General features: G+C 39.6%; 1 protein-coding gene across 1 annotated transcript; it reads right to left on the reverse strand.

Moving 5' to 3' along the window:
- Positions 1–1,419: 1,419 nt before the first annotated feature.
- Positions 1,420–28,556, reverse strand: LOC125269586 (butyrophilin-like protein 2). Its single transcript, XM_048192517.1, has 8 exons — positions 28,217–28,556; positions 27,741–28,094; positions 24,605–24,629; positions 23,600–23,808; positions 19,514–19,858; positions 19,074–19,427; positions 2,180–2,281; positions 1,420–1,427 (listed from the first exon to the last, which is right to left on the reverse strand). Exons 1-8 carry the CDS (start codon positions 28,467–28,469, stop codon positions 1,420–1,422), a joined length of 1,650 nt encoding a protein of 549 aa, XP_048048474.1. The 5' UTR covers positions 28,470–28,556.
- Positions 28,557–72,089: the final 43,533 nt, after the last annotated feature.

A 72,089-nucleotide genomic window follows, 5' to 3' on the forward strand; every position in this document is an offset into this window, starting at 1 on the left:
TTGCACGATAAAACCTTTTTTTGTGTGTGTGTTTACGTTCATTGTACAGGTCTGATATAAAGAATGTTTTTGCTCAGGTGGCCAAAATCTGTGCTCAACAGAGTTTTGCTCAGCGAGAAAAAAAAAATTAGAGGGAACATTGGCTCTCAGTGGTCAAAAGTATAAAAATTCCTTCCACAAATTTGGATTTTTTACATTATCTTCTAATAGCTTTTATATACATTTAATGCATTGACTTCTGCTGTTTTATGTTGTAGAAAAATTACTTTACATACACCAGTGTCTACAAACCCAGCACCACAAACCAATAATACTGATAAAGCACATAAATACATGATCAGATGTAGTTGGTGCTTTTCAACATGAACACCATGTGTATAATTAATAATATATGACCAGTTGAGGCAATTATATTTACAGTATCACTTATCTGGAAATACTATAACTATACTGATTAATTAAATTCATTTTGATCAGGGCTACAACAGCAGCAGAGTTTACTTACCCGACTTTGGTTTGGTTGATTGCACACCATCCTGTTTCCTGTAAACTATAAATATATACAAATGTATTCTGATTTTGTATTATTTCCTGTTTGGAAATAATTGCAAATATTGAAACTTTTAATATAAGGTAATCAGTTGTGAATAATTTGACAACACTGTAATGTATTAATTATCTTGAGTTGTCCTAAATTAATAATACTGGTTGTAATGCAACATTAAAATTTGGATTGATTAACTATTAAGATTGGTTGGATTAAATTGCAGTTAAATGTATAAAAATGAGTCAAGTTTGATTTTAGTTTTGTTTACTCACCCAAATGTGTTGTGTTTGAAAACACACAAGTCCTCTTGCTATAAACTCTACATGTGTATTGTCCCTCATCTTCAGCTCTCAGATTGTCCAGACGGAGGGAGAAGTTTCCATGTTTAATGGGATCAGTGAAGAAATGAGCTCTACCTTTAAAATATTTGTCCTGTTTCTCTGCTCGACTCTTACCATCTTGATACAGATGAACCAGAGTGTTTGAGATTCTTCTTGTTCTTCTCCATTCCACCTTCAGACCTTTAGTTAGTAATTTTTGATGAACATGACAGGGCAAAACCACTGAATCTTCCAAATTATCTTCACAAGAATTTTGCACAATCAAACCTGAAAAGGAAAAGTAATTTAATTCCCAGTGTGAAATATGTAAAATGACCCCACTGTAATCTTGTTTTGGCTGATTCAATCACATGTTCAGCACTAAATACAGGTGCAAATGGTGCCAGTGATCAGATTATTAGGACATTACTGGATTAAACACATGACCATAAACATTTGTAAACACTTATGAGGCGTTTACACTGACAGTGATATATTCTAAATTACTGGAGGTTCCAGAGTTTATGTGCTTTTAGTTTTTTGTAGTTATTCTTACTCTGCTGTGGTACAGAATTGCATCACATGTCAGATCTCTATCTACTGCACTCTTGTGTTCAACACATTTTGCCTCTACTAATTTGAGCTCCAAAGAAATGAATCATAACCCATACATAAAAACTACCCAGTTCAAAAGAGGCCATTAAGCTTACATTACTAATTCAGCAGACACTAGTAATGGTGACTTGGATTGTTTCTATGCAGATATTGGACAAAGGAGTGTGATCAAGTATGTCTGATTCAAGGACATTTATAAATGATCTATTTGTACTTGGAGAAAGCTATCCGTTTCCATTCAAGTAAATTTTGTTTGCCCGGCTGCACAAAGGTCACGATTAGAAATCAGCACTCTTTTCTCATACAGGAGCTCATTTACGCTGTAAATGTGATGTAACTAATAAGTCACATGAAAATTACACTGATTGATGCCACCAAAACCACAAGAACACACAAAAACATTCAAAGTAAATAACTGAGCCATCTAAATATTTTTTTATTTTTTATTTTTTATAATACTTATGAGCAATCAGCCTACAGGTTCAAGATTTTGCTATATTTTTCTGAGTTTAGCTACTAGTAACTCAATGCTTTATGGATACCTTTGTTCCAAATTTAATAATTTAATTCAGCGATACTTTCAGCGCTGCTACTGGCTATTATCTTATTTAATATCACTGTATTCCATATGAATAACTACTTTAAATTATTTTCCACTGAATTACAGCAATTAAAAATATCTTCATTTTATTTGTACCTTTAGTAGTTGATTTGCAGTAGATCAGACAACAAAGCAGAAGTGCAGATCCAGATGCAGAGATACAGAGAATCAGCACCATTGTCTGTGAAACAGATAAACCTGTAAAACACAGAGTTATTGGACAATGCTATTATTGTGCAATTCTTTGTATATATAGCGTTCAAATTTGTCCCCAAAATATTATCAAGTAGGTTCTCTCTCTCTCACACACACACACACTCACACACACACACACACACACACACACACACACACACACACACACACACACACAGGCACACATCCATGTTAATACTACTTTGTGGGTTAGGGGTTAAATGACCCCACTAAGATAGTAAGATGAGAAATGTACAACATTGTGGGGTCCTTTAGTCGGACCCCACAAAGACATAAGAATGTTTGACAAAATCTTAAAAGTCACTAATCACTACTATAATATTATTACACCCCTGTCTGAAGATTTGAGCTGACAGATTTCATGGAAAATTGCGTAGTAGGCTATATAATGGACACAGACTCCGATTTTTTAGTTTCAGACTTTGATTCCATCCAGTCGGAGGATTTAAAATCACGTTTGATATTTTGAGCTGATATTAGAACACATGTATGATATGCATTGATAATAATACATGGTACGGTCATATGCTGCCCAGACAATGGAAATCAAGGGTGCGAAGTCACAAAGATCGAGAAAAAAAATGGAGACAACTGTACAAGATCGGGTAAAAAGGAAAAACCATCATCCAGCTCACGGATCACAAGTTTGCCGCATGATGAGTGATCATGTTAAAAAGCTAGACAGAGCCACGAGCTCGCGCATGGCATGCATGAATTAAGTGTATGAGAAAACGCAGAATCTGCCGTTTGTTTAGTAATTGTTTCATGCCATTTACGGCCCCCTTCCGCCTCCCGGTCGCAACTGATCTCAAAAATAAAACATAATCCGGCCGCTAAATTATTATTATTAATATTATTATTATCTAGTTGTATCATACCATATTCCATATGAAAAGAAAAAGTCGCAGTTCTAAGGGGCCATTCACATATCGCGTCACATAAGTGGCCGCGCCGCTTTCTTCTTCTTTCCAAAGCGCTTTCGCTCCGTGGCGTCTGTCGTTGCTATGGAACCACGTACCATGAACCACGCTTTCCATGATGAAATTGATTTCTAGTCCTTGCATTAGCTCTAATACTAGATATATTTATAGAGATGAGAAATAAAAACCCGCCCTGTACAGCTATGATCAGCTGTTTGGCTGAGCCTTTGATGTTGTTATGAAAGGCCGAAGCTCATCGGTTGGTCCTTGTCGCATGACCTGCGGTGCGCTTGCGGCATTCTGAAAAGTTGAGAAGTTTTCATCTTGCACACCTGGATAAACAAGTGTGCATGTGCACTGCTCGTTGCTTCTATTTTGAGCGCGCTTGCCTAAATTACAGTAAAACATACGCGCAAGTCGCGAGCGTCAATTTTAAACCACCAAAACGAGTCCGATGCTACCAATAAACGTTACCGATGTTCAAACGGCATCTTGGACAATTGGCTCAGCTGTGTGAGCATAAGTGCTGCCAGGTGTCTGGCAAGAAATAGAATAGTGTACAAATGTATTCAGGGATTGCATTTGTTCAGTACAGTGTTATTCAGTACAAAGTTACTCTATAACAATGATAAAGACATTGCTGTTTAGATTTTTTATTTTTATTTCTTTTGTTAGGTATGGCAAAAATATTTTAGTAATGAAATTCGAAGTAAATGAGAAAAAAATGCAAAGGAAAGTACATTTTCAGAACATTTGCGCAGGTGCTTGAAAATCCATGTAGTGTGTAGTGTAGTGTAGCCTATTCCAGCCTTTTAAAAATACAGTCACTGGAACCTAACGTAATTTTAACATATATATATATATATATATAGCTACAGCTGTAAATATCCAAAAACCACTAGGCCAGTGTTATATATTTTGTTCACTTACAGTACTTACAATATCCCAAATGTTTCCAACTATTTGTAAATTGTGAGAAAATTGCAGTTTTAACCAAGGCTCCGGGATGTGTGTAGCCTGACGTGGTCATACTCAATTCTAGTCAGAATATGAGTCTGATACTGCTCCATTGGGCTTTGATTATGGGGGCGTATTTCAACCGATCCAGGAAAGACCTCAATTGGATAGACCTACAACCAATCAGAGCTACAGAGTAAGTGACGTATGTTGAGTGACGCATAGTTGTCAACAGAACTCTTCTTAGCGACCATCGGGGCCAGCTGATAAATCAAACTTTTGCCGAATCCCGTAGGAAGGACGACAAAGACATCTTTCCCATCGACAAATGCCTTGATCGCGGTCCTCTGTTCCTCTTTTAAAATTAATGCGCTGTCGATATCTTCTATAACGGACGCGATGGCGGAATCTACACATCTCAGTTCTTCAACAGCCATCATTGTTGTAAACTAATTGACCTTTCGCAAAGACTCGTCCCCCTTAGTTACTGTTGCTTTGTCCGACAAGCCGTGGCGCTGTCACGCCACACAGAGTGGAAAATACATCGCGGAGCAAAGAGGAAACTGACAACACATCGACAGACGAGACAGAGCAGGTTACTTATGATATTAAACAAAGTCCCAGCTTTCAAACTGTGTAGTTATTAAAAAAATTCAAACAATAAAAACCGTTTTGTGGCTCTTTAATGGGTTGTGACCATGATCGTGACAGATTGCTGTAGCGCCTCAGCTCAAGAGGCTCGTGAACCGATCATCTCTTCCTACTAGTCCATTTATAGCATCAAATAAACATGAATGAACATGATAATGAATGTTGTTTCAAACGCGGAAAGACGTCAATATGCACAATTTTTCAAGTTTAACTCCACCGATGTTATCAACCACCGACAAGATCGCTTGTCAATCAAACTCCCCAAGCGCTCTTTGATGACGTGAGTGGTTACGTAACCGCAGATAGCCTGTCCATCATCGATTAAAGCCCGCCCTGGCAATTTGATTGGCTCGGCCTTCTGGGAGCCGAGCATAATTACCATAGACAGTAAAAGAAATGGACACAGCGACCCCATTGGAACTCAATTGAGAGAAGTGAAGCCCATTTTTAGCGATTTTTAGCACTTCCGTTTCTGACGCGCAGACTCAAACTAAGCTTGATGACGTCCGCAACCTGTCTGACAGATGTAAATCTTCTAGTAGCTGTGCGTGCAAACTGCCATCGTTAATCTTGCAGAGACGGCGAGCTTGAGCGGGGAGTTCTTTGGCGTGAGTAAGCAGGAGTAAGTATTCTGATTAATTATTTTGTATAGTATTTTAAAATGTAACGCCAGTACGCCATCTCTCTTGACATCTCCCCGATTGCCTGCGAGCTTCTCCTCCTGTCTGTACGGTAATTTCTCTACTGTGCGACAGAGAGTCGAGTGGTTATGACGCAATCGTTAGCCTATTTTTACAAAAACTGTATCTACGGGGCCATAATGTAACATAGAAGGTAATGGAGCCCTTTATACATTGTCGTGTATCTTTAGAAATAAATAATGGACAAATGGAGTCTTTAAACGCCTCAGATGTAAAGTTATTCACTGTCAAAGTGACGCCAAAATGAATGGGAGTCAATGGGGATGCTAACACAAGTGAAGTTCTGCTACAAGATGGCGGCACCCGGCCGACTTCAACTTCCGGTCGACTTCCTTGGGCACTGATGTTAGGTGTGTTCGAGCTCATGCAGCGCCGCAAAGGCCGATCGGCGGCTGACTTGAAGCAGTGCATGCCGGTAAGAAATTTTGTCCGACTTGAGACAGCGCCGACACCATGTGACTGTGACGTATGGCTTCAAAGTACCACGAGAGCGATTCGAGATCAGCCGCCTGAGGCAGCCAGCGCAGTTTCTCAAGAGGAGCTGCACGAGCTGTGATGACGACACAGCTGTTTCACGATTGGCCGGATTCACCGCATGACAACGATCACGTGTGTTTCGTGTTTATTTTCACGCCTTCAGTTCCACGAATGCTTACAAATCTGTACTTTTATAACAGTTAAAGCTCTTTTCATGAAGTCACGATGTTATTGTGTCATGTTTATCAAAATAAAACTGATAAGAAACGTAGACCCCACAACATTGGTATTTAAATAATATATGCTTATATTGAACTTTATTCTTGTAAAAACAGATGCTGTAAGTGTAAGCCTCTTCAGTTCCACTCATGCTCATACACGCACTTTCAAAACAGTAGCCTACAATTCATATTTCATGTCGTTTTCATCTTTTTTTTTTTTTTTACATTATTATTATTTGATTCATTTGTTTATAAAGGTTTTGTGTATAGGTTTATTTTGGACTTTCATACAAACTTTTACAGTATTAAGCATAAGTTTACAGCAAACGCCACACGATCAGCCATGACTGACGTAAATGCAGCAAACTACGTGAACCACAGCGTGTCCGACTTCACGTCTCCGTTTTCAGCTCCTCCCCGCCTGCACACGGCTACTCTCGCCGATCGGTTGCATCCAGCCGCAGCCGATGTCGAACACACCTAATTACTCCACAATGGATCGAGTCCAGACCAAACTTCCCGTCCAAAAAATGTTGTGGGCGGGGTTCGGGCTGGCACCCAGGCTAGGATGTGTGAGGAGTCGCCTGTCAATGGCGTCATACCCGCGTTACCCTCGGTTTCTGCTTTTATTTTGTAGAAACCATGGAAACACCAAAGACACTTTAATATATTACATGTTTTAATAGACAAGAGCAACTATTTTGATATATTTATATTTTATTGTAATACAGCATTTTCTCCATCATACAATATGTTTTCAAATTAATTGCATGCCATTTATCAACACAAGCCATCCAGTATTTATTAATATGATATTGTAAAATTGATCTCTCTACTGCAGCATGTAACAGTGTCTCACAGCAGCCGCCGAGCGAACGCACAGAGTAGCTAATTACGTTATAACATCATTTTCAACACACTCAAATGTATCTAATATGATAAACAGAGCTGTGTTACCTCATACTCATGACCGGAGAAGCGGAAGCGGCACCGGCGACTGTGACATAATAAAAGTCCTGCTGTTCGTGAGGCGTGTGTTACTGGTGTGAGGCATGTGTAGCCTACTGTGCTCGTGGCATGAACTTAAGAATTGCTCATGCAAATGCGTCGGCGCACGCTGCAAATTACTTTATTATATATTAAATAAAGCGCAAAAGAAACTACGGGTATGCTGTCATTATTCTGAGGTAAATTAAGTCATAGAATTGCCAAACATGCGATTAAAGCTGCCTCAAAACTGTGCATGCATGTATGTGTGGCAAGTGACATCTAGGGAGTAAAGTTACGAATTGAGGGGTGTGGCTAGCTATGTATAAAGATTGGTGGTAGGAACGAGAACGGTAGGCGCATTTGTTTCTGGCCGGTCGAAATAGATCGACACTTCTACTGTTTATTTGCGGGAGTTTAAAGAATATTCACCAACAAGAAGCAACACTCAATAGAACGTTCCATTGAAACAATGGCGCCCAGCAGCGGCCCTGCGTTTCCGACATTTTGGGGTGAAAGCGAGTCGGCAGTCCACTAGTTTCTATGGCAATATCAGCTGCTTTGTTTGAACGTTAAAATATTAAAGCTAAAAACAAACCTGAATGATGACAACACAGAATAAAATACTATCACTAATGATCATCAAATCCTTTTTAACAGTTTATTTTACACACTTTGTGTTTAAGTCTTCCACTTTTTTCACAAAACCTTTGCTCTCTAGAAACCCAGTCAGTTTGGGTTAAAATTCTTTAAAAGGCTTATAAACAATGAATTATTACCAACATATGAAATTAAATAAAGGACATGCATCAGAAAAATTGGGAATGTTGGACAATTAATATATGAATATAACAGCTTGATTTTGCAGTGTTGTCTAATGTCCGTTAAAGCAAAAGTGTCCAAAAGTGTGAATTATGTGATAACGGACACAGCAATGCATCATGTATTATAAGATCATTATGTTTGTCCATTAAAATGTACAATATATATTTCAATTCAGACCTAGATATTATTACTATTACTCCACTAGGTCTGAAATATATTGTTCGCTGCAAATGTGATGATCTTAAATTTATTAATTATTAATTTACTATTAATAAATGTGTAAAGTTGCATAAAATGGAAATACTCAATAAAGTAGGCTAACTGCGTTACTTCAGATAGATGAATGGTTGGATTCCACCACTGGTAAAATAAAACATATATAAGACAATAACATTTACTGTAGGATCATACAATTTACTGCCCAGATAGCACACGTACGTCTGCAAGATGTCTGTTAAAGATCACTTCATCTGGAAATCATCTGCTGTTTACAATCATCTGATAGATATCTTTAAGATGTCAGTTTTACATACATTCTAAATCACAAATATCTTAAAGACATCTTCTAAACGTCTATTTGACATCTGACAGGAAAGGTCCTATAGACGTATTGCAGATGAGCAAACACTCTAAAAAATATGTCTTCCAGACATAAACACACACATCAAATAGACATCTCCGAGATGTACGTGTGCTATCAGTGACTTAATTTAAAAAACTGTTCTATTGTGCTTCTGATTTGGCAGTGAAATTCGCAGATTTTGGGTGCGTAAGATGTGAAGGATTCTATGGTCCAGTTAGTATTTTCACCCCATAATGGCGGCCGCGCTACCGGAGTGCCATCTAGTGGCCGTTACCCAAAAAATATCAAGTGTCGCCTCTTGGGTTCTAAGTTCTTTGAGGAGGTTCCCAAATGTGGATTTTCTTGGATCTCGGAGATAGGTATGAGTTTATTTGAATTATTTAAAGTGTTTTAATATGTGGTGTTTGTTTTTAGGAAGGAAAATAAAGGTGTTTTAATGCATGTTTTTCAGCTCTATGGAGCCCATTGGTTCATTTTGGATCTTTGACATAGGTATGAGGTTGTTTGAAGCACTAAAACATTTTAATAGGTTATGTTTGTCTTGATGTCTATGTCTTTAATAATAAAGGTATTTTAATGTGTGTGTTTCAGCTCTACGGAGCCCATTTGTTGCTCTTGTTGTATTTGAGTTTCAGTTTATTTTTTTGGATTGAATGTTTTGGTTTGGGTATATTGTCTAGTCTGCCCAGTATTTAAAGTGGTAATTGGGCTGAAAGATGTGGTTATGGCCCTTTGGGCTAGTTTCCATTTTGTTTTCTTTTCTTTGTAATTTGTTTGTTTTTCCCATTTATATATACTTTACAAGGACACTATGTTTAGTGTTTAAGCAGAGTTTAGCTATTTTTGTATGTACTTTTGATGAATTGTGTGAATCACGAGGTTTCTTTTTATGAATTTATTTATTGTTTTTTTATTATTATTATTATTATTATTATTATTATTTTTATTCTTGTGTGGTTTGATGCTCAACTCTGGCTTGGTTACCTCATATATAGGGTGTCCCGTATAATAACTTTGTAAAGCCATCAATAAATCTTGATGATTTATTTAAACGAACCTGAGTTTTGTTGATGTTTATATAAAGGTGGACCTTGTTACATATGTATTTGTTGACATGGTTTTAAAGCTATTGTTATCCAATTTGTGGGCCTTAAAACATCTTAAAATGCACATATGTCCACCAGGGAAATCTAGCAAATCCTAGCAAACTACATTTTGTTACCTCTGTAATTATGAAACCATGCGTATGCCCATATTTCTATTCTATCTAACGAAATCAATAGTAATTGTGTATTTCTCCATATGTGCATACTTTTGGGCTAAAAGTTTGTATTTGATCAAAAATAGATGGGAGCAAACGTGATTAAATGTTGAGGTTTGTGTGTCATTATTCAATTAAAAAAATCAATAACTACCGATTGATTTTACATTCCTATCAGAAATTAAATATTAGTTTAATTAGTTTCATTGTATATTGTGGTGCAAGTACCGAAGCTATCTAATCTAATAATTTAAATCTCAAGTTTAAATCAGAAGATTTATTGTACAAATGTTTCTGTAATAACTGCCACTGTTGTTTGATTTATTTTCAAGGGGGGGAGAAAAAAAAAACTCTCCCCAACCCCCCAAAAAATCAGATAAACCCACAATATGATCTTAACATGTTAATTTTTTGCACATAGTATATTTTATTAGTATGATATTTAGTAAGTTTGGTCAACTAAAATCACATTAGTACATTAAGCCACATTAAGCGTTTTTCACGTTAAGCGTTTTAGAATGTCCCCTTAAGACTGCTATTAACTAAAACGTCTCCACAGACTACACATTGCGGTTTCGGACTTTCTGCATCACCAATCCATGTGAACATGAAACCAATGTAACTGTCACTTGCGTTTCTTACTTGACATTTTCTCACTCTCTAATGTAGGCCTATTTTTCTTGTGCATCTCTGTTATGTTTCTCTGTTTCCGCCTCTTCACCCCGTTCATTATCCTCTGAGTCCATTCAATCAGGGCTGCGTTCAGCCCCGGCAAAATGTTGCAAAACGTTTTTTAAACGGAAACGGTGGTGCGTTGAACACCCTGTTCTGATGACGCAAGAGATGCAATATGGCAACTGAGAAGGCCATTATTTGTTTCTTTTTGAAGAATTTTCGTAGCCTGATTAAATCTGTATAAACACGTGTTTAATACTACAAAATACGCTTGGTGTTACAGTCACTGCCCTTGACGTCCAGAATTAAAGAGAACATCCCAACCGAGTGAAGGGATTTGTGGAAACTTCTAATTATTGTGATACAACACTTGCTTTGCATTTCAGCATGAAAAGACAAACATTTCAGGTGAAGGATATTCCACTTCTTACCTCCGAGACTGTGTTGATCTATATTATTTTTATTGTGAGTATTAGGCTTATCATTATTGCTGATCACTGTTGTGCTATGATATTGTAATATTTACCATTATATAATCAGAGGAGTAGGCTATAGAAAAGTTTATTAAAGTGTTACTTCACAATACAATAGCAAAATAAGTAAAGTATTTTTATGTTTCATTAATATCGGTGAGGGAATATTTTTCTCGTGGCCACGACTTCATTACGTTGAGGGAAAGACATAATTTCTCATGAGTTAAATGTGTAAACAACCTGCGCTACCATAGCAACCTGGAATTATCACAAATGGACAAGACTATAATAATATTTATTATTAATTTAGAAAAAGAATGGAATTAAGAAATTATTATATTAACATAGTGCATATTATATTGCGTGCAATGTTGCTTAGATGGCATTCGAATGAAGTTTATAAATAAATGTTTAAATGTTGTACATTTTAATCCCATCCAACCGTCTTTTAAATCCATTCACTGATTGTTTATTTTTTATTTAATATGTTTATATTATTATTAGTTAGGCTACATTTGTACATTTATTTGCTTTATTTTCCCCTTCATTTCTCATATTTCTTTATCTAATTAATATCCTGTACTTTATGTTACTTAAAGTTTGTATTCTGTAAATACTGTAAATGCCTGATCATGCCAGTAAAGTTTTGAGTTTATGATTGTTTCTGTAGCCTATTTCTGACTACAGTAGCTTAAATGAGCGTCTGTTTTCTTTTGTAGCCTCCAAGCGGCAACCTCTCCCAGTTTCTCGTAAAGCCAGTACGGAAGTCACTTAAACTGCGATTCATCGACTGGCCGCTAGGGACAGGCTGCAGAAAAGAGCATAATCTCATTGACCATCATGTTAAAACGGCCAAGTTTACAGCAGAAAAAAAACATGTTTACAGCCTGGTTCAAATTGTGGTTTTGGTCTATATAGCTAATTTTGCGCTTCATGACAACTCTAAGGGGGGTGAATTTTTTTTATAACTCATCTGTTTAAATTATATTAAGCCTTAAAGTTCTGCATAATTAAGGGCATGGTCACTTGAATGACAGGTATGCCGCAGCTGTCTGTGAGCTGTGTGAACTTTGTCATGTTACCTCAGCAGCTAATTTCAGCCACTGAATTTGGCATCTCAGCCATATTTGTGCTTTTTTTCTGGATTATTTTATACAATTATAAAATATGGCTTGCTGCATTATTAGTCAAGACTGATATGCGTCTGTGTACATGTGCTATTGCAGAAGATAAACAGAACACGTTGATGGATTGTCTTGGCGTTTTGTTCCTGAGATTTACATAAAGCTCCAACAGCACTGCTTGCATAATGTAACTAAAACTGCTGCACTATTTTGAAAAATTATACTTTGGACACGTGCTCATTTGTTTGAGAGAACATTTGAGAGATATACAGATATATATGTACGTAACCAGTTTTGCATCACAAACAATGCTCACATAGCATAATTTCCTGAAGGACGATGATGGAGAGCAGATCATTCAGAAGAAATGTGATGCAAACAATGGATAATATATCAATATTTCATGGATTTAATGTTTTCGTGGACAAAAAGTACTGTTTTTTGTTTTGCAATGGACATTTTACCCAAGTGTCATGGATTGGATTCATCTTGCGATCTCTATTTCATTATAAAGGTATGAAGTCCTGTTTGATTTTTCGTGTTGTTATTTGCACACCCCACACAAATTAATTACTGGTGGAGTACCTATATTTAAAAAAAAAATAAAAAAAAAACACAGTAGATTGACAGTAAACATTTAGAACTTTCTAATGATATAACTAGTTATCTTTATTAATATTTTAGATAGTAAGATGGATAGCTCCTTTGATGGTAACGTCGAGCTAGGCGGCATGGTTTCAGCAACCAGAAGCATGAGCTCCAACTACGTCCCGCCTCTTTGCCCATTTTCAGTTATCCGGGAGTGACGTGGGTGATGCGCTGCTAAGATGGCAGCGGCCTCATTTTCGCTTCAAAACTGCTCTTCGGAACTCTATGGGTGACGTCACGTCCATATTTTTTTTACAGTCTATGGTAGCCCCTCATGCCTGTTACAGTATTTGAGTTAAGTTCAATAAGGTTTTACTATTAATAGGGTATGTTAAAATAATATTTTGTTTATTATTTGTACATAACCTATCAAAGCTTTATTTATGATTTTATTTTATTTCTGTAGGTGCACAGGAATTTTACAGTAAGTTAATTTATGGGAATTTATACTGGTTAATAATCATTCCTTAATTCCACCCTTATTTTTCATTCTTAATTAAAATTATTATTATAGTCTTGTCCATTTGTGATAATTCCAGGTTGCTATGGTAGCGCAGGTTGTTTACACATTTAACTCGTGGCCATGAGAAATTATGTCTTTGCCTCAACGTAATGAAGTCGTGGCCATGAGAAAAATATCTCGTTCCCTCACCATATGATCTCGAGGCCACGACTTTACATCATGTGGCCACAACATAAGGATGTCATTACCACGTTTATTATGTACAAATTATAAACGTGGCCACGAGTTATTATCACATTCCCACAAATTAATATCTCTAATATCCCACATCCAAACTAAATGAACCGAACATAATTTACAGCTTGTAATGTGAAATTTCTATTTATCAATAAAACTTTGACATGTGAAGTTTACCAAGTTAAATATGTAAAAATAACAAAGCAACCATTTTTACACCATTACAAACATTCCTTCACGCACCCCAGTTTGGGAACCGCTGGCTTAGTCATTTATGAATCATACATTAAAGGTGCAATGTGTGAAATTTTGGAGGATCTATTGACAGAAATGCATTATAATATACACAACTAAACATTGTTTTTGTATTGCCTTACAATGAGCCATTTCTATCTACATACACTGCGGGTCCCCTTACATCGAAGTCACCATTTTGCTCTACAGAGCGTGTGTTTAGATGCAGCTTGCATAATCACTACGTTGAATACACACAAAGAAGTAGTTGTAGTAGGGTCATCTGGTTTATTAGAAGCAGAGACCGTTCGAAGAAGAAACCTCATTGCTTGACTGGCTACTCTCTGCTGTCTCAGACAACGACATCTTTGTCTTGTGTCGGCCAGGCGGCCACCGTAGCTTCTCTATGTGTTTCAAAAGGAAGGGGTGAGTGCTATTGGTTGCAAGTTCACAACCTCACCACTAGATGCCAGTAAAAATACATTACACTAAAAAACATTCTTTTTTTGTGATGGACTCAAATAAAAAAAGTTCATAGAACTAATATACTCACATTATTTACACATTATGAATATTAAATTGCAATGTTAATGTATTAATGTATTCTGTAAATCATAGCTTTTCTTGATTTGCTGTTTTTACAGTTATGATGTGTTTTTACAGTATAATTGTAGTTGATTATTTACAGTACTCTTGTTAATTTACAGACTTGGCAACCAAAATTGTTAATAAGTTGCTGTAAATTTTACAGCTTTTTTTTTTTTTTTTTTTTACAGTGTGTGCATTATTTAAGCATCAATTTATATTAGTGCATCCCAGGGACGTTTCCTCTGAGGAGGCAAGGGAAGCAGTGCTTCCTTTAAAAAAAAAGAAAAAGAAAAGAAAAAGGATGAGAAGATAATCCATATTACAATAATAAAACAATGCAAATATTACATAATGTGACATATAAAAGTGGATAAATTACAGTTTTTTTCTAAAGTAACAATGTCTAACAGGTGACACCAGCAGGTGAAATTACAGCGGGAGTCTCGAGTTTTGTGCATATTCGCAAATTGGCCTGAATAAAGAAAATTATGCCGGTAATGGGAAGACTACAGAAAAAGTAAATAAACAGAGAACTGATACCAGTTACAGCGTGAAATAAACATGAATGAACAAAGGTATGTTAAAAGATACAGTTAAACTTATCAAAATCCATATCATGTCTTGTGTAATCATGCTCAATCATTGTTTCAACTGTTAATAAATATGCTGGTAAACAAACAAATGCAACATTTACATCAGAACAAACATATCCATCATGACCATAAACTTGTTAGTCAGCTAGAAAAATGAACTCTAGAGAGGAGCATTTAGCTTAATATATGTACCATATTACATATTATATTTTTTATGGAAGTAAATTAATGCCTAATGTTTTTGAAATAAAAAGCTTGTTGAATTGCACTAATTGAAAAAAAATATGCATTACATTAACTGTGCTTACATTTTTATGCATTGTATTTTTAAGGTTTGCATTTTATGGGCTGAAATTCAACATGGTTGTATATTTAAGCTGTGAATATTTCAATTAAAAATATTTCACACACATTTTCATTATTAAAAATTCAATAATTTATTTTCACCTTTCAGATTTCACTTCCAAAATAATCATTCTGTTTAAAAATACAACCTATAAAATTCGACTAGCAATTTTCAGTCCATTTTATTTCACTTTACAAATTCGCTTCCACAAATTCAGTGGTTCAAATTCGGCAGAAAATTTAACATTTCACATCCGGGGAACTGCAGGAAAAGCAGTAGAGTGCCGATGCATGATCTCTATCTGCTGTTAGTCTTCTTTACCAGCAGGTGCCGCTAGCGGCTGTTTAAGACCAGAGCAACGGCTAGTAAGTCATTCATTCATAAAAACGGATTTACAGAAATGGAGCAAGCGGTAAGTGAATGTGTGATGATTATCAGGGCCAGTATACATGCAGAAAAGCTGATAAAGACACAAAAGCTGCATTTATGTTTAATTCAGTGTCTTTATGGTTACCTGTGTGTAGTCTACATTTAAGCAGCTTTCTCTCCAGTGAACGAGATTATAACGTTATTCCCGAAGCTGGTGTACAGATCAAATGTTAAATCTGAGGTAGACATATATTTCTCTCTGTTGTTTAGTTTCCTTAACTTTATATCGCGGCACTGTGTTGTAATACTAGGGTTTCCCTCATCCGTCACAGGATTCCTCTGCCATCAGGACATATAAACTCTTAACACAGCTTAATGGACTCGTACAGTGATATAAAAGACCAAACTCGCACCTCATTTGTGATGTAGGTTATACTACTGTATATAGCCTCCAAGAAAGCAGATATTCGCATAAAGTTGTTTTGATGCTGAAATCATTCTCTTTAAACGCTATTGAAGGAAGAAACGTGAATACCAATGTCGTAACTTTAGAGACGGTCCCTAAATTTGCGAATATCAAACGTTCAGCATCAAAACAACTTTATGCGAATATCTGCTTTCTTGGAGGCTATATACAGTAGTATAACCTACATCACAAATGAGGTGCGAGTTTGGTCTTTTATATCGCTGTACGAGTCCATTAAGCTGTGTTAAGAGTTTATATGTCCTGATGGCAGAGGAATCCTGTGACGGATGAGGGAAACCCTAGTATTACAACACAGTGCCGCGATAAAGTTAAGGAAACTAAACAACAGAGAGAAATATATGTCTACCTCAGATTTAACATTTGATCTGTACACCAGCTTCGGGAATAACGTTATAATCTCGTTCACTGGAGAGAAAGCTGCTTAAATGTAGACTACACAGGTAGACACTGAATTAAACATAAATGCAGCTTTTGTGTCTTTATCAGCTTTTCTGCATGTATACTGGCCCTGATAATCATCACACATTCACTTACCGCTTGCTCCATTTCTGTAAATCCGTTTTTGTGAATGAATGACTTACTAGCGTTGCTCTGGTCTTAAACACCCGCTAGCGGCACCTGCTGGTAAAGAAGACTAACAGCAGATAGAGATCATGCATCGGCACTCTACTGCTTTTCCTGCAGTTCCCGGATGTGAAATGTTGAATTTTCTGCCGAATTTGAACCACTGAATTTGTGGAAGCGAATTTTTAAAGCGAAATAAAATGGACTGAAAATTGCTAGTCGAATTTTATAGGTTGTATTTTTAAACAGAATGAATATTTTGGAAGTGAAATCTGAAAGGTGAAAATAAATTATTGAATTTTTAATAATGAAAATGTGTGTGAAATATTTTTAATTGAAATATTCACAGCTTAAATATACAACCATGTTGAATTTCAGCCCATAAAATGCAAACCTTAAAAATACAATGCATAAAAATGCAAGCACAGTTAATGTAATGCACATTTTTTTTTTCAATTAGTGCAATTCAACAAGCTTTTTATTTCAAAAACATTAGGCATTAAATTACTTCCATAATTTTTTAATGTTCTTTAATATAATTCATATTTGAATAAATCCATCAAGTTGACAGCCACCATTTAAATGTTTATATTTCAAAAACCTAATTGGAGTAGAAATAATTTTAAAGTTAGTAGGCCTACTTTATTATTATAAACATTTCCTTAAGTGTAATTTAAGTTTGTATACAAATCAGTTCATTTTAACCTTCAATAACTGATTCCCATGGATATTTTACAGCATTAGTTGAGAGATTTTCTTTCTTGATAAAATTTGCCATGTACTGTACCTGATATACAGTATATCCAAAATAACTGATACTGAACCGAATTGCAAAGCTTGTGAATCAAAATGCATAACTGTGACAGACTGGCAGGAAATTATGCAAAACAGAAAACAAGGTCCAAACAAGGTGATATTATGACATACTGATAAGCCTCATCTTTACATTATTGTTAATAATAGTTGCAACTTGCACTCTAAAAGGTGCATTGAAAATTTCCAGGTGATAACCCCTGGGAACGTGATCACGGGGCACCCTCCTGGAGATTTGCTTAGGGCCCCCAATAACCTAAAAGGTGCCATCGAATTGAAAATTAAATTCACCTTGGCATAGTTGAATAACAAGAGTTCAGTACATGGAAATGACATACAGTGAGTCTCAAACTCCATTGTTTCCTCCTTCTTATATAAATCTAATTTGTTTAAAAGACTTCCGAAGAACAAGTGAATCTCAACATAACACCGACTGTTACATAACAGTCGGGATCATTAATATGTACGCCCCCAATATTTGCATATACCAGCTCATGTTCAAGGCATTAGACAAGGGCAGAACGTCTGGATCTGAACAGCTGAATCATCAGACTAGGTAAGCAAGCAAGGACAATAGTGAAAAAATGGCAGATGGAGCAATAATAACTGACATGATCCATGATATCATGATCTATTTAGTGATATTTGTAAATTGTCTTTCTAAATGTTTCGTTAGCATGTTGCTAATGTACTGTTAAATGTGGTTAAAGTTACCATTGTTTATTACTGTATTCACGGAGACAAGAGCCGTCGCTATTTTCATTTTTGAACACTTGCAGTCTGTATAATTCATAAACCACTTCATTCTTTATAAATCTCTCCAACAGTGTGTAACGTTAGCTTTAGCCCTTTAGCCACGGAGCACCATCAAACTCATTCAGAATCAAATGTAAACATCCAAATAAATACAATACTCACATGATCCGATGTATGCATGCAGTATGCATGACAAACACTTTATAAAGATCCATTTTGAGGGTTATATTAGCTGTGTGAACTTTGTTTATGCTGTTCAAGGCAAGCGCGAGCTCCGGGGGCAGAGAGCGCAACCAATTGAAGGGGCCGCAGCCTAAATCGGCGCATTTCTAATTATGCCCCAAAATAGGCAGTTAAAAAAATTAATTTAAAAAATATATGGGGTATTTTGAGCTGAAACTTCACAGACACATTCGGGGGAGACCTTAGACTTTTATTAAATCTTGTAAAAAAATGTTCACCTTAAACACACCACTGAGGAGTTCCAGCTAGTAGGCTAAATCATGTGAGGATGCTGCTTTTAATTTCCATCAAACAATGTGGAATCCTTTCATTCCTAACACATTACCCAGTCCATATATGAGTATAGATATGCAGCATGAAATTTACCTATATTTACCTATATATATATATATATATATAGGTAAGGACTTTGCCTCATTTCAGAAGACCACTGCATGCCACTGGTGTACCTGTACTGTAAATTGTTACCTAAAAATCTGGAATCTTAATTCACTTTATGTACAACTAAACGTAAATGAACAACTAAATTAAACTTGGGTATTAGGGTTAGGGTAATATTTTTTATATTTGTGACTCACCCAGTCGCTCCAGTTCTGCAGTTGCACTGGCAGATAAACTTCCAGCAAACACTTGACACATGTAAACTCCTTTGTCGCGAGTTCTGACATTCTTCAGTTTGAGAGAGAAGTTTCCTTTGGGGATTTCATCAGTGAAGAACTCAACTCTATCTCTGTACTGCTCATTTGATAAAGCTGGTAAAGCTGCATTGTCTTGGTAGAGCAGAACCAAAATATCGTCTTCATCTGTTTTCCTCCATGAAACTATTTTAATGTGTTCAGTTGTGATGTGAGAGTCTACAGAGCAGTTCAGAGTGACATCATCACCTACAGTCGCAGATATGGAGCGACTCAATCCTGATACTAGCAAACGCTCTGAAAGAATAAAATAACACTGAGGTAGGAACATAAAATACTCTAATTAAAAATACTAGATATACATTTAAACCTAATTTACTCACCAACAACTTTTATTTGAATCTTAGTCTCTCCATAATACTGCTGACTGTAAACTTTACATGTGTATTGTCCCTCATCTTCAGCTCTCAGATTGTCCAGACGAAGGGCAAAGTTTCCGTGTTGAATCTGATCAGTAAAGAAATGAGCTCTATCAAGATAATCCTGCTGCTGGGCCTCTGGTCGACTCTCACCATCTTGATACAGATGAACCAGAGTCTCTGACCCTGTTCTTCTCCATTCCACCTCCAGACCCATTATTAGTAAGGGTTCATCAATATAACAGGGCAAAACCACTGTAGATCCCAGAGGAACAACCAGAGGACCAGAGGGACCATGCACAGTTAAACCTGAAAACAGAGATTAAATAAAGATAAAAATTGTAGGTTCTTGTAGTTTAAATGGATACATACTACCAGAGATCATCATCTTCGCAGACATGAACAAGCATTTTTGTCAGTTCATCTTAAAATCTAAAAAAAAAAAAAACCTACAAAAAAGTCTCTGTCCATTCCTGTTAAAAATTCAAACATTTTAAACAAACTGAGTTCATGGTATGTCAAACAATGCGCTTTCTCTTTGTGATGTTTCCGCCCACTGCTGCTTCCTTCCACTCCCCACCAGAGGTCTCCGTTTCAACATTAAGACTTTTTCATTGCACACACGCAGTCACTTAACTCTGGACTACATTTCCCACAATCTCTCAGCTAGGCACTGATCTCACTCGCACCTGTTTCCCATCAGTTTCCCTTTATAAGCTGCACTCCTTCACACACACTTTGCTGAGTATTGTTTAGCCTTGTTTTTAACCTTGGCTGCGTTCCACTCCAGTTTTAGACACACACTCACGAACTTCCCTAAACGCTTCCCCTCGGGGGAATCCCTGCCGCCATTTTGAAGTGCGTCCACTTCGTGAAGTGGACGAGAGAAGTTTATATGGACAGACCCTTGCTCCCTCGATTTTAACCGAGGGAGCGAGTCTACTTCATATGCACACTTCAGGCAGCTCCATAACCCACAATGCAACACGACTGTGATGTCACCGCATATCACGTTTAATTTTCCCCACCACAAACAACTCTGATATATTAATTATTTTTTTAAACATATAAAACACACATATATACATATAGAATGCTGTATTAAAAATTTTGTAAGGGGAAAAAAATAAATAAAATAAATCAGCTCCATTGCAGATTCCAAGTGATCAAGGGTTCTGCCAGAAGTGGGCAACGTAAGCAATGATGTACATCCGAGTCAATGAGACTGAGGGAAGTTAGCCAAGGAAGAGCATTTAAAAAAAGAACTGGAATGCAGCCCTTGTCTCTGTGTTCCTTGTGCCTTGCACCATGAACTGTTTCTTTATTTGATGATCATTTACTGCCTGCCTTGACCATAGCCTGTGTTTGGATTACTCTTTTGCCTTGCCTTTCCTGTATCCTGGTATCCTGCTGGTGTTTGACCTGCTGCCTGTACTACGCTCTCCTGTATAAACCCTGCATGTGGATCTCCAACTCTGTTGTCCCACTGCGTACGATAGAGAATACTCAGCCTAACCAAGATCCAGCGGCTTTTGTGTGTGTTTCCAGCCACAACATGGATCCAGCAGTACGTCTTGTCCGCCTACGTCAAGGTAATTGTACCCTGAAAAAGTTTCTGGACATTGCACATTTATCTGACTTGCCTGACTTTGCTCTCCATTGATTTCTTCTGTCATGGATTAAACAAACCAGTGCAAGATTATTTAATCAGTTACAGTCCTCGAAGATCACTTGTGGGATTTTTGGATTTTGCTCTACTGTTAACTGGTTCTCTTTTCACTGTGGGGGTCACAGAGGAATGTGACATTACTCCAGAGCTTTTAATGGTGGCTGCGCTAGAACCCACTCACAAAATGGCGGCCACCACAACGCCAAATCAAGTCACAGTTGATCTTCGTGAGCCAAATCAAGTCACAGTTGATTTTCGTGAGCCAACTCAAGTCACAGCTGATCTTCCTGAGCCAAGTCAAGTCACAGTTGATTTTCGCGAGCCAAGTCAAGTCACAGCTGATCTTCGTGAACCTTGTCACATCTCTGCTGATCTTTCAGAGCCTTGCAACATTATGTCTGACACCCCAGAGTCATGTCTTGTGGTTGTCGTACCCCAACCCTCCTCTGTTCTGTCGGGGGAACCTGTCATCAAAACATCAGAGGTTGGCATCCAGCATGGAGGATCCACCGCTGGTGTCAGTTCGAACATCTGGTTTCCTCAAACCAATTAATTTTAGTCCTCCTATATCCTGAACTGATTCCCCTGTCTGCTGTGTTCCCCATAATGGGGATCGCCTTATGGTGTACCTGGGCCACGTACATTACCACTAAATCTCTAGAGATGGCGGCATGTGCTGCAGAACCTCATGAAGTGATGGTGCTTGCTTCAGCTACATGCACGGTGGTGGCGTCCAGCAACATGCTTTCATCCTATCCTGAATCAGCCACAGACTCCATTGATGAACTCTTGTCTCAACCCAGCCGCAGAGGCTGTCTGTGAACTTTTTGTCTTGCCCAGAACCAGCCACAGAGGCCATTTTTGATTCCTCCCTGTTTACGGATAGTACCACTGTAGAACCTCCAGAGGTGGCGGCATCCGCTGCAGACCCTCTAGAGGTGTCAGTGGTACTCAGCTATGAACTTTCGCCATGTGCCGTCATGGCTAAGGAGGCGGTCTATGAACTTTCACCCCATCCCCAAAGAGAATCATTGAAGCTACAAGAGGATCTGCATACTGTAAGTGTTTTTGTGTTGTTTCTAGTTTGATTTTAGTGCTGTGTAGTTGCTAGGAAGTTTGTTTACTGAGTTCACGTGGCAAATCACGTTTGTTCTTGTTTTGCTCTGAGTCAGTAAGATGTGGCCAAAGCCAGCTTTAGTATATAAACAGTTGTTATTTAGCATTCATTAGAGAGAATCATTGAAGCTACAAGAGGATCTGCATACTGTAAGTGTTTTTGTGTTGTTTCTACTTTGATTTTAGTGCTGTGTAGTTGCTAGGAAGTTTGTTTACTGAGTTCATGTGGCAAAACGCGTTTGTTCTCGTTTCGATCAGTAAGGCGTGGCCTGCTGAACTAACTAACGTTGTAAGAAGCTGGTATAACTGTGTAGTCTACCGCGGCAGCCCTCGTGTGAAGACCGAAGAGTGTAAAGACCAGTGACTCCACCAAGCAACAACACCGACAAGGCACTTGAGTATTGCACTTTTCTATTTTTCCTTCTTTCCTTCTTTATACAGTGTGTTCTTGTCCATCTGTCTTTTGACCTGTTTTAGATATGTGCTTCCAAATTCCCACTATTACTAATGTTGGAGGCAGCGCAACCATAACAACCTGTGTTTTTTACCCATGTCACCTAGTACATTATTTTCTATTTCTATTGGGCTCTGGAATTGTCAGTCTGCTGTAAACAAAGCTGACTTCATCACAGCTATTGCTACTTATTCAGATCTCCATCTCATGGCTCTGACTGATACATGGATCAAACCAGAGGACACTGCCACACCAGCAGCCCTCTTCTCTAATTTCACTTTCTCTCACACCCCACGCCAGATTGGGATGGGTGGTGGTACTGGTTTGCTTATGTCCAATGAATGGAAGTTCAATCCTTTACCATCTCTTTCTGACAATGGCTCATTTGAATCACATGCAATTACCATCACCTACCCTACTAAAATCCATGTTGTAGATGTTTATCGTCCCCCAGGTCAGCTAGGTAACTTCTTGGAGGAGTTGGATGTGTTACTCTCATCCTTCCCTGAGGATGGTACTCCTCTGCTAGTACTTGATGATTTCAACATCCATCTAGACAAACCTCAGGCTGCTGACTTCCACACTCTGCTTGCCTCATTTGATCTCAAGCAAGGTGCTACCTCAGCTACCCACAAATCCGGTAACCAATTGGACCTCATCTACACATGCTGTGGCTCCACCGACAATACACTGGTTACTCCACTACACACCTCAGACCACTTTCTCATTACTTTCACACTCAACCTGACCCCTAACTCAACACACACTCCACCACATGTTACTTTTCGGCGAAACCTATGCTCCCTCTCACCATCCCACCTATCCTCTTTGGTCTCATCCACACTTCCTCCCCCTAACCAATTCTCATCATTGGACACTAACACTGCTACTGACACTCTTTGCACCACTCTAACATCTTGCTTAGATGACTTCTGCCCACTTTTAACCAGACCAGTCCGCGCCACCCCCTCTGCCCCCGGCTCTCTGATGTTCTCCGTGAGCATCGGTCTAAACTCACGGCTGCAGAGAGGAAGTGGCGCAAATCTAAAGATCCTACTGACCTTAGCTTATATCAGTCACTCCTTTCTTCTTTCTCTACTAATGTCTCCAATGCTAAAACCTCTTACTATCACACTAAAATTAACAATTCAACCTATTCCCGCACACTTTTCAAAACCTTCTCTTCTCTCCTTTGCCCTCCTCTTCTCCCTCCCACATCAGCTCTTACAGCTGATGACTTTGCCACTTTCATCATGCAAAAAATAACAACCATCAGCGGCCAATTCTCCACACCACAGACTTATAATAACATCTTAATAGAAAACACACAAACTCTCCCCTCCTTCTCCATGCTATCTGAGGCAGAGGTTTCAAAACTCATCCTTTCCAATCACCCTACTACCTGCTAGACCCTATCCCCACTCATCTTCTTCAGGCCATCTCCTCCTCAATTCTACCTGCACTCACTCACATAATCAATTCTTCCCTTCACACTGGAACATTTCCCACAGCTTTTAAGCAGGCTGGGGTTACCCCACTACTTGAGAGAGTTGTATTCAATCAATTGTCTACTTATCTCACATAGAACAACCTCTTTGACAACCACCAGTCAGGTTTCAAGAGTGGCCACTCAACTGAGACTGCCCTGCTCTCTGTCACAGAAGCACTGAGACTGGCACAAGCATCTTCAAAATCATCAGTACTCATCTTGCTGGATCTTTCTGCTGCTTTTGACACGGTTAACCACCAGATCCTCCTGTCAACACTCATGTCGAAGGGCATCTCGGGAACCGCACTCCAGTGGTTCGAGTCTTACCTCTCAGGTAGGTCCTTCAGGGTATCTTGGAGAGGTGAGGTGTCCAAGTCACATCATCTTGCTACTGGGGTACCTCAGGGCTCTGTGCTTGGACCACTTCTCTTCTCCATCTACACGTCATCACTAGGATCTGTCATTCAGGATCATAGTTTCTCCTATCACGGTTATGCTGATGACACACAACTCTACCTCTCATTCCAACCAGATGATCCGACGGTTGCTGGTTGCATTGCAGCTTGCCTGACAGCCATTTCTGCCTGGATGAAGGACCACCATCTTCAACTCAACCTTGCAAAAACGGAACTGCTTGTGGTCGGTGCCAACCCAACACTTCATCACAACCTTTCAGTTCAACTTGGGTCGTCAACCATTACTCCTTTCAGGACAGCCAGGAACCTTGGATTGGTGAAGGATGATTGTTTAAGCTTCACAGATCATGTTGCGACAACGGCCCGGTCCTGCAGATTTGCCTTTTACAACATCAGGAAGATTAGACCCTTCCTATCGGAACATTCCACACAAATTCTTGTCTAAGCTCTTGTTCTATCCAGACTGGACTACTGTAATGATCTCTTGGCTGGCCTTCCAGCATGCAATGTCAAGCCTCTACAACTGATCCAGAAAGCTGCAGCAAGACTGGTCTTCAACGAACCGAAGAGAGCGCACGTCACTCCCCTCTTCGTCAGTCTGCACTGGCTGCCAGTAGCTGCTTGCATCCAATTCAAGGCTCTGATGTTTGCCTACAGAACGACCGCTGGCTCTGCACCGCTATACCTTAACTCACTACTTCAGACTTACGCGCCCTCCAGAAACTTGCGTTCTGCAAGTGAATGGCGCCTTGTGGTGCCATCACATAGGGGCACAAAATCATCCTTACAGACCTTCTTCGGGTCTGTTCCTGGCTGGTGGAATGACCTGCCACGCTCTATCCGAGCAGCTGAGTCTTAAGCCATTTTCAAAAAAAATGCTAAAGACGTATCTTTTTCGTCAACACTTAACCCAGTAATTGTAGCACTTACCTTGATTTCTGTTCTTCTTCTATCTATTTGTGTATTTATTAAAAAAAAAAAAATCCTTGTTACGAGCACTTTACTGACATAACTGTGACTTCACACAGCACTTACATACTGTTGTTATCATGTTGATTTGATTGATTCTACTACTCTCATGGTGTACTCTTGTAAGGCGCTTTGAATAAAAGCGTCTGCTAAATGACTACATGTAAATGTACTAAATGTAAATCCTGTCACAGCTAAGGAGGCCGTCGATGAACTTTTGCCCTGTCCTGTCATGGCTAAGGAGGCTAGTCTATGAACTTTTGCTCTGTCCTTTCACGGCTAAGGAGGCTGTCTATGAACTTTCGCCTTGTCCTGTCACAGCTAAGGTGTTCCAGAGCCCGCTCCAGTCCATCAGTCCACTCCAGAGTTTGCCGTGGTCCCAGAACCCAGCCTCGTGGGCTATGGACTTCCTGTCTGCCTTGACACGACCACAGAGGTCATTCCTGAGCCCCATGTCTGCCTTGACATGACCACAGAGGCTCTTTTTAAACCACATATCTGCCTCAAGACAACCAGAGAGGATGCTCTGCTCAGACCCTTGGAGGGCATTCCTGAGCTCCCTGCCCATTCTGTTACGGCCGTAGTGGCCAAAACTAATCTCTCTAAGCTTCATGTTGCAGTTTCACCTGATCAACCTTGGTCAGAGCTGCCCTGGTGGTCTTCTGCTTTGCCGTGGGGGTCTTCAAGCCCATCTGAGTTGCAGTGGTGGTCCTCTGCTCCACCGTGGGGGTCTCTAAGCCTGTCTGAGCTGCAGTGGGGGTCGTCTGCTCCGCCATGGGGGTATTCAAGTCTGTCTATCTGGCCATCTATCCAGTCTTCGCCCTGGTCATCTGTCCAGTTTTCTGCACCCTGGTTGTCTGCCCTTCAGTTTCCAGGTCGTCTTCCCCTCCATGGACCTGGCCCCCTCCCCCCCACTCCACCTCCTTCTAAGATTTAGGAGTGTCTGGAAGCCACTCCTTTTGGAGGGAGGGGTTCTGTCACGTTTCTGCCCACTGCCGCTTCCTTCCACTCCCCACCAATCTCTCAGCTAGGCACTGATCACACTCGCACCTGTTTCCCATCAGGTTCCCTTTTATAAGCTGCACTCCTTCACACACACATTGCTGAGTATTGTTTTGCCTTGTTTTTGACCTTGTCTCCGTGTTCCTTGCCTTGCCTGTGTTTTTGACCCTGGACTGTTTCTTTGTTTGATGATCGTTTGGTGCCTGCCTTGACCATAGCCTGTGTTTGGATTACTCTTTTGCCTTGTCTTTCCTCTTTCTGTTTCCTGGTGTTTGACCTACTGCCTGTACAACTACACTCTCCTGAAATAAGGCCTGCATGTGGATCTCCAATTCTGTTGCCCCGTCCCGTACGTTACACTCTTAGTTTAAGAAAAAAAAATGTTGTATGGCTGGTCAAATCAGGTCACCAGGAAATGTAACCTGAGAAAAATAAAAGGCACCACAGATTCATATTCATACTATTTGATTGTTTATTATTGCCAAATGTAAACTATTGCCCAGCTCTAAACTACTAAATGCTGACAATGAGGCATTAAGATTTCCTAAACATTAGCATCATGAATTTCTGTACAGCTGCATTGAAACATTGAATTGAAAAAAGTGCTATATATCTAAAATTGACTTGATCATCTGATAATCTGAAAACAGATTAAAGTAGAAGATGTCAAAAGACCACATGTGTTTTTGAGTGACTTTCACAAGAACTATAACTTTCATAAATGACTTAAAGTGGTTTTGAGTCACAGTTGTTCACTGGTCATGTTTGCTGAAACCTAGATTATGACAATAAACACTATAAAACAATCACCTATGTATGAGAAATGCAGGGAAGCAAAACCTCAGAAAATCCTTCTATTAATCAGAAACTAGTACATTAAATTATATATATGACTTTGCCTCATTTCAGAGGACCTCTGCATGCCACTGGTGTAGTGTTACCTCAGAATCACTTTGCTGTAAAATCTGGAATCTTAATTCACTTTATGTACAACTAAACATAAATTAACAACTAAATTAAACTTGTGTATTAGTTTAAGCTACAACGGTGGCATATTTTTTATATTTGTGACTCACCCAGTCCCTCCAGTTCTGCAGTTGCATTGGCAGATAAATTTCCAGCAAACACTTGACACATGTAAACTCCTTTGTCGCGAGTTCCGACATTCTTCAGTCTGAGAGAGAAGTTTCCTTTGGGGATTTCATCAGTGAAGAACTCAACTCTATCTCTGTACTGCTCATTTGATAAATCTGGTAAAGCCTTATTGTCTTGGTAGAGCAGAACCAAAATATCGTCTTCATCTGTTTTCTTCCATGAAACCATTTTAATGTGTTCAGTTATGATGTGAGAGTCTACAGAGCAGTGCAGAGTGACATCATCACCCATAGTCGCAGATATGGGGCGACTCAATCCTGATACTTGAAAATGCTCTGAAAGAATAAAATAACACTGAAGTAGGAGCATAAAATACTTTAATTAAAAATACTAGATTTTATATATTTTACTAGATTATATACTATAACTTTTATAATTAATTTAAGTTTTTACTCACCAACAACTTTTATTTGAAACTCTGTCTCACCATAATCCTGCTGACTGTAAACTTTGCATGTGTATTGTCCCTGATCTTTAGCTCTCAGATTGTCCAGACGAAGGGCGAAGTTTCCATGTTGAATCTGATCAGTAAAGAAATGAGCTCTATCAAGATAATCCTGCTGCTGGGCCCCTGGTTGACTCTCACCATCTTGATACAGATGAACCAGAGTCTCTGGGTCTGTTCTTCTCCATTCCACCTCCAGACCCATTATTAGTAAGGGTTCATCAACATAACAGGGCAAAACCACTGTAGATCCCAGAGGAACAACCAGAAGACCAGAGGGACCATGCACAGTTAAACCTGAAAACAGAGAGGAAGTAACGATTTTTTAAAAAAAATGTAACACTTTATTTTAGGGTCTTTTAACTAGTTGCTTATCAGCATGCATATTACTAGAATATTGGCTATTTATTTATATGTATTAAGCACATATTAATACATTTACATTTATACATTTGGCAGACGCTTTTATCCAAAGCGGCTTACAAGTGAGGAATACAACAAGCGAGTCGTCCTGACGAGGCAGATAGGCATAAGAAGTGCTTACAATACAAGTGTAGGCAGTGCTCAGAGTATCATAAACTACAAAAGAGAAGGATTAGAGGAAGTTAAAGGATAGGAATAGTAAGGTTTTTTTTTTTTTTTTTTTAAGAAGAGGTTAAGTGCTCATAAGTGCTTATAATACCTTATTCTGCTTGACCATGTTCTACATTCTTAATCCTACCCAATACCTGAACTTAACAACTACTTTACTAACTATTAATAAGCAGTAAATTAGGAGTTTATTGAGGGAAAATTGTAGGTAATAGTTTATATGTGTTCCCTTTTGTCACGATATAACTGAATCTCTGTCTCTCAAACCAAAAAAACAGCTATACCAATTTTGAAGGAGGGATCAACTGTATTACTCCACACAATACTCAGCTACATCAATAAAGAGTTTTCAAACCCATTTGCTGATCAAGTTCATTTGATATGCAAATATACCATATACAAAATCCACATTTATCAGCGACTCGATTGTTCAGAGATCCCTTTACACAATACATAAATAAATGATAGCTGAACAAACCTTCTTCAATCACATCAGTACATCAGTATGACCAAACACAAAAACAAAAAAAAACAGTAGAAATCAATCAGTAACCCAAAACAAACAAAAAAAATCACAGAAAGGCTCATCGGAAGAAAGAGTACTTGTACTTGTGATAAAGTCCAGACATATAATGTAGGAAATGTCCCATATGCCCTGGCACATCAGTCTCTCCAAGGATAGCACCTCCACATTATTCCCATTGCATGACTTGAGTAAGGAAAGGAAGCCCATAAGTAAAAATCCTTCTACAAAAGAAGCATTCAGAAAAAAAAAACACTCATAAAATGGTGTGGATGACAACCTCAAGGAATACTACCTCAGAAATACTTTTCACATATACAGTTAAGTATAAAAGTATAATAACCAGGCCTTACTTACAATTGAGCAGCAAACAATTAAGTTTCCCAACAAGGATGTTCTCCCAGGGCCAAGAAGGAACACAAAGCACACCATGCTGTCCTCTATCTTACTCTACTACTTCCTCATCTTTTATCACACCCAGGGAGCACACTAGGACCCCCTGGTGGTGAGGATGAAAATTACAGCCCCTAGAACCATGTACAGTTCATGACACTGTTACAACGATCACCGTCAGTTCCTGGACTACATTTCCATAATCCTCCCTGCCAGTCACATGCACACTCCACACCAATCACCTGTTGCCACATACAGCTTAGCACACTACCTGGACTATAAAAGACTCACACACACACACCACCTGATGGCGAAGTCTTGTTTACCTTGTTTTAAAATTCCGAGCATTACTTTCCTGTCTGCCTGTTAGTTACTGAACCTGTTGTCTACCGTCTACGATCCTCTACTGCCAACCCCTGACTTGTGCTTTGTATACCGACCTGTGAGTGATATCTGCCTGTCTTGATCTACCGCCTGTATCCTGACTACGACTCTGACTGTTCCTTACTGTTCCTGTTTGCTCCTGTCTTGACCCTGCCTGTATGACCACGCTCACTTTTAATAAAAGCTTGCAATTGGATCCCTGCCTGAGTCCAGCTGCGTTACAGAAGACTTCACCCCACAAAGATCCAGCAGTTTCTACGAGCATTTCCAGCCTCAGCATGGACCCAGAAATGTGTCTCATCAGCCTTCGTCAAGGTAATTCTAACCTCGAGGATCACATTCAGAAGTGTCTGGATATTGCTTATTTATCTGACCTGCCTGACTGTGCTCTCATTGACTTCTTCTGTTATGGATTAAACAAACCACTAAAGGACTATTTAGTCACTAATGGTTTGTGGAATTTTTGGACTTTGCCCTGCTTACAGTTGGTTCACTTTTTACTGTGGGTGTCGCGGAGAAATGCGACACCACGGTGAATCATGTAATGGCTGTCGCTAAAGAGAACACTTACAAAATGGCGGCCACAACAACAACACAAAGTCAAGTCACAGCTGATCTTCATGAACAATGTCAAGCCACAGTTGATCTTCATGAGCAAAGTCAAGTCACAGCTGATCTTCATGAGCCAAGTCAAGTCACAGATCTTCATGAACAAAGTCAAGCCACAGCTGATCTTCATGAGCCAAGTCAAGTCACAGATCTTCATGAACAAAGTCAAGCCACAGTTGATCTTCATGAGCAAAGTCAAGTCACAGCCGATCTTCATGAGCCAAGTCAAGTCACAGATCTTCATAAACAAAGTCAAGTCACAGCTGATCTTCATGAGCAAAGTCAAGTCACCGCTGATCGCCCAGACTCACGTCACATCTCCGCCGGCCGCTTCGCACGCAGGTTCGCCAATTGCAACGCGCTCAAGTTCGCCGCCTGCTTCGCGCTCAAGCTCGCCGGTTGCAATGCACTCAAGCTCGCTGGTTGCAACGTACTCGAACTCTCTGGATGCTATGGACAAGATGGCCATTTTGCCAGTGCCCACGGGCAGGATGGCCGCCCCTTTGGTGTCTGTAAACATAGAGCTCATAGAAAACTTTTTTTGGGGGGGGCATATACCTGAGAGTGGGGAGCTTGTGGGTGGGAACCCTGTCCGACCACTGCCATTAACGGCCTCCGAACTGTTATGGCTGCCCATTGACTATAAACTATGGCCGTACAACTATGGGCGTTTATGGACTCTGACCTGCCGTGGCTGTTCAAGCCACCTGATCTGCCGTGGCTGCCCAAGCCACCTGACCTGCCGTGGTTGCCTGAGCCACCTGACCTGCCGTGGTTGCTTGAGCCACCTGTCCTACCGTGGTTGCTTGAGCCACCTGACCTACCATGGCTGCCCGAACCACCTGACCCGCTGTGGCTTCCTGACACTCCTGACCTGCCATGGCTACCCGTGGCACCTGACCCACCGTGGCTGCCTGAGTTCCTGGATCTGCATTGGAGTCCCCGTTCCCGTCTGCGTCTCCAATGCACCCACCCCCCCTCCCTATCTGTGCCATGTACGTCGCGAGGACGCGCCTTCCGGAAGGGGGGCGTTATGTCACGATCACCGTCAGTTCCTGTCAGTTCCCGGACTACATTTCCCATAATCCTCCCTGCCAGTCACATGCACACTCCACACCAATCACCTGTTGCCACATACAGCTTAGCACACTACCTGGGCTATAAAAGACTCACACACACACCACCTGATGGCTTGTTTACCTTGTGTTACAATTCCGAGCATTACTTTCCTGTTTGCCTGTTAGTTACTGAACCTGTTGTCTACCATCTACGATCCTCTGCTGCCAACCCCTGACCTGTGCTTTGTATACTGACCTGTGAGTGATATCTGCCTGTCTTGATCTACCGGCTGTATCCTGACTATGACTCTGCCTGTTCCCTTTCGAAAGGGAACTTCAACTCTGCTTTCAATCACGCTTTGGGGAACGTCACGTGACCCAGGTGTCTGAAAGCAACTATCCAATAACTCCAATCCCTATTGGCCGGCGACAGCCTATGACGTCATATGGCACCGGAAGTATAAAAGGAGCGCCTGGAGAAACAGAAGACATCTCATCGTCTTTCGGTCCTGTTCTGTCTGATTACGACTATACCAACTCCGGTAGGGTTTTTTATATTCCTTACAAACGTTCAAGAGAGTGTGTTTATCCGTGTACTTGGGTTTGACACTTATATTCACATTTTCTGGGCGTTTTTCTGTCTGGAGAGGAGCGCGCATACACAGTGCTTGAGGGCGCTGTCTGTGTTTGTGTGTTGTTTACTGTGAGCGTCTCCCTTTTCGGGACGACACCCGTTCTCGTTTGACACTCTTCCCGAGGGAAGAGGTGTCTGTATCTGTGTTTGATGATTCTGGCCCCGTTTGTGCTGAGGCAATACGGTGGCTGCGATCATAGGGCTCGCAGATGAGCTCGTTGGGAAGTTTGAGAAAGTTGTCTCTCTCTCAGCTTCCCTGCAGCTGACGGGGATGACTGGATGACGATGACGTTTCCGTTTGACGTCATCGCGTCCGGCGCGAGCGCTCCTCTGGCTGTTGTGTGTGTGCGGAGCTGCTGTGTGTTTGGGACGCGCTTCTCGGCGGGCTGCAGCTGCCGTGAGAGTGAGTTAATAAAGGGGCCGCACGCGGGCGGCTCGATGAGCCGTTCCTTTCTGTCCATTAATGCAGCGGCTTCCATGACTTTCCATTCCCTTCTGATCTCCGCGTTTGAGATCGGGAGGGCATGGAAAAACCCCTAGCCGTCCAGATTTGTATCTGAACCCAGACAGACAGGAGGAGGAAGAAGCGAGAGTGAGGTGGGTGATCGATTGTAAACACCGTTGCGTTTGTAATCGATTCCCCAGCTACATAGGGCGATTTATATCTACCCTCTCCTCTTCTTCTTCCACCTCCTGTATATATATATATATATATATATATATATATATATATATATATATATATATATTTATATGCATGTGTATATAAACATAATTCATGCTCAGATGCTTCTTATGGTCAGACTGATGGCTGGGACCATAGTGATTATTTATGTCAGCCCGCTGTTTCTGTTTGATAGTAAGAGGATCTTTTAGGCTTAAAGAGCCTTAGATTCCATCCTTTTGTTAAAAAAGGAGCATTAGGAGTCTTCGGTCTTTGAGCCGCAGGGGGGTCTATATTTTAAAATAAGACCTTATTTTCCTGTATAGTTTTCTGGGCATGCAGTCAGGAGGAAGTAAGGGGTTTTTAAGTTGATAAGCTGGCTAGTGTGCAGGCCACAAAATGGCCGCCTCTTAGCCAACTGATGTTTAGAGTAGCTTCTCATCTGCTGTGTTCTAGGATAGTTTGAGTTAGCACTCGTTACTTCAGTTATTATGCATGTTTAGGTCGGCCTTAATCGGCCGCCTGACATTGTTTGCTTGTGAGCTTCACTTTCTTTCTCTTTTTCATGAGATTTGGAGGTGAAGCCCAGGCTTCACTAGGCTTGTGGCCCTGTAAGAAGGCCCGTAGCTTAGCGGCCAGGCTAGAGCTAGGTTAGGTGTGTTATTTACGTTTTATTCTGCAAACAGGCTGAACCCCACTTGTTTCTGAGCCTGGGAATCCGAGAACCCATACCACCATTGGCCACGCCCCACCTCTGTTGAGTAGGCCTTAAGCAGGCCTCTCGTGGAGTATGGCGGCGTAATGTGCATTCCCTCTCTAAGTAGTGCATGAAGGTTTTTCACTGAATGCATGGCCTGATGGTTGATATGGTCTTGGACTGGCTGATGCCACGTGTTTACTACGGTAGGCCCTAATAAGGCCTCCTTTTAGTTTACATGTTGGCTCAGTGTGTGTTATATGGACAAACGGGCTGAATGCCACTTGTTGCTGAGATTGTAGGCCCTATAGGCCTCCTTTTTACTGGCAGGATGCTTGTGAATCCAATACCACCGTTGGCCACGCCCCACCTCTGTTGAGTAGGCCTTAAGCTGGCCTCTCTTGGAGTATGTGGCATAATATGCACTCCTTTAGAAATTAATCTTTGAATGCATTGCCTAATGTTTGGTATTGTTATGGTCGCCACCTGCTGATGCCACGTGTTTACTAAGGTAGGCCCTATGGGCCTCCTGCGTAGCATGTTGGAGTTCAGTTATGTACTTCTCTCGCTTTGAGAGTAAAAAGGTGCTTTTTCCGAGTACTGTTCTGAGTGGCTGACCTCTCAGGGTGAGTTCTGGTGGTAAACCTTACTGAGGTTTGGTTATAACTACATCAGCCTCCTTGAGTCTGTCACAGTCTGTGTTTTTACTCTACAGTTGCTGAACGCCACTTGTCGCTGAGATTGTAGGCCCCACTAGGCCTCCTTTTTAGTTGACTTGTTGGCAGGATGCCTTGGAAAAACCTGACCACCTTAAAAAGGCCACGCCCCACCTCGGATAGGCCCTAATCAGGCCTGTTCACGTTGGGTGGCAGTGTTCTATGTATTTCTTCTTAGTTTAAGAAAAAAAGTTGTATGGCTGGTCAAATCAGGTCACCAGGAAATGTAACCTGAGAAAAACAAAAGACACCACAGATACATATTCATACTGTTTAGCAAATCTCAACTGCTTGATTCTCTATCATCACCAAATGTAAACTATTTCCCAGCTCTAAACTACTAAATGCTGACAATTAGGTATTATGACTTTATAAACATTAGCATCATGAATTTCTGTAAAGCTGCTTTGAAACATTACATTGAGAAAAGTGCTATGTAACTAAAATTGACTTGGCCATCTGAATATCTTTAAAAACAAATTAAAGGGACCTTATTGAGTCTTTATCAGACCTCTTGAAATCTTGAGAGGTATTGGTTATACCTCTTAACAATGATTCCCCTCTTTTTTTTTTTTTTTTTTCTCCCCTCTTGTCTCTGTATCTTATGAATGTGGGCGGATCTTGGGCTTTGTTGTAAATAGTTATAAATCTAAATTGTTTAAGAAATAAAGAATCAAAAAAAAAAAAACAAAAAAACAAATTAAAGTAGAAGATGTCAAAAGACCAAACAAAAAGGACAGATCCTTTTCTGTGAAGCCACATATGTTTTTGAGAATGACTTTCACAAGAACTATAACTAGGGCTTTAAAGGGGTTTTTAGTCACAAGAGATCTCAGTTGTTCACTGGTCATGTTTGCTGAAACCTAGATTATGACAATAAACACTATAAAACAATCACCTATGTATGAGAAATGCAGGGAGGCAAAACTTTGCCTAATAAATCCTCCTAATAATCAGAAACTAGTACATTAAATAATAGAAATACATTATAAAAATAGCTGTGCATAAAAATCATCATCTCCCAAGTAAATCAACCAGCAAAACTAATTAAGGCTTGAATGCTAAAACATGATATTTTCCTTCACTATCTGCTTCAAATCATACAAAATTAACAAATAAAATTAATTAAAAGTGTTGTTAAACTCATAGGCAAAAACATAAATTCAGCCAAGTGTGCCTAAATCTTGGACACTGGTCATGTAAATCTGCATACATTTAAATGGGACATAATTAATGATGTGCCTTGTTTTCAGAATCAGATTAAAGGGAGAAAAACAATGTACATACCGTCAGATATAACTGCAACTGCAGCAACGAATATAAACATAAGCAGCTCCATGATCAGTTCTGGACCGTCCAAGTGAAAGTCTGTAAGTGATCTGGTTAAGTCAATATGTTTTGACCGGTTTTATTTTCTTCCTTGGTACTGAGAAAGAGTTCAGTTGAGCAACTAATCCAGATAAACCAGTTCTGATTAAATAGAAAATCATCCCTATGAACAAATGAAAGCATCTGCAATGGTAGTAATCTGGTAGTAATCTGAGTTGGGTGTCCAAACCAGTTCCTGGAGGGCCAACGTCATTCAGAGTTTAACTGAAACTTGCCCCTCCAGCCTGTAAGTTTTTAGTAAGCCTGAAGATTGTGAGGTTTAGGTTTAATTGGGGTTAGTTTCCACAGTGGGAACCTGGTTGAACAACATATTTTTGTAAATGTAAACAGTAATTATGAAACACAAAAGATAAAATACAAACATAATATTTAAAACATTGTAATATTTAAGACAATATAAAAACATTGTTTTGGAATAAACATTAACTGTATAAATACAAAAATCAGAAGCAAAAAGCATTAATTTGATCTCCAACGTCATCAACGTGGCTGAATGACAGGTTTGTGACAATACGGTTTTGTACAGGAAATGCAACCCTGAGAAACGTGGAAAAAAAGGAGAAATTTGTGTCTGAGTGTGCATCTCATTTCAAAGGCTGCATCCTCCAGAGGTCGCATTTGAAGGCTGCATACGTCATCGAGGCAGTCTTATTTAAGAAAAGTAACCGTTAGATTGCAAAGTAAGAAAGAAATAATAGTATTTTACAACTCATGAGGAATAACAGTCAGTTTTATTATGGTTACTTTTCTTAAATCATTGACGTATGCAGCCTTATAATGAGAGTTGCGAAAATACAATTCCAAATATACAGTAGCAATTAAACCCCCCATATTCTGGGTTGGAAAAACTGGCAAAACTGGTTTATCAGAAAATACACTGAATCCCTTGTAATTGAAAAGTGAGAAAAGATGTTTCACAGACCAAACAAAAAACTAGACACTTCTTTAAAAGAGCTGTAGTCTATCTTTACGCCTTCTGTTAAAATAATAGTTCTTTTAGTTTTTCAAATGGAAAATTTTGTAAACCCCATTTTTAAAAGTTCCAAACTGTTATGGTTGCTGCACAACCAGACACGACAGAGACGAAGATAACGATAATAGCGATACTTAAATAATACACAGGAGATTACTACAAAGGGAACAGCATTTACACATCAACGAGAACGGACAAGGAGTGAAGGAGAACACTAGGTATATATACACAAGACCAACAAAGGAACTAAACAAGGTGATAAGATAATAATCAAGACACAGGTGGAACACGTGAACTAATCAGACTGGTGGAAAGTGGGTCACAGGGAAACAAACACCAGACATGTGACAGTTCGCCCCCTCCCGGATAGGCGCGTCCTTGCGCCGTAAGAGTCCAACAGAGGAGGGAGGGAGGGGGCTCTGGAGGAGGGCGAATGACGGAGGAACAAAATAAGAGTCCATAGAACACAAAAACAGTCCAAGGGGGAGTGGAGGGTGGGAGGATCCAGGGGACAGCCTGGAGCAGAGGAAGCCAGATGATGACCCAGGCCACAGTCAGCATGATGTTCCTTGGTGGTGGTGCAGGAGGGAGGAGCCATGGAGGAGACAGGGGTACTTCATCCTGCGGCGCTGCCAGCCACGGTGGAGAACCAGACGGAGCCGAAGAGACACGGAGCCTGGGTGACACCGAAGATCCGGAGGGCCGTGGTGGAGCTGACAGCTCATGGGACTGAGGCGGAGATGGGGCAAAGGAAGACCTCTGTGGAGCCAGTGCGACCGAGGATAACGGAGGAGCTGGAGGGAAGGCAGAGCCCGGTGGAGCCGGAGGGATGGAGGGCAGAGGTGCAACCGGCAGCCAGAAATCTCGAGGTGGAACCAGGGTGATGCCTGACCAAAGCACAGCCGGTGAGACGAGGAAGCCTGGTGGAGCAGGTGGGATGACGTGCCACGGTGGAGCTGAGGGCGCGATGAGCCAAAGCGAAACCAACGGGTCATAGGATCCAGGTGGAGTCTGGGTTTCTGTGGCTGAAGGTGGAGACAGGGGATCCTTACGCCAAGGCCATGCTGGAGACTGGAAGTCCCGCAGCGAATCCGCAGCATCGTGAAGAGGCGGCTGAGGAGGAGATGACGGGCGGACAGGAACCAGAGGAGTCACAGCAGTAGAAGTAGGTTGGTGAAATAGAGGAGGTGGGAGAGGGAGGCTGGGTGGGTAATCTGCAGATTATACTTTGCAGTTTCATCAAGCAGAAGCCAAAGCTGTGTTTTTCAAAGATTGCCGTCTCCATCTATTTCAGGTGAGTATTAACTTTGACTAAGATATGGCCGACAAACTGAGTAACTTGATCCGTAAACTTGATCAGTCCTGATACAGATGATGATAATGAGATGGAAGAGAGCAAAATGCTGTAAGCAGCTCTGCTCTGAAGCTCTCACTTCAAAGACAGAGACTATTAAAAAAAAAAAAAAAAAAGGTTAGTCTGGGTTTTGATTCTGATTGGAAAATTAAACAACAACTTGACTGGCTACAAACCAAGAAAGAACCGGAAAAATTCACATTTTTAGCTGTTTGTGCTTATTTATGGATTTGTAAAATGGACAGGGTATCATTAACCCCTGATGGAAAAATCCCAGAAGTAACTGAGGGATGGTTCAATTTGATTACCCTATGTGATGACAAGGAGTGTTTTAATCGTGGCAAGCAGGGCCATCTCGCCCGTAATTGTAAAAACCCACCTAAAAGGTGTAGACAGTGTGGGAAAACATGGCCATAGTGTAAAATATTGTAAACAAAATAAATAAAAGAAAGAAACAAACAGAAAAAGAGACTTCCACTCTGTCTGAGAGCTTGTGAAATTGAGAAATAACAAGAGATAACAATAAGGTCAAAAGATTGTAGTCTTAAGAAATTCCTTTTGAAGGGAAATCTATAATAATAAGTTTTATATTGAATGGACAAATACTGGTTAATGTAAAATTACAGACAATAAATCTAAAACGTGAGTTAAAAAAAAAAAAAATATATATATATATATATATATATATAAAAAATAAGTAGAGGATGAAAATAGGGATGATTGGATGTTCTGAAAGTTTCAATTTATGGAAAAATATTTGAACAGTCTCAAGTATGTTTTTTATGTGATGAGCGCATCGCTATCACAGGACCTCAAATTTCTAAATATTTGGTTTATGATGGTCAAAGTGACATAGAGGGTTTAAATGGCAAAAATGAGACTGCCAGTGTCACAGAGACTCGACTTGATCGGAAGTTTGTAATGCCTAAATTCCCTGATATATTGGTGAAAGACAAATACAAAAAATTATGTTTATTTGAAATCGAATGTCAATTCTGGCAAAGTCTTAAGCTGGGCCAGAGTTAAAAGACAGTAGATAAAGTTTGATGTTAAAAGGCAGAGGACCAGTCCTGAAACCCTCAGAGTCTCTCTCATTCAAAGTCTGCTAAATGCTGCTATCTGAACTTGTGTTATAAGTGATAACAAGCTATTTATCATGAAGCACAGTGTCTCAGCTGAAAATCATGGACACAGAGATGTTAAAAGAAATTATTGGCATAAGAGGTTATATTTGTTGTTAAATATGTCAAAGTAAAACTCAATGAGTATAAAGAGGTCTTTAAAATGGTAATATAGACCTTGAATGATAGAAGTGACTATGTTGACAAGTTTTTTATATGACCAGTAACTTTTTGTCTGATCTTTGTCACCACCATGTGCAGGGCCGATGGCTCCAGTTACAGATGTAGCAGAACATTACACAGAATGGACAGTTGTGAGAATTAAATTCACTGAGTATAATCTCAGCACTGATATGTTGCTGCTGAGAGAATGCACAGTCTAATGATTTTAGTGATTAAATACTGCTGTAATTTACCTGTCTCCATGTTTTAACACTATTAGGCAGTCCAATGGCTCTGATGAATCTTGAATCCACTTTTCCTAAGCTCCAGAAAACACCTGATTCTGGTGAAGAACTGTCAAAGATTTCATGATGGGAAAGAGCGGGTACCAGTGTGCATGAGGTGATTTCTCAATGACGGGTAAGATCCTCTTTGGCCAGACAGGGGACAACCTAAGGCAGGGGGTTACCGCCGCCACTGGGCATCTACCCTGATGGGAGGTGTTTTATGTGAGATGGGTATGAGAGTTGAGCAGGATGTCTGTGATGCCAGCAGCATCATTAAGGGGGGAGCTATGAAAGGTACAGCAGTCTGCCCCAAAAATTTTCATCTATACCACTCACCAGAAACCACATTCCTAAGATGGCTTGTTTTTCATTGTGACAAGACCACAACTTGATGCCAGGGGACAAGACCCAGAGGAGAAGACGATTATTGATATAGAGCTGATGGGAATGAGCTTTCAAGAGCCGACTGAGACAATGAGGTGATTGTCCGTAATTTCTGGGGAGACCAGAGTAAAATTTGGTAACATAATGTTGGTTGCCCTATTGTCAAGAACTGTATAGAAGTTTTCGATTCAACAGTACTATGAATCACTGAATCAATGAGGCTGTGTTGATTTTGAGCTAATGTGTCTGTATTATAGTTTTTACTCCTGTAGGTCATTGGACATGGCAGAGGATAATTCGTAAACATGGTGGTGGTTAAAGATAAAGACTGAATTTGAAGAATCAGGAGACAGATAAGTGCATTTAGCATTTAAACTAAAGATGACCTCAAAAATGGCTACTAGCATAACATATTTCAGATGGTGGTAATGGTCTTTATTTGAAAGTTGAACATTTACACTTTAACCTTTGTGAATGACCAAGGGTTCTATATAATAACTGAATATTAAATTCTGTCTAAGTTGTGATTCTGTTGAAAATTTTATTTGTGCAGTAAGAGAGAGAGACTGCTTGAGTAGAGGCAAGGATGGAACTCTGTCTGTTATCAGCCTGTTAACCCTCTGGAGTCTGAGGCTGATTTGCGGCCTGGAGAAGTTTTGACATGCCCTGACATTTGTGCTTTTTTCAGTTGTTCATAAACATATTAATGGAAAAAGTGTCATTACACTGTATTCAGCACAAACTAGGCTACAATAATATGTGAGGAACATGTATGTACATGTTTGTGTTTTTGAAGGAATAACATTTATGCGTGGTTATTGAAAAAACAAAAAACTTAAGTCACTGAAATAAGGCCAAAAAAGTATAGTAAATCTGTGTTTACAATACTTTAGGGTATTGGAGGTTGTAAATTAGAGTTTTTGCTTCAAAATTATGTAAAAATTATGCTGCCTACTCCTTCATATAAAACAATATATTGATTTAGTTTTTGTAAGACACTTTTTGCCAAGAAACACAGTATGCGTGGAGGCGTGAATCACCACTGAATAATGGGCCATTCTCACCTGAGAAGACAAAAGTATTGGATAGTAATGAGCTGAAATGACTTGCATATTAATGAGGCATTTCAGTCAGGTAGGCTGTGAAAAAAACCTTCTGTGATGTCTCAAGCTCATCATGATATATGAAACATACAGAAAAATATTATTACAATATAAAGTAATGGTTTTATATTATACTTTAAAATATAATGTATTTCTGTGATACAAAGAGTCTGAATATAGGCTTTTAGTTTAAAAGCATGCACATTTGGAGAAATATTGGATTCTCATATGCTTATGTCAATTTTCTATACAGAGGAGTTATATTTATTTAATATTCATTGCCATTACTATGAGCGCTGGTGTTTTCAATTCATCCTTGAAGTCGGAGGGCGCTCTCTGTGCATTTTTAGTCCACAAATTCATCTAAAAGAAGAAGAGGCTATTCCATGAATGGAGTTTCCAATTCATACTCCAGCCGGAGGGCGCTAAAGAAACAAAAACACATCTAAAATTCATCTATAGAAGAAAAGAAAACAGGAACTAACTGCATGTCTTCTAGAGCTCGCTAACCATGACTTTTACATCCAGATAAACACTTTTCAAGACAATAAATACACGATTGAGACGATGAATGCATGTATTGCCTCTGAATTTGCGTCTGAATAGCGCTCCCTCCGTGGCCGTGGCCGCATTAGCGGATAATGAGCTGAATCACGGACTTCTGACATGGCTCTCTTTTCATACAGATTACATAAACACAGAAGGTTTGTTTTCGATTTGACTTACATGATTTAAAACCTGACATCTTAACGTTTTTTAGACATAAGTTAAATTTTTCTGTGATTAGTATTCACTAAGTTACAGTTCATTTTCTGAGAACTATCAGATTGGACTTCGTTCAGAGGGAGAGGAGAAATCACGCATCATGTTAGTTTTCTTTATTTTACAAAAAGCACAACATTGTGTTTTTACTCTGAGTGTATACAAATAAAAGAAGATATTCTATAGTTTCAATTGATATATTACTTATGTCTCTATGACAAAAAATGACGGAGTATTTTAAGTCTGTTTTGCTGCAATGTGGAAAAAAACCCTGCAAAACGCGCCGGCACGTTTTCAGACCTCAGAGTGTTAAAGCTTAAACAAAGCAATGAGATTAGAACCAAAAAACAACCCAGCTGACTTTTCTGAAAACAAATTATATTGAAGAGACATGCTTTGAGACTGAATAAGAGTAAAACCTACAGGAAAAAAGTGAAGTTTAAATATGTTTTTAGATTTAAAACCAAAAGCAAACATTGACAATGAGCTGTTCATATTCATGTGACTAGTGTGAGAGGTAGTTTTATCATTACAGATGGGTTAAGTGAAATGACAAATTTTGACAAGCCGATATTTCGGATTGAATCTTATGAAAAGATGATACAGAACATGGGACGAGCTTTAAGTGGATTGGATATCCAGCTCTGTCTGCTAATGGTAATTATGACTTTTGTCATTTATGATGTTGATTTTAATTATTCTCTGGATTAGAATGTTTAAGAACATTTATATAAATTAGAATTGTGTAATTAAAGATTGCCATTCGTGGGTTAAAAACCCTTGTCTAAATTCAACTGAGGGTCTAAATTTAAACACTGTCTTCTTTGTTTGATCAGAATGATAAACGTAAATGTTATAAGATTTGACGGCTGACACAAAGTGACAAATTGGCTAAGTCACTAGTAAATTATCCAGAGAAACCTCTAAAATTTATGGAAGGCCAGTGGGTAAAAAAAGGAGGAGAGAATATAACTGATAAAAGTTTTATTTTTCATCCATTAAATGGATGCATGACATTAGATGTCTAGAGAAATATAATTTATGTAATAAGGGTTGAAGGTGAAAGAAGCTATAAGGCTGTCCGTGTAACCTAGGGGTTGAGATTTGAGTAAAATAATACTTTGGTTTCTGAAACACAGTAGAGATAAGTGGGACTGAGACAATGATGATAATATTTTTTTAGATCTGCAGACTAACAATTTGATGGGATAGAATGACAAAATTATAAGTGAAATGTTGTGAAAATTGAATTTCAGATTAAAAATAATTAGGTATTGAGTATGATTAACAGTGATGATGTGAAAAAGATATATGTCAGTCAAGACAAACAAATTGTTACTATAATTGAATTAATATGTTTTGATGGTTATTTAATTTGATGAAAGTTTTGTAATGAAAGGTTTTAAAGATCAAAAAGCTAAGGTTTATGTTTTTTTTTTTTTTGTGGGCTATAATAGATCTGTTGTGAAAAGAAATCTTGAAAAAAAAGGCTATTACTTGAAAGTAACAATTCTATGTTTTATTGAAAATGATAATTGAAATGGTCATGGTCATGTAAATTTGTTTCCTTTTCTTTTTCTTTTTAAAGGTGTTTAAACAAAAGAGAGAGATTTAAAAGATGTTCTGAAATTAAGGTGATAAATGATATGTCTATAGACTGTAAAATGAACAATGATTTAAGAAACCTAAAATACTAAAATGGATTATGATGGGTCTTATTTATTTTTCGTTGTTTATTTTGAGTTAGACCACAATTTTGTTTTTAATCTTAAAAATGATCTTTAAAGGTATAGTGAAAGGAGTGGATTTACGATCTATCTCCTTGTATTATATAATGAATTGGAAATAATATTTTTCTAAAAAACAGTGTATATATCCTGGTGTTTATGATTACAGCCAATGTCTGTATTTAGTATCTGAGGAGTGACTGAGGGTCTAGCCCATGCCAGGAATGCAGTAACAGTGATTACTCGTTTAGCCCGGCTTCCAGAGAATAAATATGTATTTGTTTTGTAGTCAAGGAATTTGATGATAAACCAAATAACAAAGATTGATGTAAAGACAACTATGTATAACGACTGAAGGTCAATAATACAATAATGTGTTCTGTAGAATATTCTGTTCTAGTTAAGTCATTCGAGGGAAAACCTATTGTCTATTTTATATGATTTTAACCTGCCAGGGGAACATAGGTTAGCAATTTTTAGAAATTTTAAAGTGGCCTAAATTGTTAGACCAGATGTGGTGTTTCTCCACATTTGGCCTAAAGGGGGGACTGAAGGGATGGATTCTGGAATCCACTGCCGCTTCAATATATATCTTTTAAGTTATTAATCAACATTTATATTTCTGTTAAATTATTTGAATGACTAATTCAATGTATGTTAAAGCATTTACTTTCCTCTGTACCTCTCACTGAGAGAAAAGAACATGTTATCAGTATGTTTTGGGAAAGTTTCCTGCTCAGAGCAGAGCTCAGATCAACTTCAGCCTTGAAGAATCTGTGAATCATGTGTATCTGTGTATGTGCGCCAAGTGTTTTGTGCAGGTCCCTTGTACTGGACAACTGGCATTCTGCTTGAGACCAGCAGACGCCATATCATGACCCCAAAAGGACATCCAGTACCTAAATCCAGGGTCCCCTCGTCATCACCGTGACGAAGGGAGATATGCTTCTTACTATCTGTCCATGTGTGGAAAATTTCTAATCTTGTCTATTTTTTCTTAGCCAATCAGAAGCATTCAACCTGAAGTAATGACGTAGTTAGTGGACTCTGTTAGAGTATAATTGTTATGGAAATGTGAATGTACGCAGAGCGGCCTACGAACTCCTTGTAAGACTTGAAGCTGGCTTCTGCTGATGAAACTGCAAACTATTCTTCATTAAATTTTTCTTCAATTTATTAATTATTTTAAACTTTGACTCCGGGTCTTCATTCGACATATCTGGTTTCAAGGGTCCTAAACTGTTTATCCCCAACAAAGAGAACACCACCTGCACGTTTAAAACTTCCGCTGGATTCAGGGGAGGCAAAGTATTCTGTAACGTGGACGCTGATAGTGAGTTAGAATCCATGTGCGGTTCTTTATTGACAATAGCAATAAACAGGTTCAGGAAAACAGGCAGAGGGTCAAAAGCAAAGGAGCAATCCAATCCGTCAACGTACATGAGGTTAATCCAAGAAGCAATAGTGAGAAGGCAGGCAATTGGTCTAAACCAAATCATCAGTCTGATAGGGCAGTGGTTCCCAAACTGGGGTACACGTACCCCTGGGGGTATGTGACGTGACAGAAGGGGGTACGTGAACAAAATGCTGAGTTTGTCGTTCATTTAATTCTTCCCCACTTTAAAATAACATTAAAACCGAGCATGTATTTCAGGGCACAATGCCGTAAATACATGACATCCAATCAAAATACCACATCTTTTGCTGCCAAACTGACTAAATCCATTTCCATATAGGCAGCGTGCATGCATATGGGTGCTAATAGGTTATATCAGAGTCTGCAGCTTTAGCAGATCACGCTACATTACTGCCGTTCTTGACGATATAGCTGTAGATTTAATTAGCACTTATGAAAAATTAAAAACAAATAGGCTGGCATAGAAGGAGCATAGAGATCAATTTAAGATTTAAGAACTATTGATACAAAACTTTAGACTGGGTAAACCCAGCCTGATCTGCCGGCAATTTGATTTCACTCGGCAACTCAGTCTGGAAACCCGTACATTAATTTCTACTGCTTCTGTTACACTTTTGCGGGAACCAATGACAGACTGGCTTATCCACCTTGCTCGCTATTGGCGGGCATAACACGATGACGAAGCGACGGCAAGCAGCTTTTTGTTTACATTGAACATGGCGGCTACCGAAGCGCAGCAACCAGTTGATGCCGCTGTCGATGCTGTTTTAAAAGATTTCAAAGGCAAGTTTTCTTTGAAAACGGAACAGAGATTTGCCCTGGAGCAATTCATAAAAAAAGAAGGATGTGTTTGCCTCACTACCGACCGGCTTTGGTAAAAGCCTAATTTACCAGCTAGCCCCGCTGCAAAGTACGTCACCCGGATCGTTGATCTGATTGGTTGAAGGACGATCCAATTGTGTGAATAATGCTCTTTGATCACGCCTCTTGTGCAGTAGAAAATACGTAGCAGACTCCCCAGACCAATGTTCAATTTTAAATTGAGCTTGGTCTGGTGATAGCCAGACAAACAAAACATACCTTTTGTGAGTTCTTTTTTTTTAATGTTGATAATATTAAACGAGCAAGAATGCACATCCAAATATCCACACGTTTGCAAATTGACTTTATAGAACAGTTCAACAAACATTATTAACATAACATTACATTAACATAACATTATTAATGAATCACAGCGATAGGGCAACCAAAGTAAAAGGGATAATGCAGGTAATCAGTAAACAGAGAAGGCGGCAAAATCATACACAGGTAATTAAAGGTGCCCTTGATTCAAAAATTGAATTTACCTCGGCATAGTTAAATAACAAGAGTTCAGTACATGGAAAAGACATACAGTGAGTCTCAAACTCCATTGTTTCCTCCTTCTTTTATAAATCTCATTTGTTTAAACGACCTCCGAAGAACAGGCGAATCTCAACATAACACCGACTGTTACGTAACAGTCGGGGGCTCGGCCCCCAATATTTGCATATGCCATTACCAGCTCATATTCAAGCCATTAGAAAGGGCAGAACGTCTGGATGTGCACAGCAGAATCAACAGACTAGGTAAGCAAGCAAGAACAATAGCAAAAAAGGGCAGATGGAGCAATAATAACTGACATGATCCATGATATCATGATATTTTTAGTGATATTTGTAAATAGTCTTTCTAAATGTTTCGTTACCATTTTGCTAATGTACTGTTAAATGTGGTTAAAGTTACCATAATTTCTTACTGTATTCACGGAGACAAGAGCTGTCATTATTTTCATTTTTAAACACTTGCAGTCTGTATAATTCATAAACACAACTTCATTCTTTATAAATCTCTCCAGCAGTGTAGCATTAGCCGTTAGCCACGGAGCACAGCCTCAAACTCATAGAGAAACAACCGTTAACATCCAAAATAAATCATTTACTCACATAATTCGAAGCATGCATACAGCGTGCATGAGGAACATCTTGTAAAGATCCATTTGAGGGTTATATTAGCTGTGTGAACTTTGTAAATGCGCTGTAATATAGTCCAGAGCTCGTGTGGCAGGGAAGATGCGATTGGCAGGGGGCGGGGTCGAGTGTAAATCAGTGCATTGTTAATGATGCCCCAAAATAGGCAGTTAAAAAAATTAATAAAAAAAAAAACTATGTGGTATTTTGAGCTGAAACTTCACAGACACATTCAGGAGACACTTTAGACTTATATTACATCTTTTAAAAACATGTTCAAGGGGACCTTTAAGGCAGAATCAACAGGGAAAATAATGATTGGTAAGGCGATACTTCGCAATGAGGCTTCTTCTTCTTTCTTTTTATGGCGGGTGGCAACAATATTAAGGTGCATTATCCCCACCTACTGTATTGGAGTGTGGACCAGAGTTTCCCCATTTCATAATTAAAAAAAAAACAAAAAAACACTAAATTCTCTTAATCAGCTCTGTTCTCTTGATATACAAAAGAAACTCTCTAATCCATAAATAAATATATTTTTAAGTTTAGTTCATCCACTCCCACCTTTCTAAGTTTGTTCTTCATTAAATAACATGTTCTACTGATTCAACTATTCCACAGTGCTCACATAATCCTGTTGGCTGTTTATTTATTAAATTTAAGGTTTTATTAAGCATGGTATGTTTAAGGATGGACAACTAAAAGCAAAACCTGTTCTCCCTGTATTAGGATCTTTAGATCCATCAGTATCTACTGGAGTAAATGCTTGATACACAGTTTGTCAATAGCTGCAATGTCTCCAGATTCTTTAAATACCTTCATTAATTCTAATATATAAAAATCCAAGAACACTGCGGGAAACATCCAAGGTGGAGTTATTGATAACTGTACTGTAGGAATGTATCTTTTCTGACTTAAAACCACTTCTCTTGCTTCTTTGCCACTATTCCATGAAAAACACTTCTGTTTAGAGCTTTCCTTTTCCCAGCAAGGAAGGAGTACCTTTGCTCTTGGATGGCGGTCTTCTGAATGACCTTGAAGATTTAGCCAGTAGTTCATCATTAACTGCTTTCGTCTGATTTGTAACGTCATTTCACCAACCTCAACCTGAAGAGCAGATACAGGAGTTGTTTTAAAAGCACCACAACAAAGTCTCAAAGCTTGCGCTTATATCACATCCAGCTTCTTCAATAAACTTTATGCTGCTAAGTCATAAACAATACTTCCATAATCTAAAACTGATCTAATCAATGCTATATAAATATTTTCATTGCCGCTCTACTCGCTTCCCATTCTGATCCTCTTAGGCATCACATTTAAAATCTTTTAACATTTTGTGTCTGTCTTTTGAATATTTACATTTACATTTAGTCATTTAGCAGACGCTTTTATCCAAAGCGACTTACAAATGAGAGTAGTAGAATCAATCAAATCAACATGAGAACAACAGTATGTAAGTATGTGTGAGGTCACAGTTATGTCAGTAAAGTGCTCGTAGCAAGAAATTATTATTATTATTATTATTTTTTAATAAAATAAATACACAAATAGATAGAAGAAGAATAGAAGTCAAGGTAAGTGCTACTATTACTGGGTCAAGTGCTGACGAAAAAGATACGTCTTTAGCATTTTTTTGAAAATGGCTAGAGACTCAGCTGCTCGGATAGAGCATGGTAGGCCATTCCACCAACCAGGGTCAGACCCGGAGAAGGTCCGTGAGAGTGATTTTGTGCCCCTATGTGATGGCACCACAAGGCGCCGTTCACTTGCAGAACGCAAGTTTCTGGAGGGCGCTTAAGTCTGAAGTAGTGAGTTAAGGTATAGCGGTGCAGAGCCAGCGGTCGTTCTGTAGGCAAACATCAGAGCCTTGAATTGGATGTGAGCAGCTACTGGCAGCCAGTGCAGACTGACGAAGAGAAGAGTGACGTGTGCTCTCTTCGGTTCGTTGAAGACCAGTCTTGCTGCAGCTTTCTGGATCAGTTGTAGAGGCTTGATAGTGCATGCTGGAAGGCCAGCCAAGAGAACATTACAATAGTCAAGTCTGGATAGAACAAGAGCTTGGACAAGAATTTGTGTGGAATGTTCTGATAGGAAGGGTCTAATCTTCCTGATGTTGAACAAGGCAAATCTGCAGGACCGGGCCGTTGCTGCAACATGATCTGTGAAGCTTAAACAATCATCCATCACCACTCCAAGTTCCTGGTTGTCCTGGAAGGAGTGATGGTTGACAACCCAAGTTGAACTGAAAGGTTGTGATGAAGTGTTGGGTTGGCACCGACCACAAGCAGTTCCGTTTTTGCAAGGTTGAGTTGAAGATGGTGGTCCTTCATCCAGGCAGAAATGGCTGTCAGGCAGGCTGCAATGCGACCAGCAAGAGGTAGAGTTGTGTGTCATCAGCATAACAGTGATAGGAGAAACCATGATCCTGAATGACAGATCCTAGTGATGACGTGTAGATGGAGAAAAGAAGTGGTCCAAGCACAGAGCCCTGAGGTACCCCAGTAGCAAGATGATGTGACTTGGACACCTCACCTCTCCAAGATACCCCGAAGGACCTACCTGAGAGGTAAGACTCGAACCACTGGAGTGCGGTTCCCGAGATGCCCTTCGACATGAGTGTTGACAGGAGGATCTGGTGGTTCACCGTGTCAAAGGCAGCAGACATATCCAGCAAGATGAGTACTGATGATTTTGAAGATGCTCGTGCCAGTCTCAGTGCTTCAGTGACTAAGAGCAGGGCAGTCTCAGTTGAGTGGCCACTCTTGAAACCAGACTGGTGGTTGTCAAGGAGGTTGTTCTGTGTGAGATAAGTAGACAGTTGGTTGAATACAACTCTCTCAAGTGTCTTAGCAATGAAAGGAAGAAGGGATACTGGTCTGTAGTTTTCTAAAAGTGCTGGATTCAGAGTGGGTTTCTTAAGCAGTGGGGTAATCCTAGCCTGCTTAAAAGCTGTGGGAAATGTTCCAGTGTGAAGGGAGAAATTGATTATGTGAGTGAGTGCAGGTAGAATTGAGGAGGAGATGGCCTGAAGAAGATGAGTGGGGATAGGGTCTAGCAGACAGGTAGTGGGGTGATTGGAAAGGATGAGTTTGGAAACATGTGCCTCAGATAGCATGGAGAAGGAGGGGAGAGTTTGTGTGTTTTCTATTAAGATGTTTTTATCAGTGTGTGGTGTGGAGAATTGGCCGCTGATGGTTGTTATTTTATGTGTGAAGAAAGTGGCAAAGTCATCAGCTGTATTGTGGGAGGGAAGGGAGGAGGGCAAAGAAGAGAAGAGAAGGTTTTGAAAAGTGTGCGGGAATCATTTGAGTTGTTAATTTTAGTGTGATAGTAAGAGGTTAGCATTGGAGACATTAGTAGAGAAAGAAGAAAGGAGTGACTGATATAAGCTAAGGTCAGTAGGATCTTTAGATTTGCGCCACTTCCTCTCTGCAGCTCTGAGTCTAGACCGATGCTCACAGAGAACATCAGAGAGCCAGGGGGCAGAGGGGGTGGCGCGGGCTGGTCTGGTTAAAAGGGGGCAGAAGTCATCTAAGCAAGATGTTAGAGTGGTGCAAAGAGTGTCAGTAGCAGAGTTAGTGTCCAATGATGAGAATTGGTTAGGGGGAGGAAGTGTGGATGAGACCAAAGAGGATAGGTGGGAGGGAGCGTAGGTTTCGCCGAAAAGTGACATGTGGTGGAGTGTATGTTGAGTTAGAGGTCAGGTTGAGTGTGAAAGTAATGAAAAAGTGGTCTGAGGTGTGTTCTTTCCATGATAATTTAGCATCAAACCACACACCCAGAAACTTAAAAACTTTAACTTGTTCAATAGTTTGTCCATACATCTTTATCTGTGTTTCAATGCCTCTTTTTCTAGTAAACATGATTGTTTTTGTTTTATCTACTGAAAACCTGAAACCCCATTAATATATGACCATTTTTCTACTACTTCAATTACCTCTTGTATTTTTCCTGTAATATGATTTATATTCTTTCCCCGTTTCCATAATGTCCCGTCATCAGCAAACAATGATCGCCCAATGTCACCTTGTACTTGAGAAAAATCATTTATCATGAAAGAAAAGAGTACTGGACTAATGATGCTGCCCTGGGGGGTGTGGTGGATTTGGTTCGACACACCCTGTGTTTGATTAAGATGACTTGTGTGTCGGACGGATCATCTGTTGATTGCTTATGCCTGGGGGAAGTTTGGTCAGTAAAAAGACTCGCACAGTTCGAAAGCACTGTCTCGTGTTGTTTATCATACACAATCGCATTCAAATATCACTGCTCTCCATTCATACAAGAATATAAGGACATGAGAGTACAACATGGTGTCAGAAGTGATGGTGGAGTGAGTACCGTGCACTGTTTTGATTTATGTGAACTGTCTTGCACGCCGGCTATAAAAACCTTGCACGTTAATACCAGATGAGCATTGAACAGTTTAAGCTGCCCTCTTCACTAGTGTTAACCGGCAATTTAGCGGAAAATTGGCGAAGATGGGAGCAGCGTTTTCGTCTGTATATGACCGCGACGGGAGCGAGCATGAAAGAAACCCCAGTAAAAACCGAATTAGCTAAAACACAGATACAGGCCATGCAAAATGCCACTGCTGTCCAAGACTCTCAAATAAATGCCATAAAAAGCAGCAGAACACAGAAAACCAGGTGCAAGAATTTAAAATAATAAGAAACCAGTAACACGAAACTGTCGTAGATGTGGAAAGAGCCACGAGCCACGCCAATGCCCAGCCTTTGGAGCAGTGTGTCACAAGTGCGGCAAAAGCAACCACTTTTCCAAGGTGTACCGCTCTGTCAATCGCAATGATAGCAGAGTGAAGACAGTACATAGCATAATGAATTAAACAGATTCAATGTACATTGGCACTTTAAGGCGCGCTCAAGTACACGAGATGGGGCAGATAAAGGACAGTTCATGGTACACAACAGCCATCATTTGAGGTGTGGAGATTAAATTTAAACTAGACACAGGTGCAGAGGCAAATGTGCTACCTCTATCCGTCGTCCAGAAGTTCCTTGGTCCAGTCATGCCAAAGTCTACATCAACGGTGTTAGTAGCATTCGGGGGAACATGCTCCACCCCAAAAGGTGTTGTGTCACTAAAATGCAAGACTGACAAAGCTACAGCTACATTAGAGTTATAAGTGTCTGATCAATCTGACGTGTCGATTCTTGGCAGAGCAGCATGTGAGGAGCTGCAGCTTGTGAAAAGGATCAAGCTGCTTGCAAAAAAGTCTGCGTCAACCAAAGAAGAGCTGGTCAAGATGTATCCATCAGTCTTCACTGGGTTAGGTGAGTTCCCAGGAGTCCATCATATACACGTAGACCAGTCCCTCCAGAAAAACACGATTATGCGATCGCCTGATTTCATGCATAATCAGCCAAAGTCCGCATATTTATGCGGGGGTCGCATTTTTTCAAATACGCCGCACTTTCGCCGCATAAATTGCCGATTTCAGCAAGCAAAATATATGCGGGGCTAGCATGATTTCATAATCCCTGCATTTTCGTTGCAAAAAAGTCACATATATCTTAGCAGAATGTTGAAAAATGTTGCGTTTACTTCACACTAGTAAAGCGCCATTATTTTCCCCCTATTGCCATGGGAACCTTGTGAAATGACGTAATTACGCGATGTGAACATCATCTGCAAACCATGAAACCATGATAAAGCACACAAATCATTCTCATTTGCCAATTAAAAATAAGCGCAAAAGACCGCGCGACGCAGTTTCACGGTGTGTTACATGACAGTGGGGGCAAAATATTTTGCACTCCGTGCAACTGCGTATTGACGCTGGAAAACCACTTTCACTTTGCCACCGCCAGGATGGTTAAAGCAGCAGCGGAAACAGGCAGGAAGAAGCACACATTTTTAAAAATATTTTATTTATTCATTTTTATAGAAGTTGTTGGATATTAATAATAATACGTTTATTTTATATTAATTACTCTTTACATTAAAGTAGTAGCCTAGTGAGAACAGGGTGTTGGGGGAATCACCTTTTATTTTTTTCTGTTTTTCATCAAACCGCAGTTTTTGCAAGTTCCCGCAATTTCATCGCATAAAATTGCAAAAATATCCCGCATATTCCATCGCATTTTTTAAGAAAACGTGCCGCATAATCAAGCATTTTAGCCCGCAACAATCACAAAAAAATTCCGCGTTTTTCTGGAGGGACTGGTAGACCTGACAGTCATGCCTGTGATCCATGGATGCAGAAATATTCTACTGTCTGTTCGAGACAAGCTGAAAGACACACTTCAAGATCTTGTGCACAGAGGTGTTATATCCCCAGTAACAGAACCTACAGAATGGGTAAACAGCCTTGTTATAACAGAAAAGAAGAACGGTACACTGAGGTTATGTTTGGATCCTTGTGACCTGAACAAAGCGATAAAATGGCAGCACTATTCCATTCCCACACCCGAAGATGTGTGCAGTAACCTGGCAGGAAAGTCCATCTTCACCATTCTCGACGAAAAAGACGGTTACTGGCAGATCAAGTTGGACGAACCATCCTCAAAGCTATGCACTTTCAAATTCACCATGGGGCAGATATTGTTTTCTGAGGCTCCCATTCGGCATCAAGTCATCAAGTGAGGTGTTCCAGCCGAAGAACTGCGAAACTTTTGGCGACATACAAGGAGTACACATCATCGCCGATGACATGATCATCGCTGCCTCAACAGAGCAGGAGCATGATGAAATCCTTGACAAGGTCATGGAAAGAGCAAAAGCGGCTAACGTGAGATTTAATGGCGATAAGATTCAGTTCAAGGTCAGCACTGTGACGTACATGGGACACATAATCATACCAGGCGGCCTCTGACCTCACGATGCAAAAGTGAAGGCGATCACGGACATGCCACCCTCAGAGGACAAACAAGGCCTGCAACGTCTACTTGGCATGACTAAGTACTTAGCTCAGTACATTCCGAATGAAGCTTCACTCACAGCACCTCTAAGACAATTGCTGAGGAAGGATGCTGTATGGCAGTGGAATCCCCATCATAGTGCTGCTTTAGAGAGTTTAAAGACCACTCTCACAAAATCACCTGTGCTGAGGTTTTATGATCACTTCACGAGTTCACACTTACAAATAATCAGATAGTAAATAGTATGCGTAGTAGTATGCGTATTTGGCATGCTGTCCGAGGAGAGGGCTCCGAGCTCGGTATTTTGGCCCGAACACAGAGTACTCCCACCGTATTCTGGTTAGGAAGTAACCAGGCAAGTGTGAGGAGATGGGGTGGTGGAGGGATGCTGTAAAACGGTCGAAGAATATGGGTGAGTCGACTGTGTCTACATATATATGCTTTCACTCATTCTGATTGGGTAGATATGTTGATTACTGATTGCTAACAGCTGGCTGAAATGATGTAATGATTAGTCAGATTATTTGAACGTTGCTCCTCCCGAATTTTGTTAATAAAACATCATTTCACGAGTTCACACTTACAAATAATCAGATAGTAAATATTATGCGTAGTAGTATGCGTATTTGGCATGCTGTCCGAGAAGAGGGCTCCGAGCTCGGTATTTTGGCCCGAACCCAGAGTACTCCCCCAAAAATTGCAAACCAATGCAGGACAGCAGCCTGAACATTACTGATGACCCCCAAAATTGCATTACTTAGGCTGAATGTGCTGCTAGGAGGGTTAGTTTGAAGGGCCGGTAGAGTTCTCGTCATATGGATGAAGACATTAGACAGGGCTGAGCTCCTGCGGGAGCAGAGGTGACATCACTGCTGCGGCAGTGGAGATATTAGCCAGAAGAATTGAGCTCCTGCGGGAGCCGAGGCGACATCACTGCTGCGGCAGTGGAGAAATTAGCCAGAACTGAGCTCCTGCCGGAGCCGACATCACTGCTGCAGTAGTGGAGATATTAGCCAGAGGAACTGAGCTCCTGCGGGAGCCGAGGCGACATAACTGCTGCGGCAGTGGAGATATTAGCCAGAGGAACTGAGCTCCTGCGGGAGCCGAGGCGACATCACTGCTGCGGCAGTGGAGAGAATAGCCAGAGGAACTGAGCTCCTGCGAGAGCCAAGGCGACATCACTGCTGCGGCAGTGGAGAGAATAGCCAGAAGAACTGAGCAGAACTGAGCTCCTGCGGGAGCCGAGGCGACATCAATGCTGCGTCAGTGGAGAAATTGGCCGGAAAACTGAGCTCCTGCAGGAGCCAATGCGACATTACTGCTGCGGCAGTGGAGAGAATAGCCAGAAGAACTGAGCAGAACTGATCTCCTGCGGGAGCTGAGGCGACATCACTACTGCGACAGTGGAGAGAATAGCCAGAGGAACTGAGCTCCTGCGGGAGCCGAGGCGACATCACTGCTGCAGCAATGATAGAAATTTCCGTTGTATTGAAATGATGGTATTAGTTGAGTTGGATATGGTGGCTTGCAGATATGTGTGAGAGAACGAGCTGGAGCTGAAACTAGCTGATAGGTGTTCGTTGGGCTTCATTAATATGGAAGCGATTAGATTGGATGTAGTTCTTAAAAACTTCTGATGACCAGCGACCAAATGTTTGAATCTGATGCTAGAAGAGGCCTTTTTGGGTGGCTGTAGTTGCTGCTCTTATGCAGAATGGATTGTAGGGTTCTAGGGGAGGCAGCTTGAAGAATGTAGTTGAGAGAAGTGTCAAGGAGAGTTTTAAGTGGGTGGTTTAAGGAAATATCAGCTCTGAATAGTAAGGTACAGGGGTTGGGAATGGGTCCACCTCTGGTGCCAACAGCTTGAATTTCTAAGAGGATCTGATGTTGTTGGCAACAGGGTTTGGTTCCAAGGCTGTAGCATTTGGTGGGATGGGTATCAGTGTTGTAGTAGACAGGGTGAACAGCATTTTGCTTATGGGACAGTGCAAGGAGGAAGAAAGGCCGGGACCGAAGACGTTAGCGGAGGCAGCCTCGCGCTCGGGTCGGCCCCTGGAGCCAGGGGAGAGATGAGGAGGTTAGAAAAGAGGAAAACTGAGAAAGGGAAATTGAGGCATCCGGGCCTGCACCGTTAGCAGAGGCAGCCTCTTGCTCGGGTTGGCCCCTGGAGCCTGGGAAGGAACAGGGTGGTTAGAAAAAGAGGGAATCTGGGGAAAATAGGACGTCTAGGCCTGCGGCGATAGTGGAGGCAGTCTCACGCTAAAGTTCATAGTTGAACTGTAGACCAAAGACAAAAGAGAGGTAGGGTGAGAGATGGCAGGATGAAATGGCTGAGACGGCTGAGTTTGCTCCGCTAGTGCAGGCATTGTTGGATGGTGTGCGGCGCCGGTGAAAGCCACGGTGTGTGGCTAAGCGGAGGGAGGAGGAAAGTGGGGAATCTGGGGCTCGACCCAGGCTTACTGCTGCTGTGGCCTGACGCTTGTTTCTAGTGCATGAATTGAAGATACAGGAGTGAGGATGTAAGATGAAAGAGTGGCCTTGTGGAATTACTCGCATCATGAAGTTTAAGTAGCTGAGCAAAGATAGTAATTCCTGTTTAGAACAGTTTGGACTGTTTAGGAAGGTGGAAGCGAACATAAATATCCTATTGATTCCTTATGCTATGAGGCCTGGAAATTAACTGTATTCGAGTTAAAGCCCAAAAATTCAATGGACGTGGCTGGACCCATAGTTTTATCCGAAGCGATTGGAAACCTGAGCTCAACGAAACAGTGCAGGGCCGAGAGATAGATTATTAAACTTGTACATATTCTTATTTTCTCAGAAGCAGCCTGAAATCTTTTAACATTCTGAGGTCTGAGGTATCGCCGGAGATACCACCGCGTTTTTTTTTTCTTACCAGTGTGAAAGAGACTCAAAATACTCTGTCAATGTTGCACTTACAATTAAGAGTTATACACCATTTTAATCTGTGGAATATCTTCTTTTATTTGTGTACACTCAGAGTAAAAACAAAATGTTGTGATTTTTGTAAAATAAAGAAAACAAACATTATGCGTGATCTGTCATCTCCCTCTGAAGGAACTCCAATCTGATAGTTCTCAGAAAATGAAGTGTAACTTAGTGAATACTAATCACAAAAAAATTACACTTATGTCTAAATAAACATTGAGATGATGTCAGGTTTTAAATCGTGTAAGTCAAATCGAAAACAAATATTCTCTGTTTATGTAATCTGTATGAAAAGAGACACGTCAGAATTCCGTGATTCAGCTCATTATCCGCTAATGCAGCCACGCCCACGCGAGCCAACGCTATTCAGACGCAAATTCTGAGGCAATACATGCATATAGTGTATTTATTGTCTTCAAAAGTGTTCTGAATAGCTATAGTTAGCAATCACTGGCCTCAGTAATGCGTCCAATGTTTTGTCTGGTACTGTAATTTAACATAGGGCTATACAAAATTTTCTTCACATCATGTGCGATAATACATGAGATCACAAAAATCATGTTTGTTTTTTTTGTCAAGAGTAGACATTAATCCTGTTAGCATGATCACAGAGGGTTTTTTCACAGCCTACCAGTCTGAAAGAGCTCATTAATATGCAAGTCATTACAGGTCATTATGCGATTCTTTTGTCTTCTCAGGTGTAAATGACCCATTATTCATGATGATTCACGCCTCCACGCATACTGTGTATCTTGACAAAAAGTGTCTTACAAAAACTAAATCAATATATTGTTATAAATGAATGAGTAGGCAGTATAATTTTTACTTCATTCTGAAGCAAAAACTCTAGTCTACAACCTCCAATACCCAGAAGTCTTGTGAACACAGATTTAATATATATTTTTTAGCTTTATTTCAGTGACTTAAGTTTTTTTGTTTTTTCAATAACCACGCATAAACGTTATTCCTTAAAAAACACAAACATGTTCATACATGTTCCTCACATATTATGGTAGCCTAGTTTGTGCTGAATACAGTGTAATGACACTTTTGTCATTAATATGTTTATGAACAATTGAAAAAAGCACAAATGTCAGGGCATGTCAAAACTTCTCCAGGGCCCCAAAAATCCTCAGACCTCTGAGGGTTAAACCTGCATATATTCACCTCTGACACAATGGTTTGATACTGTCATTGTCTGATGCTGAATGTTCATCAAACAGCAAAGTACAATATGATTTAGATGATCGTTTGTTCTTTTAACTGTTGCTGGTTTGAGTCACAAGCGCCTTCATTTAGTAAAGATCAAAAGAGACTCATTTGTAAAAGACAAGGCTTTGCATAATAAAAATGTGCACCTTGATTTTATTTAATTGTGTTCAATAATCACTAAAATATTACCATGAACATGCTGCTTGTATAATATTGTTTATTTATATGTATTATATTTTCCATCCAGACCTGGAAATTACTCAAATTCCATACTTTTCCAAACTGCAACATAATAGTTTATTCATTGATTATCTGTCTATGGTTTAAGTTACTTACAGATTGCTGCTCGTTATAAAACAGATACAGATAAAAGGGAACGGTAAGATTTATTTAAATGCATCAAAATGACGATTTGAAAATTTGTCCTACCAGTCTCTGTGTCTCTTTACCAATAGTGAACTGTGGTTGAAGTTACTTCAAAACAGAAATACATATTATGACTTTAAGTTTTTAAGCGATTTGTTGATAAATCGCAAGACAGCGATGACAATAAGTTCTGAATTTCGATGAATCTATATGCGACCGTGCGTGCAATCTGACCATCATATACGCACATATAACAGCTGTTTGCGTGTTTAAACCACAAACGGCACGTTAATTTAGAACGGCAAACTTTTACAGAAACAGTTTAAAATGTGAATTCCCCCGATCAACATTGATACAGATGGCACAACTGTGGAAGTTAATTCAGGGACAGAAAACGAGAAGGACCTTAACTGTGAGCCGATGGGGTGGAAAGTGCGAGTTGGCTGGGACTGAATCTGCGCTGCGGCGTGGGTCTGGTTTGCTGAAGGCCTGCTGCGGCGGCCTGATGCTGGAGGAAGGCCCGTTCCTTCACGTGAATAGGAGGTATTGCCCGAGACTCAAGCTTGGTGCTCTACCGCCTTGTTGTCCATTTCTTTGTGGCAGGAATGATAGAATGGACAGGACTAGGAAAATACACGGAAGGAGATCGCGGATGTTTCGACCGCAGTGGCAAGAGTAGGCCTCGGCGTCTTGGCATGCGGGGACCAGTTTGTTTGGGCTTACGCCCCCCCGGGATGGATCGGCGGCGTAATTGCTCCTGGTAAGGCCAGAGGATTGTGGCAAAGATTCCTTGAGGACAAAAGATCTTTCATCGGATGCAAAGAGATTAATTTCAGACATGTTGGGAACTTAGGGCGGGTCAGATGCTGTAAAACGGTCGAGGAATATGGGTGAGTCAAGCTACACATAGCTCACCAAGGTATCCAGAGAACAAAGGCCAAAGCGAGAAAATCCCTCTATTGGCCTGGAATGGCGCAAGACATAGAGATGATGGTGGAGAAATGTGCGCCTTGTCAACAACTCCAGCCACGACTTCAGAAAGAGCCACTCATTACACAATGTTCCAGAACTATCGTGGCTGAAGGTTGGAGCGGATATCTTTGAGCTGAGAGGTCAGTCTTATCTATTGCTAGTGGACTATTTGACAAAATACCCAGAAGTACTGAATCAGTCCACTCAGTAATACAAAAAATGAAATCAGTCTTTGCCAGACATGGTATCCCGAAAGAATTGGTGAGTGACAATGTTCCGTTTGCCAGCTACGAGATGAAGTCATTTGCAGCATCATGGGACTTTAAGCTCACATTCTTCAGTCCTGGATACCCTCAGTCCAATGGACTTGCTGAAATGGCAATAAAGACTGTTAAACATGCATTGAAGAAAGCGATACAAACAGGCACAGACCCACATCTGGTGCTACTGTCACTAAGAATCACACCAGTGACAGGCCTTAATGAATCTCCTGCACAAATGTTAATGGGCAGAGTCCTGCGGAGCACACTCCCATGCTCTAGCGCTGTGCTTCAACAGTCAACCCCACAACATATACACAAAAGGCTGGTGGATCTGCAATCTCGTATGCGGTATCAGTACAACCAAAATGCCAATACACTCCCTGAGCTGGTTCCAGGATCTACAGTACATATGCAGACCAGATGTGGATGGAAGCCTGCTGTAGTGGTGCACCAGAGAGATGAACCACGGTCTTACACAGTGCAAACGGCTTCTGGAAAGACATTCTGGAGGAATCGACGCCACTTGAGAAAGATACATCCGAGTCTGTGCAAAGGTGTTGATCCTGATGAACTTTTGGACAAGATATCCACTCAGACACCCAGACCACATGACCATCCACCTGAGAATTCTCCGGTGAGCGTGGATGAACATCCAACTCACCATACTAGAAGTGGTAGGGCAGCCATACGGCCAACTAGATTTAATGATTATGTTATGGGCATGTGATACGGCAGTATCTTCAAAAAAAAAAAAAAAGAAAAAAAATATATACAGATTTATCAAAATATTCTAAAAGAAATATGATGGGACTATTGATGTTTACTGAGAACACTTGTGAGTAAATATTTAGAAAAAGTGTTTTGGTTAGTTAGCCAAATGTTTAATTAAAGTTACTGTTCGAAAGTTACTGTTCGATAGGCTTTAATATGTACATATGTTTAATATGTTTAATATGTTTTTATATGAGTAGATTTGACTGAAACAGCTTGAATGTAAGTTACATACAGTTTTGCTAAAAAAGGGGGATGTGTTGGATTTGGTTCGACACACCCTGTGTTTGATTAAGATGACTTGTGTGTCGGACGGATACTCTGTTGATTTCTTATGTCTGGGGGAAGTTTGGTCAGTAAAAAGACTCGCACAGTTCGAAAGCACTGTCTCGTGTTGTTTATCATACACAGTCGCATTCAAATATCACCGCTCTCCATTCATACAAGAATATAAGGACATGAGAGTACAACATGGGGTACCATTTTCCACCATATATCTTCCTTTCAATTTGTTTGATCTTCTATCAAACAAAAAATCTTTAATCCAATTATAAATTCTACCTGTTATTTCTATCATATCAAGTTTGATCATTAACCCCTCTTTCCAAACCATGTCATATGCTTTTTCAATGTCGAAAAAAAAAAACCTGCTATAACTGATTCTTTATTAACCCGAGCTTTCTTAATATCTGCTTCTAGGCATATAATGGAATCCATAGTTCCTCCTCCTTTCCTGAAACCACTCTGATGAGGTGATAGAATTCCTCTGCTTTCCAAATAAAATGATATTCTCTCCGTACAGAAAACATGTGAGAATTTTGTGCATAGTGTTCTAAGAAAATGATGCATGCAGTTTGTAATTTGTAAGAATTTAAGGAAAACGTGCAATATGTTCACAATTACAAAGTGTTCAGGTTACTGTGTTAACTTATTTGAGGATAGTAACCCGAGTGTGGAGAAGTGTTTCAAATCGACCGAGAAAATCTGTAAATACTGTCTTACTAAGACATATTATTGGTAGATATAGAGTGACAACTGATATTTATATGCATTTATGTAAGTAGTCTGTTACACTGTTATAAAGATCTCATTGATTTACATTATAAGCTATCAGACTTTAATCTAAGTTTTTGGCCATACACATCTGCATCTGAACCAAATTGCATATTTTTGCTCAATATTTTTGGGCCTCTGAATAAAACTGAGGTGTTGTCCCTCCATATTCTCACTATATTAGTCTATTTGAGCCATAAAAGCCTGACATATACGGTACTAGATTTTGTCTGAAGGTTCAATAAACTGTTCAATATACTTTTTGCAAAAATATTAAAGCATACTGTGGCGACCAGGGCGGGCGAGAGCCGTGAGAGAACGGCGCGAGGCCGGTGGCGCGAGAGTTAATGAGCTCCACCTGGGAGGCGCACCGGCCTTGAGTCTCTCACGGAGAAGATCCGGGAGCATAAAAGGAGGAGCGACGACAATGAAGGACGAGAGAGGACTAGGCCTGGATATTATTTTATGTTTGATTATGTTTGTGTGGCCGGCAGACGTCCGCGAGGGTCTGCCGGCGTTACTTTCGTTTTGTTCTTTGTTTATTTTGAATTAAAGTTTTGTTGAAACGTTCGCCGGTTCCCGCCTCCTTCTTCCCATATTTACGAACTGTGTTACATTGGTGCCGAAACCCAGGAGGAAGGAGGGACATGCTGTCGGAGAGCCCTCGCTGCTGATGGGGATCGCGGTGCTGCGGAGTTCGGGCAGCGCGGAAGTATGAAGACCGTGAGAGGCTGCCCGAGGCGGTGGTGCTGGAGCATAGTGACAGGTGGGACGAAGAGCTCGGTGCCGTGCCCCTGGGACGAGGTGGGGTGGCTGCCGTCCAAGAGGGAGCGGAGGAGTCGTCGCCGTTTGCCATGGGCCGGAGCCTGCTGCCGTCCGCCATGAAGTGGAGGAGCAGGGAACGGGGGACTCGCTGCCGGCTGCCCTCAGTCGGAGGAGCCATCGAGGAGGATCGAGCCGTCCACGGAGCGTCCAGTACCATCGCATGGCACCACGAGGAAGAGCCTCTCGGCTGGCTGAGGACCGAGCGGCAGTGTGTCAGGGAACCGGACCAAGCTTTTTTTTTTTTTTTTCCTCTCTCCCCTCTCTCGTCCTGTCGCTCCCCTTGCTTCCGTCTCCTTTCTCTCGTCTCGTCTGTCCTTACCCCCAGGTGCTGCGGCCGCTGAGACAGGCCCCGGGGGGGAGTAGAGCGCAGTCTTGGGAGTACCCCCCGGCCTGCGAGGGGCGATGGGGGTATGTGGCGACCAGGGCGGGCGAGAGCCGTGAGAGAACGGCGCGAGGCCGGTGGCGCGAGAGTTAATGAGCTCCACCTGGGAGGCGCACCAGCCTTGAGTCTCTCACGGAGGAGATCCGGGAGCATAAAAGGAGGAGCGACGACAGTGAAGGACGAGAGAGGACCAGGCCTGGATATTATTTTATGTTTGATTATGTTTGTGTGGCCGGCAGACATCCGCGAGGGTCTGTCGGCGTTACTTTCGTTTTGTTGAAACGTTCGCCGGTTCCCGCCTCCTTCTTCCCATATTTACAAACTGTGTTACATGTACATTTCCTGAGAAGCATAACAAAACACAATGCCACAAAGCATTCAAGGAAGTTTTGAGTGAAAGTTAAGAAACAGGCATCTACTGTATTTGTGGTATGCCATCGATTTCCACAGAAAATGTTTACTCATATTACAATACCTCTATTATCTGGAACAAATGCTGTGGAATTTTGTCATCCAAAGATGACTACATGACATAATGATTGTTGGCCAGTCAAACACAATGCACACCAAAACGCATAATTCACACAAATGGACCAGCTCTAGCATTGACAACGAGACAGTTTTAAATCCATCCCTTGTGAAATAGAAGTGCACTTTAGCATACTTTTTAAAAAGTACTTACTTTAAAAGAATAGCCTAGTGCAGTGGTTCCCAAACTTTTTAGCTTGGAGTACCCACTGAAGGGATTACCATCCTTCCGCGTACCCCCTCTCTTCCACTTCGACTGCAGTCACACCTTTACCATTAAGGGACAATATTTACCCCCTAAATTGATTTTCCAGTGCAATTTTTTAACTTTATGAACAACTTTATAAAATAAATAATGTTTTAAATAAAATATGTTCAATAGAGAAATATGCAATGATGGTAAAACTAAGTAAAACGTTTAAATATTAAACTAAAACCGCCAGTAGGTGTCAGCAAGGCACTGTTTTATGAGTGAGTCATCGAGTCATTCATTCAGTAACGGAGCGAGTGGTTTTAAATGATTCTTTCAAAGCCACAGAATTGTTCGCGAAACACAGACGTGTGTTGTAGTTCTGCTGTGGTTTTTGTTAGAATTATTATTTCATTGCAAAATAGAGTAAATACTGACAGTACTGTGTTTAAAATGTACGTTTTGTTTTTTGACTTGTATAATAATGTCATGTTTGCAGTCATGTGGATATTTGGGAACAATTGGTTTCTTGCTCGTTATCATCATTAAATACAAGAACTCACACAAGGTATGTTTTTGTATTGGAGAAAATTTGAGTCTTAAATCGAAATTAATCCATTATCTGTGTCTATATTTGTTCTTTATGCGAGTAAGTGCTAAATCCCCACTTTTCCAAGTATTGTCGAGAACAACAGTAATTTAGCACGATTTAAGGCAGCAGACTGAATGCAATCATATGCATGCTGCTTGTGTGGATACAGTCATTTTTGACTAAATGATGAGGTGATTTGATTAAATGTACTGGATTTACGACATTTTGGCAGTTAGAAATACATGCTCGATTTTAATATTATTTTAAGGTAGAATTAAATTCTACTCATTATTTTGTTCGCGTACCCCCTTTTGTTACCTCACATGCCCCCAGGGGTACACGTACAGTTTGGGAACCACTGGCCTAGTGTAAACTCATTGTAATATTTTCGGACACTTAATAGAAATGTTAATTGCAATTCTTTTTTTTTTTTTTTTTTTTATAAAAATAAATTGAAAAATATATATATAATATTTTAATGGACTAAATATAAAACATATCAATATAAAGTTTAAATATAAATGCAATTAACTTCAGACTGACTCAATTTTAATTTTGACTCAATTAACAAGGACTTAAGTACATCTTTGTCTGTGTGTGTGTGTGTGTGTGTGTGTGTGTGTGGTCTGATAAACCCTACATTATGGGGACAAAATGTCCCCACAAAGATGGCAGTATTGTCTACAAGGTACAAAGGTAACCCTCGTTCCCTGAAGGAGGAACAGACCGATGAAGAGGAATCTCGCTAGAGAGCCCAATCTGCTTGGAGTGTAACAAAAACGAGCCAATACACATTGGCATGCAATCATATGCAGCAGATGCTCGTCTTGCATTACAGGTATTTAATAAGCAGCAGATGCGTTGCATCTAGGTGGCAGCATCAGCGGCGTGCAGTCTCATGCGAGCGCACTTTATTTTTTACAATAATAGGCTATTATGAATGAACCGTCTTGTTACATCTAAAGTTTTGGTCAAACTCAGCTCAGAAAGCACAGAAATGATCGCAAATAAGTAATGCCCATGTTACTGCACAAGCAATTGTTATTATAATTCAAAAGGGCAAACAGTCAAAGTAATTTTATTATATGTAAAATGCAAAACTGCAAAGTCGCATTTGTCATCGTGACAGCAAGTGGACTTTTAAAGCTGGAATAATGAGTGGATTAAGCATTTCAATTGGCAAGAGAGGAATAACATGGATGAACTTTCTTGGCAAGGAGGATTGTGCATCACAGTCACATAATGTGAAAGAGGAGGTGGATATGCAAAAATGGCATCATTATTTGCTGGCTCTACTGTGCACATCTCTCTTCTGCTTCCATGCGTTTCATCTCAAACTCTAGACGTGCTTTATCTAGCTCCAACCGAGCCTACTGGAGCTGCCTCTCCCATGACAATCGCTCCCCCTTGTGACGCATCTCTGCCTCAAAGCTTGATGTTTCTGTGACATTTTAAATGTAACTTCCTCTGCGTTTCTGCACGTGATATGACACACACAAAAAAAGTTGACATCCATTGCAACTATTTTCTTTGTAATGGCAATTTATTTTCCATTACAATAAACATAACATACCTGGAGTATATTTACATGGTTGTGGCATCTCACTGAAGCTGTGTTCTGAAGACTGCAGTCTGAAATCATCATCTTCTGGCACAAATGTACTGGCACTTGGTGCTAAAGAGTATCAGAGTAAATTACTAAATTGTCATCACAACCTATTTTTTAATTAAATAAATAATGGATTTACAACAGTTTCAGGTAATGATTAATAGAGAAACTCACTGGGTTGTTTATCATCAGAGCTAGATATATCCAGATGACCTGCAAAAGGCACCTTTATTTCTGTATGAAAAGCACAAATTTTTACTGTATTTTTACAGACGTCAACATGAGAAACAATTACCATCCAAATAGGGCTCATGTCTGTTTTGATAGCTTTTTGGGTGCTGGGTCATATCACTGTATACATCATACAACTATACAATTTGCAGAAAGAAAATCAGATATATCACACAGCTAGACCTATAACAACATATCTCTTTCAGTCAATTCCACTTCCGCTTCCGGCCACCTTTTTTGCTACACTCAAGAAAACGTTCACAAGATTTATATGGAATAACAAACGTCCTCGGCTACGTCTGTCCTTGTTCTACTTGCCATACGAACGGGGAGGGCTTAAGGTTCCTAACATAAAACTTTACTATTGGGCAGCTCAGTTATGTTCTGCTATGTACTACTTTATGGATACAGAACCTCCAGCATGGATAGATATAGAAAAAAATGGGATAACAATTCCATTACAGAGGTATCTTTACTCTTCCTCAATTAAAATGCTCAAAAAAAACACGCATAATCCTTTTCTTAGGAATACCATCTCTGTGTGGTATGAAGCTCACAATTTTTTAGATGAAGCAATTACATTGTCAGGTTTGTCACCTATCTGGGGTAATACAAATTTTGTGCCTGGGAGAAGTGATAAGGGATTTAAAAATTGGATGTATAAAGGAATAAGCCAAGTAAAAGATTTGTACAAGGATGGTATAATGTTGTCTTTCCAAGAACTGATGAGAAAATATGACATTCCTCAGAAACATTTTTTTAAATTTTTACAGATAAGAAGTTTTATTTATTCTGAAATTAAAACGTATTCAGAACCCCCTTTGTCAATCATAGAAAAACACACTTTAAAACATTTAAGGGATAAAGGCAATCTGTCTTTGTTTTATAATATACTTTTAGAGGGATCAAAAGAGAGTTCATTATCTTATTTAACAGCTTGGAAGAATGATCTTCAGGAAGATATTTCTAAAGAAGAATGGATGGAATCTTGTGTATTTGCACAAAACAACAGTGTCAATACTAGGTGTAAATTGCTGCAATATAAATGGCTCCTTCGTACCTACATTACCCCAGTCAAATTACATAAATTTAATCCCAATATTCCAGACAGTTGTTTAAAATGCAAACAAGAAATTGGTACCCTTTATCACTGCATATGGGAGTGCAATGAGATTCAAAGATTCTGGAAGGAGATTGTTCTTATGATTGGTAAATTGACTGAAGAAAATGTCCCTCTTGCTCCCAAATTTTGTTTATTCCATATATATCCAGTAAATCTGGAGGTGAATGCAAGGAAGCGCAAATTAATTGATTTTAGTTTGCTTCAGACCAAGCGGGTTATTGCTTAAAATGGAAGGAGACACAAGGGTCCTCCCCTAATCAATGGTTTAAAGAAATGACTAACAACCTTGCCTTGGAAAAATTGACATATGTAGTTAAAGGGAAACTAAAAGACTTTTATAAAATTTGGACTCCATTTTTGCACTACTGCAACCATGTAGATCAGATAACTTGTGATGATTGAACTACCCGTGTCTTGTCTCCTTTGTAATGGACATGTCCAATGTATAATCTGGTCCTTGTATTCCAGTAAAACTATTAATAACTTGTAAAATAGCAAAGTTAAACTACATAGTGAAAGGCTGTGGAATGTGATGTATATAAATGTATTTTACTTATTTTATTTTATGTTTTAGTTCTGTTCTAGGTTTCCTGTTTTTTTTATTATTATTATTATTTATTTATTTATTTATTTATTTTATTTTATTGTTTTGTAATGTTCAAACAAAAGCCAATAAATATATTTTGAAAAAAAAAAAAAAAAAAGACCTATAACAACAAGATATTTACAAGCAATATCAAAAATAGTGCACAATCAAGCGAGGGGGTTCACATCAAAATTCGAGGTTAATGTGTTACAAATAAATCGAGTGTTTATTCTTGTTTATTTATTATTGCTGTCCGTATCTAATACATGGTACAGTTTAACGATAATAATGGCCTAATAATAATTATTAAAAAATAATCAGTCTTACTAGCTCATGTGTAAGCTGTAGAGATACAGTGAAGAATACAGACTACAGTAAAGATATGCAGTAAAAATGTGCTACACAAATGCAAGCAGTATATTGGCATGTGTGTTTTCTGATGGGCTTCTTTTAAAGTTATGCAGTGCAGTCATTCAGGGCTGTTTTTAGTTTTTAACTTTAGATAACCTTCAAATCAAAATGTCATCCTTAAATTTAAAACTGTTGACACCACTGTTCTCATGCAAATCGTTTTCTGTAGTTTAGGTACTTAAATCTGTAATAAAATGTAAGCCTTCCCCTGATTTTAATTAAATTAATGCCTGTGTTGAACATAAACAAATGTGTGCTGCTAAATGCATTCATGGTAAACTACAATAATTTTAAATTCTTCTGAAATCATTTCTGTTGAAGCTTGTGTTTAAAGGGGTCATGACATGAGAAATCAAATTTTCATTGGTCTTTTGACATCCTGCAAGTTCCCTAAATTAAAATGTCCTTGTCATCAATAAAAAAAACATTTATATAATCAAGCTACATTTGGGGTCAGCGAGAAACTGATGTAATCAGGATTAATCAAAAACACTTTCTGCATGCCAAGAATGCTGTTGATCAAGCTTCACTTACCTGGAAGCATTCTTTAAAACTTCCTTAAGATTGTATCTTCAGTATGAATGTCTTTCTCTCTTGTATACATTTTTGCAACATTCATTTTTTTCTTGCAGTGTAAATATGTTGCTTTTAGTATATGAATACACCTCCCATCTTCTCAATCTCTCCTTAGTGCTGTTTTCACATGGACTAATCTACTGGTGGTGGTCGTGGAGCTTGAGGGGTCAGAACAGGCATCCCTGGATCTTGTTGTCATGGTGACCAGTGTGGTTCTCATAGTAGGAGTTGTTGTGGTAGTGGACCCTGGAGACATTCCTATCAACTCCAGAGGGGAGAAGCAGCGGATGCACTCATGCTTTCTCTCCAACTAGCTGTTTTATTCAAGCACACTTGTTCTGCACATACGACACGTGTTGAATGTTCCCTGTGTGTGAGGAGGATCTTACAATCTCTGGATATTCATGTTCATACGTGGGCATATAAAATGCAAAAAAAAAATAATAAGAAGAAATAATAATAATAATAATAATAAAGCAGAGCATATCAAAGTAAATAAATAACAGGGACATTTTATAGACCAATAATTAAAAGGATATATCAGTCACTGAATATCTTCCAGAAAGTTGCACAAAGAAGACCAAGTGCGCCAGAAAACATCTGATCTTTGATGCAGATCGTAAGTTAGTTTTTCCAGAGGTAAAAGAGTAGCGGCCTGACTTTTTCACATATTAACTGAGGGTATCTGAGGAGTAGACCATAGTAGTAATATAATTTTTTTCACTAAATATATACAAAAGTTCAGTACACTTTCTTTGTCACAGTCAAGGCGCAGACCAGCTTTACAGTTCAGAAGGTAAACATTTGGAGATAATGCTAAAGTCTTTCCAATAATCTTTTGAATAATCTTATGGATCTCTTTCCAGTAACCTTCGATTTTATCACAATCCCAAAACACATGCATCACTGTGCCAATGTCTGTCTTACATTTGAAACATAATTGAGAAGAATTGAGGAATAATTTATGAAGGCAAACTGGAGTTAGATAAGTCCTGTGGATAAATTTATAATTTTGTTCGTGAGCCGAAATTGAGACACTGTTGGGGAAAACACATGTACAAACAGATAACCACTCCTCATCACTAAAATTTGATCCTAAGTCCTTTTCCCATATCACCCTGAAAGAGACAAAAGTTGAAGGACCAACATTAGACAGCAAAGCATATAACTCAGAGATCTTCTTCTTAAGAGTAAATGAAGAGAGAAGCTGTTTTTCCACTTCTGTAAGATCAAATCGTATATTACCTTCTTTCGAGTTGCCGTAATTGAAGAAATTTGTAAAAAAAAAAAAAAAAATCATTACTGGGCAGGTTAAATTCCTGCTTTAATGACTGGAATGACCTCATTTGATCATTATCAAATAAATGGCCATACTCAGACACTCCTCTCAACCTCCAGGTCAGAAGACCAGTATTCTGCACGGTTGGGGGAAGATCAGGATTGAGTGCGATAGGAGACTTAAAAGATATCTTATTTGGAATAGCTAAATATTTCTTAACATCCTTCCACACCAAAAGAGTATTTGACACAATGAAACTATTAGTCAGAGATTCAATTTTTTGTATATTATGAATAAATGGCAGTGAGCATAACAGTCTAGGAAAGCATCTTGAATATTCAATCCCAGTCCAGCGTGAATCAGATCTGTTAAGAAACCAACTTAACATGTGATTAATTTGTGCAGACCAAAAATATAACTGAAAATTAGGGAGCGAAACCCCACCCAATTCCCTTGGTTTCATCAAAACAGAAAGTTTGAGTCTAGGTTTTTTATGATTCCAAATGTACTTTGAAATTGAAGAATTAATCCTTTTAAGAAAATCTGTACTTAAGTAACATGGCAAATTTTGAAACAAAAAATTCAATCTCGGAAGAATATTCATTCTTATAACATTAATCCTGCCAAAATAAAAAAAAGAATTTGGAAGGATCGACCAATCTGATAGGTTCTGATTCATTTTTGTAATTAACTGGGGATAGTTGGCTTTATACAAATCGACCAAATTGGCCATGACATTGATTCCCAAATATTGAAATCCAGAAAATGCTAAATTAAAAGGGGATTTTGTAATGGCTTCAGAGGGAACATGCAAATACAAAGCTTGAGATTTGTCCAAATTGATCTTATATCCTGAGAAATTACTATATTTTTCAATTACGGCAAGAATTGCATCAGACCGATAAAATTAGATCCTAGTTCTATTTTTTTCTAATTCTGCAAAAAGAAAAGGCCATTCCACCCTATCAAACGCCTTTTCGGTGTCGAGAGATACAATGAAGGCAGGTTCCTTGGTAGCATTTAAATGATCAATAATATCCAACACTCTACGAATATTATCAGTGCCATATCTGGACTTCACGAAATCTGTCTTATCTGGGTTGACGATGTAAGACAAAACAGTTTAGAGCCGCCGAGCTAAAGATTTAGCTATAATTTTATAATCCACATGGAGTAAACTAATTGGGCGATAAGAGGAACAATTCACTGGGTCGTTGTCTTTTTTCAGAAGCAAGCTGATCACAGCCAATGACCAGGATTCAGGCATAGAATTTGAATCTAAAGTACTATTTATTGCTTGTATTAAAATTGGACAAAGCTCAGGCCAGAATTGCTTATAAATCCACACTGGAGCCACTGGATCCAGCTGTATAAAGGGTTCTGTAAAAATCAGAAAAAGCAGCGTTTATGTCCAAGGGATCAAAGATCATTCTGCCTTCAGATTTCTTAATTGCTTATATGGTTCTTTCGTTCTGCTCTTTTTTTAAATGATACGCTAAAAGGTGACTTGGCTTGTTTCCAAACTCATAATAACGCTGTTTACTGAAAAATAATAGTTTTTTAACATGTTCTGTATGATCTAGATTAAGCTTGGCTCTGGCATTATTTAACAAAATCCAATTATCTTGATTTGGGAATCTTTTATGTTGCTTTTCCAGAAAATTTACATCAGCTTCTAATTTTTTCCTTTTTTGGGTTCTAAGTTTCTTCATCAGAGAAGCATAAGCAATAAAGTGGCCCGTGTGGCTTTGGCAGCATCCCATTTTAACACAGGGGAAACTGGCAAATTCTGATTGTCCTGCCAATATTGAATTATTTTCTGTTTAAAAAAGGAGTGAAAGTTAGTATTGCTTAAAAATGAAGTATTAAATTTTCAGTAGGTTGACTTCTGGATTGATATACTAATGTCAATCTCTAAATAAACAGGACCATGATCAGATAACACAATAGGGTCAACATGACAAGAACTCACACGATGTATACATTCAGCAGGTACGAGAAAATAATCCAGTTTTGAATAAGAATTGTGAGAATGAGAGTAGAAAGTATAATCTCTGTCTTTAGGATACAGCTCTCTCCAAAGGCCA

This window comes from Megalobrama amblycephala, linkage group LG6 (genome assembly GCF_018812025.1).
Source record: "Megalobrama amblycephala isolate DHTTF-2021 linkage group LG6, ASM1881202v1, whole genome shotgun sequence".
Classification (NCBI taxonomy): domain Eukaryota; kingdom Metazoa; phylum Chordata; class Actinopteri; order Cypriniformes; family Xenocyprididae; genus Megalobrama; species Megalobrama amblycephala.

Bases quoted from the DNA above. Each gene is read 5' to 3' on its own strand.
- LOC125269586 (XM_048192517.1), bottom strand. From the start codon at position 28,469: ATGGGTCTGGAGGTGGAATGGAGAAGAACAGACCCAGAGACTCTGGTT. The intron at 24,630-27,740 runs GTGAGTCACAAA...CACCTCTCCAAG, and splicing joins TGCAGAACTGGAGGGACTGG to ATACCCTGAAGGACCTACCT. The intron at 2,282-19,073 runs GTGAGTCACAAA...TGTGTTTTACAG, and splicing joins TGCAGAACTGGAGCGACTGG to GTTTATCTGTTTCACAGACA.